General features: G+C 35.1%; 1 protein-coding gene across 1 annotated transcript; it reads right to left on the minus strand.

The window, feature by feature from the left end:
* Positions 1 to 14,734: 14,734 nt before the first annotated feature.
* On the minus strand, positions 14,735 to 52,206 carry LOC121409347 (chloride channel protein C-like). The gene is made up of 20 exons (XM_041601282.1): positions 52,116 to 52,206; positions 48,734 to 48,831; positions 47,751 to 48,000; positions 47,139 to 47,268; positions 46,010 to 46,090; positions 45,015 to 45,190; positions 40,519 to 40,611; positions 39,760 to 39,883; positions 39,025 to 39,144; positions 38,077 to 38,271; positions 37,178 to 37,263; positions 35,853 to 35,992; positions 35,233 to 35,404; positions 34,911 to 35,082; positions 33,772 to 33,938; positions 32,783 to 32,965; positions 31,598 to 31,700; positions 30,986 to 31,081; positions 29,944 to 30,201; positions 14,735 to 15,089 (listed from the first exon to the last, which is right to left on the minus strand). Exons 2-20 carry the CDS (start codon positions 48,744 to 48,746, stop codon positions 15,045 to 15,047), a joined length of 2,604 nt encoding a protein of 867 aa, XP_041457216.1. The 5' UTR covers positions 48,747 to 48,831; positions 52,116 to 52,206; the 3' UTR covers positions 14,735 to 15,044.
* Between the last annotated feature and the right edge of the window lie 2,927 nt (positions 52,207 to 55,133).

Below are 55,133 nucleotides of genomic sequence, written 5' to 3' on the forward strand. Positions count from 1 at the left end.
TGTGTACTCGTTCCATACATATTAGCATTGGATCCACACATTCCTGAATCACTCCGCTTGCCTTCCTATTCCAGTCCGAACGTTCCTGAAACAGTCCGCTTGCCTTCTTATTCCTGTCCGCACGTTCCTGAAACTGTCCGCTTGCCTTCCTATTCCAATCCGCATGTTCCTGATAAAATCCGCATGGCTTCTTCTTTCCTTCTTGAAGCTGACCTGATTGCGGATGGTTTCCGGAAGACGCGGAAGGGTTTAGGAAGGGCAGGACATCATCAGGACATCGTCAGGACAGGGTCCCGAAGGTGTCAGGAATTCATTATCCGCGTCCAAATTTTGGTCTCGACCAAAATTTGGATGCGGACAAATTTTGATTTCCCGAACACCAGGAAGGGTTTAGGACAGCGTGCGGACACTCCTAGGAATGTCCGGACAGGTTGCGGAAGGGTCGCGGATTGTAATTATTACATTCCGCGCCTTGTCCTGACGCTGTCCTGGCCCTAGTGGAAAAGGGGTTTTAGCTACTAAACCATGAAATTTGATTGGATATTACTGGCCGAACTTCATACATTTTGTTTGACCCCCTTTTCACTCTTACACGAGTGTAATATCGGGAGTGTAATCAATTTTGTGTGCAATCAAGTTTTACTTTTAGGAGTGACTATTTCACAGTCATTACCAAATTTGAAGGCAGTATTCAAGTGCTAAAACAGGTAATCGACCATTTGAAAAAAATGTCATTACTTCTCGGACCTTTAACACAATGATCAATCCCCGGCGATCTAACGCCCTTTTTATTGAATCGTTATTAGCTAATAGATAGTCACCAATACTGATAGATCACACATTATTATGAACACGAGTAATTAAATCATGTAAATTGAGCACCTGTTTGCGACACACAGGTCACCTAATATATTTAGGGCATGCCTCTGATTCAAAAGACTATTTTTGTCGAAAACAATCAATACTTTTCAGTTTTAAGGTACAATGAACTTGAGAATTTCAAAATATGTCATGAAAATTATCATCAAACACAAATTCCTTTCGTACCTTTACGGAGAGTGGGGGTGCCCACGTAACAGCTCCGAGAAGCAATATTTATTTACTATTCCCCGCAAAAAGAGGAAAAACAAAATACCGTAACAGGTGGCTTTATCGTCGTCCACGTGGGTGATACTATTGTCAAAAGTGGTGCAAATTAATTTTGTTATGACGATTTGCTCAAGCAGAGACAAAAACATTCACAACTTTTGTTCCAAAACTGTAAGATCATCCCCTTGAAAGAATAGGTACACTGACAAAATATGTCAAAAATTGCCCCTTTTCTGAAATTTCGTCTCAATCAAACGCGTCGCATTCAGGCGTGAACAAGTGTTTCGATTATTATCACGAACGAACTGTCAAAAACACAAAGGCATAAATTGAATAAATCATTAATTTCAGTCTGTGGTGTTTACCAAATCCTGTTTTTTAATTTTGCCTTTTATCGTTTCCGACAAAAATATTTGCTCACCTTTTGATGTGATGTGTAGGTTCAATGAAGTTGACTCCTACACGTTTTGACACGGTGAACGATATTATGAGTGACTTCGGTCGTTAAAGACCCTCTTAAATTTTGAAAAAAAATGTCCTAAATGATGCCTGTCATTATAGCGATATATAACTGAATTATGATAGGAATGTATATGACCTAAACCTGTAGTTACTCGGATGATACGAAATAAAATCTGTTGATGTATTGTGTGATATTATTACTACTTTTTAATCATCTTTAACAAAATCAAATTACTTGTAGAATAATAATAATAATAATATTCCGCATTTATATAGCGCTTAATACATCGGAACGACGTCTCTAAGCGCTTTACAGACATATTATGAGAATAATGAGATTGAAATGGGCTTAAAGTGTCAGTAATAGTTTTCAGCTTCCACTATGAAAAGCATCATTTGTTGACAGGGTATTCAATCCCACAAGTGATAATAAATTAATAAAATGAACAAATAAACAGATATGTAATCACTTAATTTGTTTGTAAGATAAAATTTTAAATAACACTTTTCAAATAAATAAAAGAGGAAAACTATTCCGCGAATGACAAATTGATAATTATCCTTAATAGTAAAATACAAAAATCAATAGATGAAAAAAAGAGAATGTATTTCTCTTGGAATGTATAATACTCCAATATATTTCTCATCATTCAATTTTCCCAATGTTTGTACATGTATCTAAGGCGTTAAAAGATTGTCGCTATATATACTGTTGCTGTTGTTGTTAACCTAGCTGCAAACTCCAGTAAGAATATCATTTGAAGAAAATTACACTGGAATTGTGATTTCACATCAGTGCAAAATAATTCTAATTAATTCATATTTGATGAAATTAATCTTATTTATTTTGTCCCTATTCCATTGTTCCCTGTTTCTCAACAATTATAACAAAATATAAAGAATTATGACAAAGGTTTGCAACGTGGCACTGCAGTTATAAATCCAATGCTTGTCACAATGAAATACCCATGCACTGTTTAATAGTTCTGGATACTGCTCAATAGCATGCACTGACTGTGGGGGCTGATGATGTCACACACGCACTATAATGTTTTTTATTTTAAAATCAAAGCATAGAAAAATGAAATACTTCACATTTCATAATGAATTACAAACGAAAAACGTCTAAGTGTACGACATCATCAACTTTCTCTTTAACATACAATGTGTCCTTATATTTGAATTTTCAGGCGAAAATTAAGGGTGTAACTTTTTTCAGTTCACATCTGATTTTGATGTATGTTCAAGAATTATATTTGTATGGTTTTTTTTTCAGCCTATTTATTCAACTCTACATCCTTTTTGGGGAGGGTGAACGTTAGATTTGTGTTCTTTATTTTGACGTTCTGTTTAATTTAAGTTATGGCATCCCTCCAAAATGACTTTTTTTATACTGAAAAATAACAATGACGGATAATCTCACTTTTGATTCATTGAAGGCCTGTATGACAACTCGATAAAACCCAACAAAATCAGGTCAAACAGGTTCTAGCGGGCCAAAAATAAGCGTCATCAATCACATATAATTGGTCATCTTCGCACTCGGATTAGTCAATACATTTCACTTTTAATCTGGGATTTACAATCCTCGGGAAGTGAACACGCCCACCTCCGCGTTGCAGGTGGTTGAAAAGCAACCTTAAAACAGGTGGGAACTCGCCCTGCCTTTGCAGTAGATCACGTGGGTACTAGTGATAACCCAAAAAGGGTCCAGTCATATTAACACGTGCTCCGTAAACTCCCGGATGTAATTCATCGAAAGGAAATACATCCATATCGGTAATTTGTAATTTGCGGATATGTCATGCCAGCTGGGATTGAAAAACATTAATTATCATAATGAGTGTGTGTATTTATATCTCAATAATCAAATCGACTAACGCACCTCGCCCCCTAATGACGACAGGTTGCAGTGCAGATCACGAAGAAGTCGAAGAAGTAATGTTATGTTAGGATATTTTATAGGGGCGGCGCCAGAATATTTTGAGAGATGGGGAAAAGGGAATGGAAGGGAGTACAAGACGAGCTAAAATTGACATCATTTTTTATCAACTTATTGTGATGATGATAGAGTGACCCCCCCCCCCCCCGTAGCAGCGCCATTTACCAAGAATTGGTCTCCATAGAGTTCGATTGAAATAAAAGACGCTATAGGTCATTTTAGACCCCGAAATTGATGTGCTTGTGTATGTTGAATTATAGGTCCATTGTGATATGATTTTCATGCTGAAAATTCAATATCTCGAGACTCGAGAGAACATTTTTTTAACCCAAACCTTAACGAAGTATAACAAAAAATGTCGCGCTTTGAGACAAACCAACTTAAAGAGGCAAAGGTAAATGCACTTGAGTTGTGATAGGTTTAAATTTCACTGGATAACTGAAGCAAATGAGAAAAAAGTGTCAATGTGTCATGGGATGTACATGGCAACATTCGATTTTGAAAATGTATAATTACAATTTCTTGCCGATTATATGTTATATCTATTCTCTTCTGCTAAGAGTTGGGTATGCGAGGGGGTGCACAATTAACATGGCGAAATGAATGGTGTATGAAAAATCTTAACGATGGAAATTTTAGGAAGTTATATGAGTACCGAATAGGAAATCTTATTAAGACAAATCAAATACAATTATTTTAGGAAGTTATATGAGTACCGAATTGGAAATCTAATTACGGCAAATCAATGTGAATGAAATAATATCCCCCACCCCCTGAAATACGAATGAATGAAAATTAAATAGATAAATAAGCAAAAATACACAATAAGCCCACAGGTTATCACTACTCTGATACACTAATGATTCAGTCAATTGATTTTTTTTTCATATCTCGTTTCATAAGGGACCCCCTCCCCCAACTCGCCGTTTGTACTGCCATGTGATCCTCCGGCCTTGAAACTTGGTGAAAGTGCATGAGAAAAATGTATACTGAGCATGTGCAGTATGGACACGTCACATTCTTAAAACTGACTTACGATGAACGCGTGACAATGATTGTGATGATTCTTGTCTCGAGAGGTCATTGCACTTGTCGATGACGGGAACAAAAACTATTACCCTATAATTAATAAGATATATACCACTGCCTCTCTCTCTCTTGAAATTATGATGAATGCTACGTCATGATTAACCGAGAAGAAAGTTTTTAATTAAGCGAGGGATGTGGGCGGGAAACACCCGAGAATTAACCGGTATAACAGGTGTGCACTATACATCACATTCACAAATAGGTTTTATCTGCATGTTAATAAAATTATGAACATGAATGAGCATTATCCTTTCATGACTCATAATGTACAAGGAAAATAATGAGTAGAAGAAATAACTAGTTGTCTCACGAACGTTTGATACATCGTGAGACAACTGGTTATATCTTCTACTCAATCCTTCACCACGATGAACCTCTTCCACATCATCAAGGAAAATAATGTTCTATATTTCATCGAAAGTGGCATTGTCTGCATTTAAATTTTAACTTATTTTCTTACGTCTTTTTATTTTTTTTGTTGTTATAAAGATTGGGAAATGAATGGATCACTCACTCCCTCCCTAATTGATTAAGTCCTGGATAGTTCACTATCTGTTCCTTTTAACCGGGCATGTTGGCTCAGTGGTAGAGCGTCCGCCTCATGAACGGGAGGTCGTGGGTTCGATCCCCGGCCGAGTCATACTAAAGACTTATAAAAATGGAACCTTCTGCCTTCTTGCTTTTCGCTCAGCATTTAGACCGGAGAAAGGTAATGTTATGCAGGGCCCGCTGGAAGAGCAGTCTTATGATTGAGGTGGCTACCCTGAATAAATAAAATGTTATTATTATTTATTATTTAAGATTTTTTTTTCTTTTGGCGGGGTGTACAGAGGTATATATTTATGACACAAATACTGTGCATTGTAATTACAATGCATCTTTATCGTTATTATCATCATTAACAACAATATTACCTAGAATAAGTAGAAGCCATAATTTTCTCACCCTGAGCTCAATTGAGGTGTAATAATTCATCAATTAACCCAAGATCACAATCACAACCACCCAGACCACCTAATGCAAACAACTTTTAGCGTTTTACCAAAACAATAAACTAAAGCGAAAGAAGATTCATTCAAACATTGTTTATAGCGTGAGAAACTTGCCTGAAACCTTTCTCTTAAAATCTGTGAAGAAAAGTTTAGAATGATGCCTGAAACTTACAGTTTAGTCCCATGCCAGATATATACGTAAAGTGTTAAACAAAGTACGTGCAACACTATAGAAATTGATTAATGATTACATACAAGAAAAGAAGAATTACTGTTTGCGAAAGCTTTGGATCTTAAGAATCGTCGAAATTCAATCAAAAAAATCTGTGGTATTTTTATTGACACAGTGTTAGAATGTTGATGTCATAAACTTGATGAATATGCCTTATATTAAGAAATGTTATCTTCATAACTTCGATCCTGGCTGGTCGGAGTACTTTTACTTGCCGCTTTTCAAGAAAATATCCAATTGAATCCTTTTTGTCTTTTTTCGCATTTGAAGTACTAAAAAATAATGCACTTCATTTTTGTTTCGTTTGAAAAACACGACATTCAGGGGAAAATTGAAAATGACTTCAGCTGATAATAAAATTTGACCGACGAGGACTTGCAAATTACTGGAAAATTCGAAAAGGAAAGTGATCAGGTCCATGTCACTTTAAAAGGGCATTGATTGTGATTAATTAGGTTAAATAATTCCCATAGATGGTATACGCAAATATAGTAATATAGTTCTATAATGACCATGCATGCATTACCGGGGCAGTGGGGCTGCATGTTGCCCCCAAAATAATGTTCATAATTTGTACTCCACACCATATAGGACACAGCATAATACATTTCCAATAAGTGCCCCCTGTCCCCCTTATCTATTCTTAAACATAATTTTGCTCCCAAGTATATTGGCAAAAAGAAGCTGCTGTAAACTGCTTATCTAAAAAAAAGAGCCAATGGAGTAAATAAGAGAGTCAAAAGGGGCCTAAGCTTTCGATCCTAGCAGAATCTTCTTCGGAGGCAAAATGACAAACATATAAGGTGGAACAACCATAATATAGACCACAGACATTCAACAGCAACACTGGAACAAGGAGACAAAAGGGGCATTAGTGAGAAGAGATGACCAATCAGGTTAATGAAGGGGGTGAAAGAAAAGGAGTAGGCAGACACAAGTATATTGGCAGAATCTGTGGGAGAAATGTAAACCTACAAAGTATTGATATGTTTTCTTTCCAAACATCATTGAAAATGGTCCACTTATTATCCTAGAGGTCATGGGAATTGGATGACGGAGTGCCAGCACCTGTATCACGGGTACCCAGCCCGGTCGACAGGTAGCTGAACTTTGGACGAAAACATCCTGCTCAGATAGGGTATAATGAAATGAAATTAATGAGCATTTTCCGGGATGCCGGGATGGACCGAAAGGAAATCTCTTCTAACAAAAGGTGTTGTGTTATCATGATCATGAAGAGGTAGGAGAGATCCATTATCCTGGGATTTAGCACCCCCGCCGCATGCACCCAAAGATTTTCTTGGGGTTGTTGCGTGTGTTATTCTCCATAGGCAGCCCCCTTGGAATTCTGGTAGGTATGGTAAAATGGCCCGGGTGAAATGGAGAAATAATACCCAAAACTGACCTACATTTTGTATAGAGAAGCCGCTTATTTCGATTTTGGCTTGTCAAATTTCTCGGGACCAAAATTTCCTTTAGTAAAACCCCCTTTTTCTTGTTAAATTTACATCAACACCCGCTGTAAAAAAAAATCGTTCCCAGGGCCCAGGAGAGATTGTGAAATTATGATTGTGGATTTGAAAAATGGTAGAAAACGAGATTAGACAAAGGCGTTAAAAGTTAATAACAATGAAACATGAAGGGAAAATAAAATCTCAATTATGATGATTAATCAATGTCATGCGAAAGGGAAATTTTTAGAGGAGTTTTATTCAGTTTTTTTTCTCTACTGCCATACAATAATTATATCTTTGAGTATTATCAGACAGCAATTTCCTCTGGAATTCTCAGATAGTCCATGTTAAGAAAAAGTTCTAAAAGCACATTTTGCTTTATCCGAAAACATTAGAATGATTTACGACACTATATCTTTCGGAACGCAAATCAACAAAATTGATAACATTACTTCTTCCTTTCTCTTATCATCATTAATCATTTTGTTTTAATTTTTCTTTTATATTGATATAAGTTGTTTCCTTTTATGTTAATTTTAATGTTTTCATGTTTTCCTAAATGTTTTTGAAATAATTTTTAATTATGTTTTTGTCATATTTCTTTTGTTTGGTTTATTTATTTTAATGATTTGCTATTTAGAAATTTTGCATTTTTGCGTTTTCTTTTAATCACGGCCTAGGCCTAGCTGAAAAACAGCTATATGCTGATTGTGGCTAATTAAGTTTTATCCGTGAATGAAATTAAGTAAGACAAACAATAAATAAACGGCCACGTTTTCTCTTATTTGCAACATTCTCATTATTATACATAAGACAAAAACTTAAGTAAAAAAACGAAATAATTTGAATCAAAAGAGAATGATAATGCTAGTCTCATCTTAATTTAAAGTTGATCCTGTCTGGGCAATCAGAACCAAAGAAAGGTCGAATATGTGTGATTTCATGTCGATTACAGAGTTGTTCATTACCAAGAATTAAATTGATGAAATCACTGAAGGTATACAGTATTAACGACAATGACATAGACAAGAGATGGCAGTATTTACCAATTAATGTGACTGGTTATTTTTGTCTCTATGTTGCGTATCTTTTTTGAGTGTGTGTTTAGTTAAATTCTCATTGCCTGACATAGCAGTATACACTAACCCTATGGTAATTTACCCGAACTGGTTTGTCTTGAAAGAGCTGTAGGCAAACTTTGGCAAAGGCAACATACACACCTAACGTCAATGCCAATACCAATTTGCAAAAATAGAGAAATAAATTTTCGCGCCCGGGCCACTGTCACAGAGGATCCCTTTATCTTACCCCCCCCCAAAAAAAAAATAAGGGATGGAATAAAAGTTTGAAAGGGCATGTTAATGTAAAACTATTCTAATTTCATGCATTAAAGGGTTGTCTTATATTTTTAAGTCGATATAAAATTTACTATATATATACGTTTGATTTAAAGGGTCTTAAAGAGCCGTATCACGATACATTTTCAAATTTCCCATTTCAAATGTAGCCAGTAGATTTATTAGATTATATTTTCTTCAACATTTCAAAGTCATTCCTGGATTTATTTTCAGAATTTGTAGAGTTTTATTGTTGTTTTATATTCAGAGTTTTCTGGCCTACGTCCACTTAGTATGGTAAGAATGTCGATATTGTAAACAATAATAATTGGAAAATATATAAACAAATATATGAATAAATACCTCACTGAATAAATAAGTAAATAAAGAAAACATAAAGGTAGCTACAATACAAATAAGACAATGGAATACCTTTTCAAAACAAAGACGAGTGTCAAACTTAATAACGTTCCAAACTATTCATTAATATCGTTCCTTTCCTATAAATATCACCATCAAATTTTGTCTTGCAGTAGCTATATCAATTGAAATTGAGAAGAAAAGGAAAGATTAAACAAACAAGTGATGCTGCTTTGGGAGCGCAAATGAAACTAGATGCCCCAAGATAATAGCAAAGCATGGGTAGTCGAACAAGTTTGACTTCCTCGTTTTCCTTCCGCCAAACAGTCAAGTGCCATTAGACTGTTCACATGGACATTAATTAATGATCATTAATAAAAGGGGGAAGTTCACCCTGACAAAAGGATTTGTTGTTTATATGGGTAAGGTTTGAGGAAAATCCATCAAAATAAAAAAAGTTATTTAATTTTAATTTTTTTGATTTGTGACGTCATATACCAGTACCTGCCCAGTTTGGTATGTAATATAAAAAGCATACATTTCAATTTTAAAAGTTCATGATGACTACAGATTTGTTCAAGAACGGATGTGAAGATTTGTCCGTTGATATACTGAAGGTACATTAAAATCATTTACATTTTTTTAAAAATAGAAAATGACATTTCAATGATTGTTTCTCCTTACACGATATATGGGGAATCTGCACGCAAATTATGAAGTCACAAATTTAAAACAAAAAATTCTCAAAGCTTTATTTTTAATATTTGGTGGACTTCCCTCGTCAAACCTTCACCAATGTTTTTTATCTCCTATTCTTACAATATTTTGTATTCTTTCAGTTAAAAGAAACCAAGCTTTTTTATTCTTTTTTCATGTTTGCAGATTTATAACATTCTAACCTCCCCGTCCCATCCCCTCCCGGAGAGGGAAATGTTATATCAAATGACAAATTTTAGGAATGCAGTCGACGGGTCTATAACATGTATAATAAGATGTGAATTAATCTTCTTCATAAAATTAGAAAATGACTAGCAGTGGAAACAAGACCAAATTAAATTTCGGGGTAAATATGTTGACGTGATGGAACAAGTGAAAACGAAAGAATTAAAGACAAAAGCGTGGCGAAAAAGGGAAAGAATTCTCAGCACAAGAATAACAAAATCACGCGGTGATTCCCATGATGTTGAAGTTTTTGTTATAAACATTTTTGGTTATAAAACACTTGTTTGTCACAACACAGCCAAGGTCTTAAATTCTCATTAGCAATCTGGTTTAAAATGATAATTAAAACTTTCATTTAACAGAGACGTACAAAATTAATGGACCACGAGGTGATTACATGGGCAAAAATAATGAAAGTTGATCTCATTGATGAAATGTCTCGAATTTCGTTGTCAGTTGTTGTCCTACAGTACAGGGGCCACGGAGCGAGATTTGAAAGTGCGTGTGTGGGCGAGAGGTGGGGTGTGCGTGTGTGATGAGTGTAAACATCAAGGGAAGCGGAACAATTATGAAAGTGGGAGGGGGGCAGAGCCCATAATCACAATCAGGGGGGCGTTTCATGAAAGGACTTGTCGGACGTTTTATCCGACAAGTTCCATTTTATCCGACAGTTGCCATAGTAACAGTACCTCTCAGCCAATCAGCATCAGAGAAAGATGTCAGATCTGACAACTTATCGGATGAAAATGTTGATGAAACACTCCCCACATGTTATTTGTACGTTTTCGTACAGTTTTTTTTTTGGAGGGGGGGGGGGTAAGGCCCCCCTCCTCCGGTTCCGCGGCCTCTGACCATGTTCGGCAATGATATTAGCAATATGCCTATGCCTTACGATGAAAACAATGTTCAGAAGGACAATGAGGATGATGAAGCTTAATACTTTATATATCGCATATACAACCATGTATTGATTCGCGGGTCTTGATTACGGTGTCTCAGTATGGGGCAATTGCCTCAGCAAACTGAAATTACCTTTATTGAGACGAACTTTCCTTTATGATAAAGGTGATGATGATGATTAGATGACAATAATGATAGAAGTGAAACTTTGTCATAAATGTGACAATGTCATAATGGTAAAATCAAGATATAGAACATCATGATTATGGGATTAGGATGAAGATGATAAGATGAATATTTTTTTTGTTACGCAGAAAACAATGATGCTGATTGCAATCATATCAAAAATAGAAAAAATGTGGTAACAATATTGCTGCTAGCACAAATGAAATGGAAACACCAGTCATATATACCTCATAAAACAGTTGCAATTACTTCAGATCTATCACAATTTTCAGAGTGATTTCAAACATGAGCTTCAGAAATAGGGAGTGGATTAATTTTCAACGTTATCTGAATCTTTACAAGACACTAGGTAAAATGAAGTAAGGTGTCGGTGATGGTGTTGAGAGCATTAATTAGTCTGCCGAGCTGAGGTCCAAAACATACTTATAATTTAGAAAATCACATTTATATCAAGCTTCACACCAAAATCAGGTTAATCTAAACACCAATAAGTTAGCACCAGTGTTCCTTAACACCAACACATGTTTTTTTTGTACGGAGGTGATATGGTTCAGTCACTAAACTCTTGAACCAAGGGTCAAGGGTTAGAATCCCATCCTTTGCTAATGTCCTTTGGCAAGGCACTTACTTATCCACATTTTCCACTCTCCACCCAGGTGTTAAATAGGCACTCGGTAGGATGTGGACATCAATGTGATTAGATTGGCATGTGTACTACACCAATAAATGAATGGGTGCCTGGCAAGGATACTCCCCAGGGAGTGGAGATTGTGCACTTTATGTGTGGAAAAGTGATAGTTTCTGTGACAGAGTAATAACAATTACAATGTAAAGCACTTAGAAACACAATGTATGAAGCGCTGTAGAAATGTAACTGTTATTAATAATGTTATTAACATTTATTGAAAATCACCCATTGAGAACAACAGTGAAATCTGATTTGGTTGGAAACATGTTACAAACACACAAATACCATTGGTTCAGTTTTGAAAATAAATCTGAATCAAAGTAAAGATCTATTAGTACTTTATTATCTCAGATCTTTTGTCATATCATGGACAAATTCAGCTCCAAATAACAACACTATGACATATATGTGAAATCATACAGGCAAATTGGCAGTCACATACAGTGCTAAACGAGTACAAATATTGGATTGGCATAATAAAACACTACTTAATGTGAGTCTTCATGAGATAGTCAAATTATCTTCTTAACAGTTTCTAAACATAGAAAACATAGAAAATATTATCTTCTTAACAGTTTCTAAACATAGAAAATATATCCTATTTTTTTTATTTTTTTTACTTATATGTCTGATCCCTAAATGTTTTTAGAAATGAATCGAAATATCTGAGTATCATGTCATAATACTTTGCTGTGCTTAAAAGAAGTTAAATCCCAATTCTCATTGCAAATTTGAAGTTTGATTTGTGAATGTCATAATAAGATATTAAAATTCACAACAATTTGCAGTTTACTGCTGCTACATAAGGGCAAGAAAGAGAAGATTGAATACATATATATTTATATATATATATTTCTATCATGTGTTAAAAAAAAATGTTTAGAGACCGAGCAAAAATCAAGCCTTTGTCATTCATGATAGATAACGAAGAATTCAACAGGAAAAAGATATATCAATGTAACCTGAGAACTGAAACTACCTAACCACAAAACATATAAAATGAGAAACAACATTAATTGTAAACGAATAACAATGTATCGTTAAAATAATTGACTGTTATGAGCATTTGTGAACGGAATAAGCAATGAATGGTAAATTCATAGAAGTGGACACTTGTATTCTTATATAAATTATTGAAGTGTCTTTTCCGGAAAGAATGTATTGTCATTATTGTAACTACCATGGCAACAGGGCTCAGAAGCCAATCAAAATCATATTTCCTAAACAAGTTACCATAATGACACAGTTGCCATATTTGCAGCTTCTGAATGAAATGGGCCCTATATGTTGTGAAAGTTAGGGTTAAATTTTGACTGCTCCCTCACAAAAAGTTGACTTGGACAATTATCTTTTAAAAAAGCTGTGCTACTGCTGATCAGTGGAATGAAATTATCTACGTTTAATATCGATTCAGACTGTATTAGAGCACAATGAAATTGTTAGTAATGACATACACAATATTTATGAACCTTTTTGTTTCTCTTTAAAAGAAACATTGCAAGAGCTCACCTTATCTTCACTTGAGTCAAACGATGTTCACATCACCTGCATTTAATTGATTGGACATATTTGGGCTGCATTATGATATTAAAGACTTTCAACACTTTTACACTCATAATGTACATTTACAAACACCTGAATGAGTATGATAATGAATATGAATTTTTATAAGAAATCACAAACATACTAATTGACATAATTTACATTGCCTACATGACAGAAATGACCTCTGATCATTTTTAATAGAATGAATAAGTTGAAAACAAAAGTTTTGAAGTTCTGATGGGGTGTGTTCCTTTCCATATCATGTTGGCAATGAAAATATTTTTTTAATTAATGATGTTTATGATTTTGAATCAAATGTATTCATGTGTTAAAACTGTTAAAGAAATACTTTAGAACAGGGGTTCTCAAACTAAGGCCCACGGGCCGTATCCGGCCCTTGGAACTTCTCGATCCGGCCCGCGAGACTCTGCTGGGTTTTTAAATAATTTTTAAGTCACAATATGAAAACATAGCTCAATATGATTACATTGTGTATCCATGTTAGACCTAACTGTAATAAAAGTAATGAAAGTCAAAACATATGAAACTTTCATAAATTTGTTGGATTAAATGCTCCCAAAATAAGGGCGAGATTGCACAAGAGAGCATCTAGGACCCCAACCGCAAGGGTTTTTGCACTTCGTGCACATTTTTTTTTCTAATTATCCACTTCAACCTGGCCCTTTCAGGTTTACTTGGAGTCTAATCTGGCCCTTCAAAGAAAAAGTTTGATAACCCCTGCTTTAGAATGTTAATACAGCTCAAACTAAACAAAATATCGCACATATCCAGAAATGTCCTGCATTTCTAACCCCAAAAACATAAAAATATAGATTGCACACTCTGTCTATTTACCGTAGGCCTAGTCATCAATAATACATAAGCACTTGGATATATCATGCCTAAAGTGCCTTATACATAACAATAATACAATTACAAAGTATTAAATTAATAACAATACATAAGTAATGAGTGATTTTTACTGAGTATATAACAAGAACAATTCATAATCTTCCATTAGGAACATGCAGACATTACAAGCTCTGCTTTTTTATGCACGTTCCTTCATATTTCCCTTTTTATTTACTGCCATTATCTTTCGTATTTGTATGTAATCAAATGTATTCCTTGTATTGCTATCATTTTGTTGTCATATGAAAATAATTCAACTTAATTCAATATTGAAAATTATGTCTTTTTAGAAATACTAGACAAAAAGGGAAAACAAATGTCAGAGATTTTCAGTTAATAGCAATGGTTTGTTTAAGATCCATATGTTCCGATATACGAGTTATATTATCTTTTATATATTAAGGCCATCTCATTTGTCACGGTCACTTTTAAACATTATCAGCTCAATTCCTTATCTAACCAAATAGTTCCTGATTTTTTTTCACATTGTGTAATCTCTATGAAACTTCCATGCTGTATGGGAAAAATGGTGTTGAAATGTATGTCATCTTTTATTCAACTTTACAACTTCAAATTTTGACAGTATGAAGTTAAGTTATTCTTTCAGATAGACTTTTTTTATAATTTTTACTTTTTTGAAGACCAAATTATTATTTTAGCTATTTACAGAGAACGTTCGCTGGCGACTTATTGTTGGTTTTGGGGTGGCCTTGCCTTTGCCTTGTGTTTTGCCTATACATGTAATTATATCAATTACAAGTGTTCAGCGGCCATTAGAAGAATGCATTTATGCATTGTCTTGGAATGACTGAGTTTATACTTAACACCAACTTTGGCATCATGGTGTTAGACATACTGATATTGTAGACTAATTTAAAGTGTTAAGCACCTTTTTTAGCACCTCAAGCCCAAGGTCACGTTCCGATGGTGGCATCCAAATAGTCCCATTCTTCAAAATTCTGTTGGCAAATGATAAAAAATGAAATTACAACATAAAGATTATAGATAAAATATTCTTAAACATGTTAACACTTCCTGGAGATGAAGGTAGCTCAAACTCACTGCAAAGCTTGACTGCTGGGATCATCAGTACTCTACAAGAATCTGAGGCAAAGGGAAAGGAAATTCTCACAAATATAAAAAAATCTGAAGTTAGAATTATATGAAATATCAACATGGATGTTAAAGTCCCCAGTTAAAATATTAGAAACATCAGTTTGATTGAATGTACTTCAGAGAATGTCTTTAAAAAATGCATACTTGGACCGAGTTTAAAGTTGATCTATGAAATCGTTTTTTCAGTTATACAGCGAGAACAAAAATGGGGCACATGGATAACCCGATAATTTCTGTGTTTGCCTTTCTCTTACACTTATTCTCAATAATTTCACCTGTCGATTTTCTGCAACCCTCCACACATTGGTCCTTTACCTTTTTCTATCATTTTTTCTAAAAAGGCAAAAATTTCATTTTCACTTTGTTAATGCTTGTTTTTTTTTCAATGTATGTTTTTTGTCTTTGTATGTTCTATTTTGTAGCCCTCCACTTTCTTTCTTTACTGGGCTGGAACTTCTAAGATCTAACAGATCTTTAATGTCAGTCCACATTCTAAGCCAGTTTTGCACATTATTTTACTGTGTTATCATTTTTGTTACTTTGTATCTTCTTTCTTGCCATTATGTAATTTCTCATTTTACCTGTATGTATGCTACTTTTATCAAGTGAAATAAATGAATTGAATTGAATAACATAATCCTGGCGCATATCCAGCATCAGATCCTACAAAGCGCATTTCATGGGCCCAATCGTCTGGGGACAATAATGACTCTATTGTGCTTGTACATGGGGCCATACATTTCTTTAAAATTGTCGATGCTGGATACGGTATAGCGACCCCGCCTCCAGCAAGTACCGCCCACAGTAGACTGAGACAATAAAACTTCCTTCACCTTGGTAACTCACATCATAATAGAATCCATACATCATTGATACACTTCTCAGTTTAAACAGTTTTCAGAAAATTACTTTCAAAAGGTCTCAACTCTTGGTTTTTGCATCTACATCAGTAAATAAAGGTTGTTCCCAGTTCATTGTAACATCATTTGAAGCCTTATAAAAAGGGAGGTACTTCATTTTTTGAAGGCTTTGAGAAAATCATAAAGTATTAAAAAATGCTTCAAACTCTCATTAAACAGTTTCTGTCACGCAACATTTTTTTGTAGGCTTGTTTCATAAAAGCCTATTTCACTCATGCAAAGCTTGTATATCATAAATATCAAGGAAGAAGAACATTTTTTTCTCCAAAATTTTTGCCTTTATTGTTCATAACATGATTACTTTCAAAGAAAGTTGCCCCAAATTTTAATGAAAAACAACTAACTTGTTTAAATATATTGATGTTGGGTCATGTATTTTGTATATAGGACATCAGTTTTAATTACATTTCCACTTCAGCAATACAATTGGTGCTTTCAAGTACGGTGTTCGGTGTTCCACGCCAGCAATACAATGGGTGATTTCAAGTACGGTGTTCAGTGTTCCACTTCAGCAATACAATGGGTTATTTCAAGTACGGTGTTCGGTGTTCCACTTCAGCAATACGAATGGTGATTTCAACTACGGTGTTCGGTGTTCCACGTCAGCAATACAATGGGTGATTTCAAGTACGGTGTCCAGTGTTCCACTTCAGCAATACAATTGGTGATTTCAAGTACGGTGTTCAGTGTTCCACTTCAGCAATACAATTGGTGATTTCAAGTACGGTGTTCAGTGTTCCACTTCAGCAATACAATGGGTGATTTCAAGTACGGTGTTCAGTGTTCCACTTCAGCAATACAATGGGTTATTTCAAGTACGGTGTTCCACTTCAGCAATACAATGGGTGATTTCAAGTACGGTGTTCGGTGTTCCACTTCAGCAATACAATGGGTGACTTCAAGTACGGTGAGAGCATGATCATGGCTATCTGAACCAACATCCTCAGAAAGTGAAATTAAACAAAGCAAAATGGTATTGAAGCAAAAACTTGTTTTCCATATATCTGTCCCAGTCCTGCGTCATTTGCCGTCAGTAGGGGAATCTCTACAACGCACCATTCACGAGCAGATAAATGCTGCATCACATAATCTTCATTTCTGATGTATAATTTCAAAACACATCAATGCCAATGGTTTCTTCATGACGTACAATCTTGTTTTCTTCTGTTTCATCTTCAAAGGCCTTTGATTTTTTCCCACCTGTTCGGGTCTAATGGTTGATATATGATTTGGATCACAAAACGCCACTTCATTCAAACATGGACCTGATTATAATAAAATTGGAAGATGATCAGATTTTGTTCACCCTGACCCATCATCAATGAGATAAATTCTGTTCAAGATGAATGATTAAGTAAAAGAGTCCAGATATAGACCACCAAAACCTCATAGGCCTGTATTCTGAAGTCGGGTTTAATTTAAACTCTGGCCTATTGTGTTTAACTATTGACAACCAATTATTGTTACATAATTCTCTTACAGTAGGGGCCTAAGGGTTCAGACAGTGTATCAGCTTCATTTAAGTCTCAAATCATTCTGAACTTACCGGAAAGGATAAGATACTTTTCCTCACCATTAAGAAGTAGAAATGAGCACAATTAATATAAAAAACATACCATTTGAATAAACTTCTGGCACTTTTTTTGCGCAATAAGTTTAGCACAGAGTTAGACAATGACCTATATTAAACTCAACTTCAGAATACAGGCCATAATATTTTCAACTGATTTTTTTTTTCTAAAGACATTCTTTGGGCAATCTGAAGACATCCGATTGCAAATTTAGTAGGTGCAAGAGATGTTTACCAGTTTTGATGCGACATTAAAAAACAAACAAACATGGGTTTATTTTATCCATTGACTAAACATCTAATCCCTAGGGGAAGACTACTTGAGATCTGCTGCGAAAGAATATTAAATAACTGCCTGATATAGCAACACTTCTAAATTCATCCAAAATCCCAATAGTCCCATTCTTCAAAATTCTGTTGGCAAATGATGAAAAAAATGAAATTGAAAAATAAAGATTATAGATAAGAGTCAAATTACTCTTAACATGCTAAACACTTCCAGGAGATGAAGGCAGTTGCAAAGCACGACTACTGGGATCATCAGTACTCTACAAGAATCTCCAGTAAAGGGAAAGGAAATTCTCACAAATAAAAAAAAATCTTGAATTAGAATGATAAAAAATATCAACATGGATGTTAAAGTCCCCAGTTAACAAAATATTAGAAACATCGGTTTGATTGAATGAACTCGGCTGAATTCAGAGAATGTCTACAAAATGCATACTTGGACCAAGATTGAAGTTGATCTATGAAACTGTGTTTTTTTCAGTTATATAGCGAGAACGAAAATGGGGCAGATGGACAACCCGAAAATTTCTGGGTTTTCCCTTCTCCTACACTTATTCTCACTAATTTCACCTGTCGATTTTCTGCAACACTCCACACACACTAGTCCTTTAACTTTTTCTATCATTTTTTTCTAAAAAGGCAAACATTTCATTTTCACTTTGTTAATGCTTGTTTTTTTTCCAATGTATGTTTTTTGTCTTTGTATGTTCTATTTTGTAGCCCTCCACTTTTTTTCTTTACTGGGCTGGAACTTCTAAGATCTAACAGATCTTTAATGTCAGTCCACATTCTAAGCCAGTTTTGCACATTATTTTACTGTATTATCATTTTGTTACTATGTATTGTTCTTTCTTGCCATTATGTAATTTCTCATTTACCTGTATGTATGTTATTTTTATCAAGTGAAATAAATGAATTAAAAAACATAATCCTGGCACGTATCCAGCATCAGATCCTACAAAGCGCATTTCATGGGCCCAATCGTCTGGGAACAATAGTGACTCTATTAATGCTTGTACATGGGGCCATACATTTCTTTTAAATTGTCAATGCTGGATACGGTATAGCGACCCCGCCTCCAGCAAGTACCGCCCACAGTAGACTGAGACAATAAAACTTCCTTCACCTTGGTAACTCACATCATAATAGAATCCATACATCATTGATACACTTCTCAGTTTAAACAGTTTTCAGAAAATTACTTTCAAAAGGTCTCAAATCTTGGTTTTTGCATCTACATCAGTAAATAAAGGTTGTTCCCCAGTTCATTGTGACATCATTTGAAGCCTTACAAAAAGGGACGTACTTCATTTTTTGAAGGCTTTGAGAAAATCATAAAGTATTAAAGATTGCTTCAAACTCTCATTAAACAGTTTCTGTCACGCAACATTTTTTTTTGTAGGCTTGTTTTATAAAAGCTTATTTCATTCATGCAAAGCTTGTATATCATGAATATCAAGGAAGAAGAAAATTTTTTTCTTCAAAATTGTTGCCTTTATTGTTCATAACATGATTACTTTTAAAGAAAGTTGCCCCAAATTTTAATGAAAACAACTAACTTGTTTATATATATTGATGATGGGTCATGTATTTTGTATATAGGACATCACTTTTAATTACATTTCCACTTCAGCAATACAATGGGTGATTTCAAGTACGGTGTTCGGTGTTCCACTTCAGCAATACAATGGGTTATTTCAAGTACGGTGTTCCACTTCAGCAATACAATGGGGGATTTCAAGTATGGTGTTCGGTGTTCCACTTCAGCAATACAATGGGTGATTTCAAGTACGGTGTTCGGTGTTCCACTTCAGCAATACAATGGGTGATTTCAAGTACGGTGTTCGGTGTTCCACTTCAGCAATACAATGGGGGATTTCAAGTATGGTGTTCGGTGTTCCACTTCAGCAATACAATGGGTGATTTCAAGTACGGTGTTCGGTGTTCCACTTCAGCAATACAATGGGTGATTTCAAGTACGGTGTTTGGTGTTCCACTTCAGCAATACAATGGGTGACTTCAAGTACGGTGAGAGCATGATCATGGCTATCTGAACCAACATCATCAGAAAGCAAAATTAAACAAAGCAAAATGGAATTGAAGCAAAAACTTGTTTTCCATATATCTGTCCCAGTCCTGCGTCATTTGCCATCAGTAGGGGAATCTCTACAATGCACCATTCAGGAGCAGATATATGCTACATCACATAATCTTCATTTCTGATGTATAATTTCAAAACACGTCAATGCCAATGGTTTCTTCATGACGTACAATCTTGTTTTCTTCCGTTTCATCTTCAAAGGCCTTTGATTTTTTGTCCACCTGTTTGGGCCTAATGGTTGATATATGATTTGGATCACAAAACGCCACTTCATTCAAACATGGACCTGATTATACTAAAAATGGGAAGATGATCAGATTTTGTTCACCCCGACCCATCATCAATAAGCTAAAGTCTGTTCAAGAAGAATGATTAAGTTAAAGAATCCAGATCTAGACCACCAAAACCTCATAGGCCTGCATTCTGAAGTCGGGTTTAATTTATACTCTGGTCTATTGTGTTAAACTATTGACAACCAATTGTTACATAATTTTCTTACAGTAGAGGCCTAAAGGTTCAGACAGTGTATCAGCTTCATTTAACTCTCAAATCATTCTTAACTATCCGGAAAGGATAAGATACTTTTCTTTAGTTCAACATTAAGAAGCAGAAATGAGCACAATTAATATAAAAAACATACCATTTAAATAAACTTCTGGCACTTTTTTTGCACAATAAGTTTAGCACAGAGTCAGACAATGGCCAATATTAAACCAACTTCAGAATACAGGCCATAATATTTTCAACTGATTTTTTTTTCTAAAGACATTCTTTGGGAAATCTGAAGACATCTGATTGCAAAGTTAGTAGGTGCAAGAGATGTTTACCAGTTTTGATGGGACATTAAAAAAACAACAACATGGGTTTGTTTTACCCATTGACTACACATCCCTAGGGGAAGACTACTTGAGATCTGCTGTGAAAGAATATTAAATAACTGCCTGATATAGCAACACTTCTAAATACATAGGGATAGGGGAAATGGGACAGACTTGTGGGATGCTGGGGGAAGGGGCAAATCTACCCCATCCCCCGGTTTGGAAGCCATTGCAGCAAGATAAAGAAAGTTTATCCTTGAGTGGTTGTTCATGGTTGGATCATTAATTTGGGGTTTGGTACCTGGGTACGAAAGCCTGTGTGAATATGAGTCAAGTGAAAAAAGAGTTTCTTTATTAGTGAGGCATTAAATCTCATTATTTACAATTCTTCCCGAGAGATTTCAGATTTTCCCACTGTAGGGTGAACTATAGTAACAACAAGTAATGAAAGCTACATTTATCTATTACTTGGCATACCCACACAAAATGTACATGTATTTACTTTCTCCTTTCCCTGAAGGGCATTTTAGGAAGAGTTCCAAGACTCCATTGGAAAGCAAACTACAAACTGCTTTTGCATCCTACCGGGTACCCATTTGTTCAGACTCTTTCTCAGACCTACGTCATTTGCCGTCAGCTAGGGAATCTCTACAACACACTATTTGCAAGCGAGTCAATCGGATACCACATAATCAGGGCATAATACTCTTATCCATCTCTTCCAAACACTTCCAATGCCAATTACTTCTTTATGACGTACAATCTTGTTTTCTTTCTTCTCAAATTAAAAGGCCTTTGATGTTTTCATCTGTAGACCTAATGGTCCATATTCTGAACTCGGATGTAACTTAGAACACACTCTAACTCTTGTACTAAAAATCAAGGAAAGTCCAAATTATCAAAATTGTGTTTACCCTGTGTTTCTTATGTTTACTGTGTTCTTCCCAAATTCTTTAATTATGAAGACAACCATCTTCATTCTGAACAGACAGTTAAGAATTATTCGAGAGTCAAATGAGCTGACACATTGAAACTCTACTGCTAGGAGATTTATGTCGCAATTGGCTATCCATGTAGTTAAACCACAACTTGTCTTTAGACCAGAGTTTCAATTAAACACGACTTCAGAATACAGACCAATAAGTCTAAATGCCAGTAATCAAGGTTTATGACCCTAGTTCCTACAAGGAGATGACATAGATAAAAAAAAACTTGATCATTACTATTTACTTTCTCAGATCTACGTCATTTGCCGTCAGCTTGGGAATCTCTACAACACACTAATAACAATCTTAATGTCTACATTATTTTCCTATCCATCTCTTCCAAACACTTCCATGCCAATTACTTCTTCATGACCTACAATCTTGTTTAGTTTCATATCAAATTTAAAGGCCTTTGAGGTTTTCACCTGTATACCTAATGGTCCATATTCTGAACGAGGGTGTATCTTTATTTGTACTAATTTGCATTTATGTTTAAATATTGATACACAAATTAAATAAACTAGTAAATTCAATTCAATTCAATTCAACTTAGACCATGATCTATTAACTCTTGTCAAAACTGTGTTAACCTAAATGTTTCTTATGTTTACTTAGCTCTTCCCTATTTTTTTTTATTGTGAAGACAATTATCTCATTCATCCTGAACAGATAGTAAAAAATGATTCGAGAGTCACACAAGCTGATACTTTGAACCTCTACTGTGAGAGGTGTATGTCCCAATTGGTTATTCATAGTTTAACCAAAGCTTCAGACCAGAGTTTCAATTAAACCCGTCTTCGGAATACGAGTCCAAATCCCAGTCATGAAAGGTTACTAACCCCAGTTTCTTCAAGATGATAAACAGTTAATATACTACTTGATCATCACTATTCGAGTAAATTGGCAGCCACTGAATGATTAATACGAGTGAAATAGTCTTCGGGATGCTAGAGATTTAAGAAGGTAACTATGAAAGCAAATACGTGGATAAGTACAGAAAGAGAGTTATCAAGTTAGGGTAGACAAATAATATGTTTAGGCTGTATACCAGCTTTCTGTGTCTATTCCTTATTATCTAGAGAAAAAAAAACACCCCAAAGAGCAAACAGATCACAATACATTAACAGTCTTCAAAAGTAGACTTTGCTTTCAATTGTGCCCTGAGGGAAAAGGGTAGGGTCACTTAAGCATATTAATCCTCATTATCATCACCATAATCCCCTTCGTCATCATTATCACAATCATCATCATCATTGTCGTCATTATCATCATCATCATCGCCACCACCGCTACCACCAGAATCATCAATACCATCACCATAACTTTCGTCATCATCCCCTTCTTGCCGCACATCTTTTTTATTGGTTTACCTGGAATGTAGCTCTTCCAATTTGACGAGGAGCAGTTTCTCTAGCATCAATAATCAACTACTGCAACTTTTATTCTATATTTTTTGTCACTTTCAAAACTAGCATGTTGTCAGTAGCGCAGGGCCAAAAATTCTTAAATTTGAATTTCAATAATTTCTCTTGATATTACTCCTTACTCTGATTTGGGTTGGGCCTTATCCAATTTATCCCACGGGTAACTGGCAAAAAAAAAATATCATATTCAAGGGATACTTTTTCGCAACCTACTGTCTAAATCTGCAACAGTAGAAAGGCTAACATTGCAGTGAATGGGATATTCCAGGCTCTTTTTTTTATTTCCAGGGTCCTTTTGAGCACGGGGGGGGGGGGGGGGGGGGGAACTGATCTGATCCCCAGTCTATTTTTTTTTCTGATGGGTATATGAAAAAGAGGAATTCAGAGATGTTTTTAATGTAGGAATAACAGTTAGAAAATAGCAAGATTAGTAAATGTAGTGTGTAAATAATGGTGTAATTAGATGTTAAAGTGAAAAGCTAGTGTCCCCTAACAAACAAAACAGCATACATGTATGTCAGAACACCTATGTGACTTCATGCTTGTGTGATGAAAAATTAACGGTAGTTAGTGGATGGGTGCGTTTAAGTGATTTTAGAAATAGAATAACAAATTTAAAAACTAATGTAATGCACACTTCAACAAAAGAATAATGTGGTGATTTATTTTAAATGTCATTCTGCAATTCAAGAGCAAAATGCAATAATGATATGTTTGAATTCAGGACAATAAAATATCTCCAACAGTGACCAAGGCCGAAAAAATTTTAAACTCATCAAACCATACCCAAGGTATGATAAACACATGATCGAAAAAAGAGACATAAAATGGCCAATGATAATTAGCTAGGTTTTATTTGGTCAAGACGGCTGACAAAATGGCAAGTAATCAGTGAATATTGGGTTGATCAATTATTTTTTAGTTTAGGTCAACAGAGATATCAGCTATTACCCTGAATCCAACTAAATAGGACAGAACTATGAACAAGAAGCTACGAAAGGTACTGATAGTGTTTTGCCATTTCTATATTTGCATAGCACATATATTTTATTTATCATATGACATATATAACTGTATCATGAGCTCACTGTTTTCACATTGCTAAATTGGAGCACAGAGCAGTAATTACTCTATTTCAAGGACTATGCTTCATTTTTATGGGATTCATAGAAATAAATATAATTTGACAAAGTACTGTATTTCCATTATATTATACCATTATGTCATGTTCTTAATGATATTAGTTTTAACATATAAGTTTATTCGTATTTGCATGCACCGTATGTCACACAGAAACAATAGTTCTTCAAAACAGAGATGACATAGTTCTTAAGTAATTTTTTAAGTACAAATATCAAGGAATATAGACTACATAGTAGGAAAGTTGTCAGAACATTTTAGTGATATTCATTTCATGTTTTTATTACTAAAACAGACAAGTGATTTACTCATTACAAAAAATTAATAAATAAATAAGCATCTCCAATTTAACCATTACCATTATCACTATAATAATAATAGTACTTCCGGTAATATATGTTTTACTTTGTATCATTTGTAGAATGTACCTTGGATCACACCTTTATCATAGCTTTTATCTATACTTAAAATTACAATTATATAAATTGTGCATCTAGTATTGCAGCACTATGACATTGCATCTGAGTGAAATAATTAGTGGTGCAACATTATAACAGAGTTCAATAAGAATCATGCAGTTAGAGAATTAGAAGTTAGATGAGTACCATCAATATAAAACACAAATGAAGATTAAAGTAAACATAAATGTGACAAGAATTATAATAAACATTTAGAATTTCATATTTTTGACATTTGAATTAAATCATCTTCAGTAACTGGACTAATTTTCTGACTCTATCCCAGAAAAAGTGGAATAGATTTTCAACACTTCACCTTCAAGATGTTTATTTGTATTGTTGGAAAAGTATCTCCTTAGTAGCAAAAGAATAATAACAAGATCATTGAACTTGGTGAAGTAATTTCCATCCAATGCATGTTTCTTAAAATCCAGTCATTTTGCAAACTTTGGCCATGGATTCTGAACAAAATTTGGTTGCAAAAAACATGTGGAATTTGAAAATAGCTGGATTTAAATGATTGATCAAATTCAATGATCATTTGACCAATTACATCTTTGGCAGGCAAAGTAATTATGTCTGTCATATTTTCTTATGGGGTTACCAAATTTTGTGAGCAAAGTGCGCAGAAAATTCATGGTTTTATAGTGCTTTCCAGTGCTTTTAAATCACACTTGCATGTCATATAAACTTTTCAAGCTGTCCAAATTAGTGGGGGGTGGGGGGGAGCAAATCAATATGTTGCCCCCCATCCCTCTGGGAATTACAGATGATGCATAGAGTCATAAAACTTGACAAAACTGTAATTCCAAATACAAGTAACTTTCATTCAAATGAACTGACTTGAAGATTAGTGCAACACTGAACAAAAAGCAGTGCAAAACTATTAAAATCATGCAGATCAGAGAAAACAATATAATAAAGTTATGCTCACTCTGATAAACATAAGGGAAATATAAATGGAATGTGTTACCATAAATTTGAAAAACTTTACAAATTCATCTTCCAACAATATTTTTCTGACTTTGCTTCTCTCATTTTTTTGTTTTAGGAAGAAAAACAAACATAAGAAAATTAATTTAAATGCTATGAACAAATACTTTAATTCATGTTCCTTTTCAATTTTCATTTTAAAAATTATAATACAGTGAAATTTCCCTTTAAAGATGGATGTGAAAGAATGTTGAACATTCCTGGGGATGATTCATATTGAGCTAAGTGATATAAAATAATAATATTGTTAACCTTGAAAAATTTGGATTTTGTTTGATCAAATTGTAATTTTGGCATAAGAAAATGCAAACTTTATGAAACTTAAGAACACTACTCTGCTAACATATACTATATCAATATTAATTTTAGAATAATTCTTTTTTTTCAAAAGAAATTAATACAATGGTACAAAATTTAATATTCGATTGCACTAATGAAGGCTAATGTGACATATGCAAAATTTATTATGATCAAATGTCTTGCGACTGATTACAAAATTGGAAATGATTGCTGATCTGCTCTTTGCAACACCCCCATATTATATATTTTCTAGCTACATAGTATTTTTTACCAGCACGTCTTCCTTTTCATGTTGAATATTGGTGCTTATAGATCTTCACAGGGTGTGTCGGCCAAGGGAAATGATTGGGTGTTATTTTCAGGCAAATGACATCCTGTCTGAAGACAAGCAAGGTAAGATTAATTACAAACCTCAACTTATTATTTTGCCCTTCTTTTCCGGATCTTTGCATTTCTTCTCCTTCACATTCTTGTTTTTAATAATTGCTTTGATTCCTATCTATAAAATATTCTGGCTAATCTTATTCATAATTAATACTTAATACATTGCAAAGCGCTTTACAGATATAGTTTTAATCCCTGTTATCGGATACTGGCTTGCCTACATACATTGTATGCAATTTCTCCTCTCCCTAGGGAAAGTTATTGGAGTCATATGAGTGATTGTCATCAAAGACATTGAAACATGATTGTGATACATTGTTAAAAAGGATTATCTTAACAAAAACTTACATACTTTTCTTGATACAAAAATAAAGGGACATATTGACTTTTTCATTGAACATAGAAGACCGTACTCAGTCTTACTTTTCTGTGAATTAAGAAAAACATCCAATTTGCATTACATTTGGTGGAGGCTTATTCAAATTATTTCATGAAGATGATGTTGTAAAGTTCACCAAACAATTCTAGTTTGGGAGTTATTTTCTCTTCTATGAAAGAATGACAACTAAATTGGGTGTGTAAAGAGGAAATCAGACTTTTACAATTTTGAAATAATTATTAGTGATCATGAAACTTATATCCCTCAGGCACTTTGTCACAGTCTGTGCTGCATCTTTAAGCACAAATTTTAATTTTCTTTCAGTGAATGTGCTTGATAAGTTTTAAAGTGAAAGCGTAAGGGCCATGATCATAAGCACATCAGAGGACTGTTTCATATATTTACAACGATGGCAACTTTGCCATTATGTAAATTTCCATGGTAATGTGGCTCATAAGCCAATCACAATCCATCGTATTTACCATAGTTGGAAGTCCTAACAAACAACAAATAAGGTCTAATTTAACATTTTTAAAGTTTTGTTTAAGTATTCATTGTGTCTAATACGTCTAAGTTTAGAATGCAAGTAAATCACCAACAATCCTGCATGACATTTCTTGTCAGAACAATGGTGTTGGGTTATGCATGGTCCCTAAACCTCATCAAGAAAACATCCAAATTCCAATTTGATCTTTCAACTGAAAATTAAAATGATTGTCATTGATTTGATGATTTCTGCTAAAAAGATAAAGTCGAATTCCCGTTTTGATACACCCAGTATACAAGGTTCCAACATGCAGACATGTTGGAGGACAAACAATAAAAACCTGTGCATCAAACTGTGCATGATCAATCATTTTCCTTTAATGGTCTAATACATAGGTTTCCCAATATGTCTTCCCACATGACAGCTTGTGACATCATGTGGAAACCCTCTTTACCCCACATGAACTTACACATATACATGCATTTCTGAGAATTTGCAGAGCATTTCATGTTTTCCATGTTGGTATCTTGACATTTTCGCAAAAAAGAAGGGTATATCAGATTTGAGTTGATGTCAAAACCCTTGTGGACGAGTCCTCAACACAGGTAGTTTTATACTCGCACAACTGGCATTGACGTTTAGCAGTCCTTTATGTCATTGTGTAATCAAATGCCCCTAAAATTACAAAAGTACAGTGAATTTATTCAGTAAAATCATTTAGTAAAACATTTAAGCCATTTATATATTTTTCCCCTTTAAATCTTTGTTGATAAATACATCAAATAAGAGCCATTTTAGTAGTAAAAGCAGGTTAATAACTTCAAGAAAATAACAATTTAATCAGTGAATTAATTAGAAAATTAAAGATTAAGCATTTTGAACAGGTGCATTGCTAGTAATTTTCAAAGGAGGTTAGGAAGGTGGAATAAAAAAAATGGGATACAAAAGGTAAGGAGTGAAGGGTGAGAAAAGAATATAGAGGAGGGATATGAGGGACTGGGAGCATGAGAGAAAGAGGGTTTGGAAGCTATATGAAAAGGATGATATGAAGTGGAAGGGAGGCCTTCAGATACAGATGCAATCAAAACCAATCCAAAAAATCAAATGCAACAGTGTGTATTAGGGATTTGCGATTGAGTTTTTGAGTTACGATCAAACACAACTATTTTCCGCAACAGGTCCCTGATCACTGAAAAACATTTTAATTCCCATTTACTTATATACTTAATAAACAATAGCTAGGGAGGTATTTCTGGTACCTGTACAAAAAATAATATGGAATGTTTTGAAAGATATGCTCCTGTACAAGCCAACTTCATTTTAGATTTGAAGTGATTTGATGATGGGTGAGCATTTCAACAAGACTGCATGCCAATAAATGACATGATCTTGCTTTGTGTTTTAATCAATTGACAAGTAGTGTAGCAAACTTAAAAGATATAAAAATATAAAACATATCATAATATCAGAGAAAAATATATGACAGGGCAAAGAATAAATTGCTCGTAAAATACTGAAAATAGCCCTTGCCTATTTGCCAAAATAACTCTTCAGTTATCCCTAGAATACTGATCCTTTCCATGTACAGTATAACAACACCTATGATATTTGGTATTGTAATGCAAAAATCTAATGTCATGGTCACTTAAATTGACAACCATGAATAAGAGGCAGAACTGAAGTTGATCAGTCAAATATTTCTTAAGTTATAGTAAGAGAGAATACAGGGTTGATGGACAGACACCAAAACACAATCCTAAGAAGCGCCCATGGTGATCAAAGGCAGAAATAAAAGCAGAGTTATTTGTATATCTGGCAGATATTTGGCATCAAAATAAAATCAAAGATCTTGAAAGAAAAATACTAATACTGATAAGGATACAATGTATGAATACACAATAATATTGTTCCGCTGTTGTGTTTACTATCATTATGATAATGACAATTTTCATTATTTTCAAATCATTTTTTTTATATAGCAACCAAATGACAACATGAAGAATGAATATATTAATGAAGTCACATGTTATCTTGCTAGTGGCCTGTTTTAATGAATCATACACAAGAAACTTGACACTATGGGTCACTAGCAGTTAACTGAATACATCACATGTTGTATTGCTGCACTACCCATTTGAACTAACAGTAACTTTGAGACCAATTTAGAACTTTGTGCAACGCTACACTGATGATTTTGTTGTACCATTTTTAGTCCAAATCGTGACTAAATGTCTTGTTGGTGAAATCTACCCTAACCTACCCATCACTGGTGAAGATTCAAGCACAAAACATTTTTTTCGAGGGGGGGTGATCTTTTGTGTCATCCCCTCACTTGAAATGGGTGATGTCACATATCTAAACCTGTGATTTTCTAATCATATCATAGGTTCCAGCTCGTGTTAATAAATTTCCCTTTGGTCACATCTACCCTAAATTAGATATGACTTACATCTGAAAGCTCTACATTGGAGTTCTCCTGCGAGGACAAGCCATTGTTGAGCGTCGCCGACGACGGATGAAGAACTGCGTCAAGCTTCTCCTCCATTCTGAAGCCCATGAGATCCTTTCTTGTGATGATGCCCAAGACCTGATTCTGGGCGTCGACCACGGTGAGATGTCTGAGACCGAGGGTACGGAATATGATGTAGGTCCGATGGAGGGAGAAGTATTCTGGGATGCATGGAGCTGATTGGTTCACATAAGGTGTCTGGGGAGGTAAAGTTGTTGATTAACAGGTAAATGGAATGCTTAAGACGCGAGGGGGAAGTTTGAATAATCTAAACATATTTAGAGCTTGCACTATGTCAATATTCAAATCAAAATATGGCTTATCTTGTTAATTTAATATGGTGAAAGAATGTAAAGCTTCAATTTGAAAATATCAACCCCCAAAATACTATTTTTTTATATCTTTGGGAACTGTTTTTTTTTTTGAAGAGTTAATATCCCAATTAAAATTTGAAAACAATTTCCCAATTGCCATTCCTTGTAACATTTATTTCAATTTTTCTTTTGACGATGGTATACACGGCAAAGCTATGTTTGTAATCATTTGAAACACTTTTTTTGGGGGGGAGGTGGTCAGAGTTTTTAGTAGATATAATGTTATCCATATACCCATCTCTTCGACTTGGAATTTTAATATGCTCAGAGCGCAATGTTTGGAGTTTCAATAAATCCCAGATTTCAGTCACTATTTGTGTTCACTGCAGAAAACTCAGAGTGAGTGACCTACATGTATATTTTACAGTATATTATTATACCATTTTTCCTTATTACTGAAAAAAATACACTTGCAGTAATTAAGAATGTGCTAATGATAATTTAAATAGAGATATTCACAATGATCACAATAGAAAGTCTCTAAATGAACTATTTAAACTGTTTTGAGAAATGCATATTATTCTTCAAATTTTTGACATTCTAGTCAAAGTGTAAAGCATTCATGGAATTCACATATGATTGTAAAACTGCCAAAATAATTATCTCACCAAATTGATGAACATGTGTTGATATCTCTCATCCTCCACATATGATTGATATAAGCTGTAAGCTGACCTTTTATCCTTCAGATGATCTAATCGTAGCTGGGGTCAAAGGGCATATATGAAGGTCAACGGTTAATATATCAATACCACGGTACATTGTAGTTTAAAAAGTATTAGGGAAAAAAATGACTCCATTAAATTAGGTGTTTTCTGGGCCTATTACACAGAAAAAAGAATCTCAGAAGAAAAAATATCATTCATATGCAAGAGAAATAATGCCTGACAAAAAGAATATCAGTCATTTTTTTACCAATTTGTAATAGCCCAAAAAAACAATGTATATTTGATTGAATTTTGAAACAGGCCTGTGAGAGCATTTGGATTTTAGTTTTTAATATCACTGTAAATCCAATTGGATCATAATCTGATATTGAATTAGAAATGAAAATCTTTAGTTCATATTATGAATATCCTCCTAATACAGACATCTGTCTTCAGAATCATTCATATTTGAGTATATAAAATAAGGAAGCATTCAAACTGGATTGCATTTGACTAGATTGAACATGAAAGGAGAAGATGATTAAAGATGTAAAAAAAATATATACTTCTTACCTTTTGGTAATCTAATGGATTCACTTCAGGGTTATCTTGGTCAAGGGTATCATTTGGTCCTTGAAAGAGATCGTCATTCAGCAACATAACCTGAAGCTCAATTCTTTATTTAGAAACAAAAGAGTCAATAAATTTATTTAGTAGCAACATTAGTATTTATTTCCATATTAAAAAGCATATACGCAATAAAATATAGTAGACTGCCCACATTCGGCTTGGCTGGCTCAGTCATGCTGAGCCTCTGTGGGGTCCAACAAATTGTAACTTTTAATATTGACATATTACATGTTTAAGGTGGGCAATACATCAATATTAAATAACAAACAAACATAAATAGTAGGTAATATAGGCAACCATCAAGAACATTAATTGTACTTCTTACTTAACATTGGTAGAAGATAAAACTAAAAAATCAGATACAAAATTGTTTTAAAGAAACAATGTAAATGCAATAATTAAATAAATATATCATCAGGATAAATCGTAATCAACACTGAACATAGGTAAACAGTAGAAATCAAGAATCAATTATCAAATTATAAGTATACTTGCATAAACATAAACTCGGAAACTATAACATATATAGTGCACATAAATTAGGGTTCACAATAAGCTTTGCTAAAGTGCCATATTGTTTATTGAAAATCTGTACTGCCCCACTATCCAACATGTGTATTGAGCAAGGAGTCACGGCATGGTGTCTAGGGTTCCCACATAAGAGCCTCTGGCAGAGGTCAAGGGGGCACCATAACACTTAATATGAGGCCCATTAATTGGGGTTCCTAATGTTGGACAGTCAACCTACTCAAAACATTGGGTCTACTCTCATCTCCCCAACTACTCAAGCCTCTCAAATTTTCTGGTTTACATTCTTTTCAAGGACTTCACTCATTTCAGAAAGAATATGTTACCTGCCAACCTTCCACTTTCTTGCCTATCCATTTCACTTCTAACTCTATCCACTTTTCTTAATCCTTCTACGACTCACCACATGGTGTACTGTAATCGACTTCTGCAAAAAATCAAATTATTTGTAGCTTTTTCAGATACTTAAAGACTTCCATTTTGGTCAAAAATAAAGGTATTGTTGACAGCACATGAATGAAGAAAACATAAAACAAATTCTGTCTGAAGCAAATCTTTCTGATTTTGAAAGAAGTCATTTGATCCCTTCGACAAACTTACCTGGTGATGATACCCCGAAACTGATTTTTATTGCTAGGATCATCCCCTCCCTTGATAACGGGATACCCTCCATGTCCCGTCTCTATTAGAAGCTTCGCAACCTCCTCAACTGACACTCTGGGATGAAGCGTTCGCACCGGTGATGTCATTGCGTGTTTAGCTTGGTATAATTCCAAGTTCACACTATTAGAAAAAGAGATAAATGAATAGGGTAATTGACTAATCAACACGAAAGAATCAGAAGTCGCTATTTTAACAGTATAGAGTGATGGTAATTGAACGATCGGTGACAAATTTAATTATGTCAGATGATAATTGCTGATAAGTTCTGTATAAAGTTGGTTCCAAATTTTCTTTAATGAACAAATATGTGCAACCGCCAGAGGAGGTGGTTTAGACTATGGTTCCTGAAGTGATGCAGGAAAGTGACATGTATGTATCTTGGAAGAATATTAAGGCTCTGTCAAATTGTTTTGTGCTAGCCTTGCATGACTTGCATGTGGCTATTTTTTGCTACACACAGGTTACCTGCATTTACAGTATCTTGCAAGTTTATGCAAGTTTGATTTGCACGCAGAAAAGTTTTGAACATGCTCAAAATATTTTTGCAGACGAGTTGCGGGCAATCACATACAACTCACCCACATGGCTTGCACAGATCGATACGACAGAGCCTTCAATATAAGTTTGGCTCAAGATATCACTATTGTTCAATACTCCATCCCCTGTTCAAAATGCCTAAGGCCTGTTTCATAAAACCTTACAACTATAGTAGCATTGTCAGTTATTGTAACTACCATTGAAACCTTGATTATGATTGGCTGCTCAGCTCTGCTACCATAGTACTTGTCATAATGTCAAAGTTACCAGAGCTGTAACTCTTACTGGAATATGACCCAGACCAATCATAACTTATGTAAAGTGTATTTACATTAATTTCATCATCTATTTACAATCTTAAATGAGATTAAGATAAATTGCAGTCTTACTTTTTTCCTTGATGCATGATGACTGGTTCCTCGTCCAGGAAAGGGATACACTTGACCTCTAGAAGGGCATGGTATAGGGGATGGGTCAGGTAGTCTCCGACCCACTTGGCTACCATGATGGCTACCATGATTGGTAGTAAGAATTGGATGTCGTTGGTGATCTCCATCTATTGGAGATAAAAGAGAGAGAAAATGAACCGTTATATTTGACTTCTAGAAGGGCATGGCAAAGTGGATGAGTCAGGCAGTCTCCAAAACACTTCAACCATGATCGGTAGCAAGAACTGGATGTTGTTGGTGATCTCCATCTGTTGGAGATAGATTTTCATTTCAGATTCATGTATTCTTTTAATTTCATGACACAATAGTCTTACTCAATGAGCTGACCCTTCATGCCATTTTACATTTCCTTCTCATTGCTTTAAAAGATTTTCAACTTATGCTGTTTATTTTCATAAGTTTATATAATTAAATAAAACAATAAAAAGAAAGATTGTGAGATATATGTCATGTAAAAAGGGCTATCTAAAATCTCATATATAAAGCAAAATCAGGGGGGTAGGATGGGGTTTTTCAAAAATATTACTTAAGAATGGAATAGGATGAAAAATTTACAATAAAACACAGGTTTCTGACACACAAATTTCAATATTGAGATGAGTGTTTCAATGACCTTTATTAAAATAAAAAGTAAAATTCATAGAGTTATTTGCATAAAGAAGCAATCTATGGAAAAAAATAATAACACAAGCAATATATAAGATTTGAATGTTGGAACAATATTCCAATGCTACTCGCACTATTGAATCATCACCAATAAATTTCTACTAATCAAATATTTTTATTAAAACAGTCACTATCACAGCCGACAGCTTAAATGTCATCTCTCTTTCTTTGCCTGTACCTCCTAAGCACTAGAGATATTCCAGGCATAATTAATATTTCTTTTTTTTATTTTTGGAGGCTTACTTTTCACAACTTACTGCCTAAATCTGCAATTTTGGATAAGCTTTAACATTGAAGTGAATGGGAATTTTTTGGGGACTCTTTTTTTTTTGAGGGCTCTTTTGAGCATGGTGGCAAAGTTGCCCCAAGTCCCTGCGTATTTTTTGCCCTGACAATCTGCAGTGTCATCTTACCATAATGACGGTGAGAGACATGGTCAACCTAGACACGCCCCCGAAGAAGGATGCAGCACCAATCAGAGCAAACGCTCCAGGATCCATCCATGCCCAGTATTCACCAGTCTGGACGCCAAACATTGACACCATCGTCAGTCCAATCAGCCGGCCATACAGACCACCTATATACCTGGGAGAGATTTCATTGTTAATGAGAGTTATTGGTTTAACCTGATATGTGGTGTGAGTTGCATCCTAGCACTCATTTACATAACCATATACACGAATGTACAAACAAATTCTCTAAAATGGCAAAATATTTGGTTAGGTTTTGACTTACAGCATGGGAACCACCAGACCAGCCGAGATGGAAGGTCCACAGGACCAGCAAGCCATGATGAAGTAGAATGCAAGGACAGTGAGAAGAGCACCATAGGTGAACTCCCAGTGGGTGTCACGAGAGAAGAGGTGATGGATGGCTTCTTCACCGGTCACAAACAGGAGGGTAGCAACTATTAAAGAAAATCATGAAGAAGAGGAGATAACTATGGCTTTGATCATCCTTTATATCAAATTGATTAATCAAAGCCACAAACAGGGTGGCAACTGAAAAAGTTAACCCTAACTAGACTGGGGGACCAACCACCCCCCCCCCATGCTTCACACGATAAAGGTGCGAAAAGATTTTAATATTCATTCTTTCAAGTCTTGCGCAACGTTCAAGAATACTTTATTTTTACCACCCAGGTATGTGGTCCAAAGTTAACCAATATGGGGTACATGCATGTGAGTGCTGCTCGCCCCCATTCCCTCCCCGGTTGCCTCCCATCTACTATCCCATCTATCTACCTTGATTGAAAGTTAAAATGAAAAGAAGATCAAATGATGATGCTACCCAATATAAATCTTATCCTAAGAGGCCAGCAACCCTTGCCCGCCTTCTAATGGATCTACATGTACCTTGATTAAAAGTCTTGTTACTGAATGATAAGGTGCCATTGGAGTTGTATTGAACCATGCCTGGCTCACACGTATACATGCTGACTGATTTCCCTGTAGAAGCCTGTTCATCTAAACATCTAGGACTATACCCAGTTGGTCTGGAAATGTAAGAATGTTACAAAAACCCATCAAATCACATGAAGCAAGCATTAACCCTAAAAAGACTGGGGGGGGGCTGATTCAGCCCCCCCTCGACATTTTTCGCGATAAATCCGCTGCGCAAAATTTTTTGACCGCGTCGCTCGCTGACTTTTTACTTTCAAGTTTTGCGCAACTTTTGAGACCAAAATTGTGACCCCCGGGTACGCGGTTCCAAAATAACGCAACATTTCGTAAGTGCATGCAGACCCAAAATTACTCAAAAACGTGAATTTGTGTACAAATCCAATGCAAATAGTGTTCTTAGCCAAAATTCATAAATGTATCATTATTTTTCCTTTTACTGCTCAAAATCAATTAATTTTATCTTGTTTATAGTCAAAATAAAGTCCCCGACAATTTCCATTGAAAAAACAATAAAAAACAAAAAGTCGAAAAACAAAGAAATACATAAGAAATTTAGAAAACAATAGAATACATAAGAAAATAAATTTGATTTTGAAATTTTTTTAAAATCAATTTGATCAGATGCCTATCTAGAGTATGTGAAACAAAAATTAGCATTTCAGGGGCATTATTTTATTAATTAGAGCAAACTTATGATTTTACGCATAAATTAGCATAATTAATGAGACATGAGATTTTTTGCCAAATTTGATGTTATAGTTTTGTAGATAATGCCATGGGTAACGCGTGTGCCAATTTTCGTCGCGATCGCGCGATCAACAGCCGAGATCATAAGGGGGGGCTGAATCAGCCCCCCCCAGTCTTTTTAGGCGTCGAAATAGCCCAGTCTATTTAGGGTTAAAATTACTGTTATTGACAATGAGTTGAGTAATGCATCAATCAGTTCTTATACCAGTACAAAATATGTTTAATAGTGTACTTCAATGAATACATGTATATAAATACAATGATATCAAAGTCACTCTCTTTTCACATTTAAAGACCCCAAGATGACCTTCATGAATGAATTTTCTCTGCGTTTTAGTATATGTGAAAGTTGTAATTGCTTTAAATTATGAGTTTGTGAAATGAAATAAATATGGAGAAAAATGGTGGTCAGACCTACAAAATGATTGATAATTTCTTGGGATTTCTCTTTGATGCATCTGAGAACACTAGCTTATTTATATCTATATTTTTTTTCTTTCTAACTTCTCCAGCAAAGATAACTGACTTACGGTTTGTTTTCTCCTTCATAATAGCATGTGTAGGGTGAACACTTGAAGGCTGCTGGTAGAAAAACGGTGCCTGTGGCCACTAAAATCTGAAATCATATCATTCAAAGTAACATTGTTAGAATATTCAAGTTTACAAAAGGAAACACTAAGGCAATGTGCAACGCCCACCTCCCGGAGAGCTGAACAAACAAGCACAGTGAGTGGTCTATCCTTGACTGAGTGTTATAAATAGCTTGTATTGACATTTACTTCTTTTAGACAATACGGAGAATAAATTAACCCAAAATTTTATTTGTATACAGAAACAAATGGTTTCGTTTTTAGAGTAAGCATACTTGTTTTTTTGTACTTGGTGACATAATCATTGTGGATGAATGCATCGAGTAATTAATTAGTGTGATTGTCTTTCAAAGTGGGTCAATGGTACAAGGCTACTCCGAATATTGCCTTATGGGTTAGGAACTGGGCCAGATTTGAGAAGTTTAGGACTTGAAGTGGTGCTATCGAGGTTGCTGGTTCGTATTTGTTTTAAACTAACATATTAATAAGCTTGTTTACTTGCTGTCATTTAACAGAGAGAAAATATTAATACCATCCTCATTGCATCCTTAATGCATTCCTAATGAAACATACAATGCGCTCAGAACTTGTATTACTCTATGCATTTCAATAATGGCATTGCATACCAGGCATTATATCTAACTAAATATATTAGCTTTATACACATGGAGGGAAATACTCAGCTACAGTTTATAACTAAACAATTACATTGAAAAAATGTACCGTCTAATTAAAAAAAACTTTTTATAAATTTTTGTATGATATTTCTGATGTCGGATTAAGTTAAAATTTTCAGCATTTCTCATAGCTATACACATATATACAATCCTGGAATTTACTATAATAATGCAGGGTTCCGACAGTCTCATCAGTTTCTGTTGCCATGGTAACCTTGTCAATGCAATCATGCGTCTTCTGAGTCTAGCAAGCTTGAGGTTACTGAACACAAACAGGCTTCCCAGGACACCGCCGATGATTCCGATGACGACCGTTGGGATAAACATGATGATGTTGACATCGATGCCTTCTCTGACCTGATAATGCATTGCAGGTAATGGAAAATCAATGAAAATATTTATTTCTAAAGATAATACACATTTAAATACATTTTCATTTCACACATACTCCAGATAAGTACAATTTTCATTGTAACTTTAAAGATCAAATCTGTGTACTTGATAAAAATCAAAACACCACACGTTTGTTAGGCATGTCAATATTTATCACTTGATTCAGTTTTCAGGCTTTAACATATGGCTTCAATTATGTGGAATACAATGCAAAATTAAATCAGAAGTCCCATAATCATATTAATGCAGCATAATTAGACTGGCTTTATCAGAGTAGTTGTCAGACATATATTATCTAGCAGATGTAGGAGAGTGCACTCCATTAGAAAAGGGGCAAATTCTACAATATGGTACTTCTTCCTCAAGTACTAAAATGTTAATTTCAAGGTCAGACTGTTGTCCCCACCTTGTCCACAAGACCAGATAGAGAGATGCCCTTTTTTTTGCCTTCTAGTCTTCATCAAGGTGACTTTACAAGATGCTGAATCTTGCCTTCCTTTCCTCATCATGTAAACAGTACAACATACACGACTTTGTCTTCTTTTCTCCTCATCCCCATCAAGTTGACATGATGAAGTACAGAACATTGCATTTCAGCAGTCTTGTCCTGACAAAGACAACTTGATAAGACTTAGTATCCTGTTTCCTTGATTCAAATTCTTGTCTTGAATCACCTCTCCATCTCACTGCACTTTCAAGGTTCAGTAGAGAACTCACCTGAAACATGATGTATTTCTCTGCCTTGAAAAGCCCAAAGTTTCCTTGGTATCTGAACGCTGAGAAAGCCGAGTTGAAGAGGTCGGTTGTTACTGTTGATACCATGCAACAGAAAAACACCTGCAATCATCAAACAAGGCATCCTAAAGTGTCACAACATTTCTTGATCTCAAAACTACTATTTTCATCCTTATTATTCTTTCACCATTAAACCCATTTTTTGATCAATTGTCTAATCATTACTATTTGTACTCACTACTAGTTTCCAATTTTCTATTTTCATCTCAAAATACATCTCGGACACTGTCTTGCAAAGAGTAGCGTCCGATCAGATCAATCATAACCGAAAGTCAGCAACACCATAAGGATCATGAGTACACGTATCAGCTCAAAGTGTTTGTCAACTCTACAGTCACACACACGAACTGACTCCAAAAAGACAAAATCTATATGTTATTCCAAATGACAGATGACTATCAGTCAATTTGGAGGCAGTTTCGTTTGTGTGATTTTAGCATTGTTATTCAATACTCATTCATGCATCAAGTTGTCGACAAATCTGTGTGCTCCTCATCATTTCCAAAAGGACACTGTGTACATTTCCCCAAAAAAAGAATTATGAAATTTATAAATTTCCATACTTAAAATTTAACTGAATTTTCACAATTGATTGGATTAATTACAACTCTCTGTAATATGGGGCACAGCTCTACATGGAGATTGGGTATATCCTACCTGCCAAGATAATTTCATACTCCAAAACGATGAGACCTCTTCCATAGCAAACAAGAGTCCCCCCACAGGAGCTCCAAAGGCCGACGCTACACCAGCTGCTGCTCCAGCTGATATGAAATTTCGTCTACACAAAACAAGGAAATGAAATCACTTACTAACAGAATTTTTTACATTCTTGAAGAACAAAATTTATCATAATCGTCATTGCTTGCATAACACCCGATACTTAGTTCATCAGAAGTCTCTTAGTGCACTACAATAAAGCCATATCATTTAAAGGACTAAATTCCTGCTAGATCCCCATTCATCTCACCTGGGTTGATAGCAGCATAATATGGATGAATTTATTGCTAAAAGAAAATATCACTAGTAGAAGTACTACCCATACCACTTAAATCATTTCTAATGACTATTTGAAAACTCATTTCTGATTCCATTATCTTGTCAACAAAGAATATTTGCATGTATAGAAATTCTCCTTTGTCAATTCACAAACTAGCTTAATACACTATAGTACAAGCTAATGATTTTCAATATTTAAAGACAGATTCAATTACAATATTGCATGCACAATTTACAGAATAAATGCCTGATTATAATTAAGGCTTAACATTAATAGAATTGGGGTATGTGACTACAAATAGAAATACATCAATGATAAGAAATGCTGAAGAAAAGATATGAAACCAGACTATTTCAACATAGAGTAGTTCAAGGTTAAAAGACTATACTAATAGTTAAAAGGTTACACTGACTTACCTATCTTCTGGGTTTCTAAATCTTTCAAATAATGGCAAGGCAAATTTCATAGTCTCTGATTTGAACTGACTCACTCCTGCACCAATCAGGGATCTGCACATAACACATATGGAGAAACAAAATTGTTTTAAAAAGCATGTCCACAGAGTGGTAATGACATGTACCAAAATGAATACATCACTGTAATCTTGATAATAATGAAGGTTTTTTTTTATATGGCACTGAAAGCATCAAGAAATCTCTACCGACAATAATATACTATGACACAGTTTTTTTAAATTAATTCTGGCTTGGCCATACACAATGTACCGTATTTGCCGGCATAAAGGCCGCGGCGGCAAATAACCCGCACCCCCGATTTTGCGAATCATCTTTAAAAAAAAAAATGCATGACAGAATTCCCGGCAAAGTCAGACAAAAAACTTGGTTGGAAAATTGTTCAACAATCGCCGCAGAATGGGAAATAATAAACATGCATGCTTTAATTCTTCTAACTTACTATTTCATCTTTCCAGGAAGGCGACGCAAGGAAAATAATCCACCATCGGCGTGAAGAAGCGGCCGAGGTAAACAAGCGCTGTGGAGGTAAACAAGCGCTGCGGAGGTAAACAAGAGCTACGGAGGTAAACAAGCGTGGCGGAGATAACCAAGCGCTGCGAAGGTAAACAAGCGTGGTGGAGATAAACAAGCGCTGCGAAGGTAAACAAGCGCAGCGGATGTATTTTAATTCTTTCAATTAACGTCTTCTTTTCTTACAAATAAAGTTGAATAAATACACAAGCACAGGCGGTGTTTTAATGTTTTTTCACTGAAGTCGGCAATGTCATATGAGAGAAATAAAGACAAAGTGAAATAAAGATGAACACTGATTCTTTCTTGGAGGTTTGTGGTCTTGAAAAAGACCATTTGTGGTCTTGAAAAAGACTGTTTGTTTACCAGGCTAAAAGCCATAAAAATCTTCCTCGTCTGAGCTTTCCTCAAACAATTGCCGGAGCTGCTCATCATCCATGTCTGGGTAGGCCAAATCCTCGGTCTTCACCCCTTTCATCGCGATGGACTCCTCCGGTAGGCCACCTTGATTTGCCGCTCCTCATCGCCCTCTTCTTACTCGGCATGGCCTTCAAGGTCTCCTTGCTGTTGCGCCATCGACGAACGTTCTTCTCATCGACGTCGTATTTCCTGCCTGCAGCCCTGTTGCCAAACTCCTCTGCATACGTGCAGACAGCGAGTTTGAATGAAGCGGTGTACGAACTTCTCATGATGATCGAGGGTAGTAAGAGATGCTGAGCAGGAGTAGCTGGAATCTGGAATGGATGGCGAAGATGTCGAGCTTGGTGATTGCACTGCAACAGATGATTGAGTTGATAATGGAGCTGTTGTAATCACTGGAACTGATGGTATGAATGATGACAGGCCTTGATTTCACAACCATTTTATAGGCATAAACTCACTCCGTGATCTGTAACGAGGGTCACATAGGCACTAATCTCTTTTTATTTCTTTTGAGAGTGATTGGCTCTGCTATTGTCCTCTAATTGGTGTTCGATTGGCGCATTACGTAACGCACTAATCCCCTTTTGTTTAGTGGAACCGATGCGCTGTAGATCCTATTGTGCACTAATTTATTTCTGACTGGTGTATTACATAATGCTTAAGTGTACCCATTTTTATTGAAATTTACTCCTGCCACCCTGTAACTGGTACGTACATCATTGCCACTTGTTTATGCGCATTTAGTTTATACCACAAATTATTAATTCATGCACAAAGCAATTTCAAATGACATACCTTGTTACACTTCCCTCGATCTCTTCCTCAGCGCGAAAATATATATATTTGCCTATACGCCGCCGGCAAATACGGTAAGTACTTTCTCCACTCCCTAGGGAGTATTCCAGAAAGGGTTATCAAGCTTAAATTGCCTAAATATCCTACAATTGTCTTTTGCAACCTACCATGTAGAAATAAACATTTGTGATGAGAGTAGAGACTAGATTGTCTTTCTATAGAAAGTGCATGAGTGTCTTGGTGGAATCCTTCTTTTATATGAAGTGTCACTAAATCACTACACCAATATATATTTAATATAGCATTTATATAGCGCCATCTATCTAGAAATATTCTATTCCGAGGCACACAAGAAAAGAAAGAATGAGAAAGCTTGCATGAGTGTCAAAGTGCCAATAACTAATACTAAAATACTTCAATACTAATATATCTAGTACACAATACTCCAATCATATCATAATATATTGAAGATCTGGTATGGTTTTGATTATAAGAATTCTACAATACACAAAGCGCAGGGCATGAATGTCTTGTTGCTTTATAGGGCTCTCTTGAACCAATGCAACACAGAACTGATAGCACAACATGGACAACAGTCCTTCATGTTTATAATTTTGTGGAGCTCAATAAATCGCTCTCCATATTTTTTTCAGAATCGCTCTCTTTGAGGAACTCAAATCAATACAATACGTGTATGACGAATTTGAGATATTTCGTAACATCGTATATGCAATCAGGCGCGTAGCCAGGGGGGGGCGGTCGCCCCCCCCAAAACGTCCCCAAAAAGAAAAAAAAAGAAGGGAAAAAAGAGAGGAGAAAAGAAAAAGGGAAGGGAGGAAAGGGAAGAAAGGTAGCTTTGTGTTTTTTTTTTCTTTTTATTCTTTTTTTTCTTAAAAGAGAAACTCCATCACTCTTGCTTTAAATTTATATATGAATTTTTCTTCCGCGCTGTGCGCGGTTAAATGACAATATTGCAATTCTCCATTGTTTCCCCACCCTTTCTCTAACCCTGTTTTTCCACCTCAGGTATATGTGTTTCTTACCGGTTAAAGTTCAAATGTATCCATTAGGGCATGGAATTAGAGTAAGGCTACGCCAAAGTATATGAAGTTATCTTTTTTTTAATTGATCGTGCAACTTCTGGTCGGGTCGGCTCCGGGCGGGTAAAATTTTATATCAATTTCTGCCGCAACCTCCATAAAGTCAACTTCTCCTGCTTTTCAGCTCATTACCAAACAACCATAATTCTGGGGCAAACAGGTTCCTAAAATTCGCGTCGTATTAAATAAAGAAGTACAATATTTTTTTTTATCAAATTCTATTAAACTTCATGTCATTTCCCTTCACATTCATCTCCTGCCCTGTTTTGCGCCCTCAGTTTGAAATTTTGAATGACACTTAAGTTTCTTTATTATTCAAAATGAAGCACTTCAGGATGATAAGTCAAAGAAATTAGGAATCCTCTTTTTTTTTTAATTCAATTTCAATAAATCACAGAAGTTTCAACTTTTTGCGCACTATTTCCTCATAAAGAAGTTCAATAATCTTAGAAAATCATTTTAATTAGAGCCGATGGTGGTATTAGACGTATCTGCATTATTTTGATGAAACGTCCGCCCTTTGAAATTTCAGAGTTTCATTGCTCTGCGCGGGACTGAATAGCTTTCTCCCGGAATATATACACTTCTTCTCCTCTATGCAAGTTAAAGATATGCACTGTCGCTAAATTGTTTGTAATCAAATCTGATCTTTCCAAGGGAAGTATTCAATATATCTTTGAGAAGACCCTTTAGTCGTGACCCTTTTCATGGCAAAAAAAATGATAAAACGCTTTAGCTTCCGCGCTTCGCGCGAGGGTATTATTATTTTAATTTCCTCCAATGTATTCCTTTTTTGTGCGTTCACAATCACTTTTTGAAAACAAATTAGATTCATGAAAACAATATTCAAAATCACAATGAGTCAACTGAATTGGAGCTGAAATAGGCACTAGAGACAAGAGAGACGGCTCCTTTTCATTTTAATTTATGAAACACCAAAAGCTTCGCGCTTCGCGCGGGAGGGGGAAACTCCCCCTCCCTGCACCCACCCCCTAGGGAGCGCGCTTCGCGCGCTCTGTAAGTGTTGGCACGCTTCGCGTGCATTTACCGCCCCCTCCAAAATGAAATCCTGGCTACGCGGTTGTATGCAATAGCTGTGCAGCTATTAATTAATCTGTGGTGAAACTAGGCCTGGGTCAATACGTTTACAAAACATTATTTTTTTATTTTTTTTGGCAAAAATTTCACATTTTACATCTTTAAATCCATGAAATGGCCATCGGTTTTCCATAATTGAAGAATATTCACCTCTTTCCCGACTCTCATTTGAACTTTCGGTAAATATTGTAGTCCCACATGTAGACATGGTGTTCCCATGAAAATCTACATATGGGACTACAATATTTACCGAGTTCAAATTCAAATCAGAGTCGGGAAAGAGGTGAATATTCTTCGTTTTTTCTGATAGTTTTCAACTAAATCAAAATAATTTCAAGGAATTATGGAAAACAGATGGCCATTTCATGGATTTAAAGATGTAAAATGTGATAAAAAAAATAATTTTTTTTTAGGAGCGTGATTTTTTGCTCTCCTTATTTTTTTTTAGGAGCGCGGTAGGAGCGCCAGCGCGATCGCGCTCCTCAAAAATGAAGGTCTGGGACAACTTACCCCATATGGATCATAGGACCTTCTGGTCCTACTGGTAGTCCGCTGCTAACGGCACAGATACAAGAGAAGAACTTCACCACCAGGGTCTTAACATTGAAGATGTGACGTACCTTGGTCCCATTCAAGAACCCAATCAGTTCAGGCATCCCAGAACCAGCAGCAGAAGGTCGCAAGTACTGTCAAATAGAAAATAGGGTCTTATAAATATGCTTGTGATTCCAATTAGAACCAAATAATGGACATATATATTCCAAAGAGCTACAGTTTTTTTCGGCATGTTTAATAAGAGATCAAATTAATGGATAAGCGATAGCTAAATTCATAATCATGAGAACATGCAGATCGACCTTCCAACCTATCTGATTAAAAAGAAAAAGAAATTATATTGCTCAAAAATAGTATTAAAAAAATATAGCACTTAAAGTGAATGCACAGTAAAACTATCAAAAATAGAATAAACATATCTGTATAAGAGTTCTGAATGGTGAAATTCAGATTCTTTTCTCCAAAGTCAGAATGGTTAGAGGGCTGCATGTGGGTTCCACAGGGAAAGGTCCTAGCACCATGGTCTTTTGGTTGCCTAATTGCACTAAATAAAATATATTCCTATCATTAGGTAAAATAAACTCTCAACCAAATCAAACAAGAGCAAATTAAGATATGGTTTCTCAATGCAGGTTTCTTATTAATAAATTAATCTGTTCATTTCATTTTCAATTCATCAACGTAAATCATAGGAATTCCTAGGTCATTTTACTGTGAGTGCACCAACGGAGATGTAGGTTGGGCTATGTCTATCTAACCATGCCAGTAATAATTGAATATTACCTTCACATAATGTATGCACATTCTCTTGGCATACAAAGTAACTGTAGACAACATTTACTATGAATATATCATTTCTAGAAGTTGCTTTATTTAAAGAACTTTTAATCAAGATAGAGTTACAATTAAATCACTGCATCATACATTCATCTACTGTTAACAGTACTTACCACAACAATACCAGTGCCAGCCAAGACAATGGCCAAACTGACTCCAGTCAAGAAAAGCCAAGCTATTCCCATACTTCTCTCCTGAAAGAAGAGCACAAAGAAATATTACATACAAAAAAGTCATCCAGTGGGACTTAATGTATGATATTTGATTCAGTTCATAATTTTGAATGACTTCTAAAGCAAGTATCACTTATTTGATAGATATTGATGTGTATACTGTATCATAGAATTTGAGCATGTTTTGAGAATGTCATTGAGACTACCACCCAAGTATTGAGAAGACAGTGTTTGATAAAACATACTTCTGCTAAGTTCAAGAGCTTGGTCCAGTAACACAACGATAATTATACTTGCTCATTCATAATCTATTCACTCAACACTTACTTTATCAGAAGTCTCTAAGCACTCTACAGTAATGCAGCATAATTACCCTAGCTTTAGCAAAGTAGCAGTTACATGTATTGTGTTTCATTGAACCTCACATGGGTTGTGGCATAATGGCAGTACATTTCTTGCTGAAGGAAAACACCCCATGGTTTGGATTAGAACTCACGTCCCTCAGATTGAAAGACGAGAGTCAGAACCACGAGACCACAATGCCCCCCACACAATGCTTAGCAGTTGATACATACATACTATTAACTGTACCTACCAATCAATGCAATTAATTGTAAAATATATTAACACTGTGATCAATCGAAGCTTGTAATTATGGAGCATGGAAGCATGAAAATGTCATGAACATGCTGAATCGACACAATTTTAATTGCAATGTGTCAGAAGAATTAACAGGAGGTTGTAATCAGATACCAAAATTGCAGATCTGCCAACCTGAACAAGAACATTTCAGTATTTTCAAGGCTGAAAATCAGTATTTTGGTGAGGAAATTAGTATTTTCACAGGAATACCATAGGACAACACATAAACTGAAACTTTAGAAATCAGCATTTTGCATTAAACCATCAGTATTCTTCTCTATTTTCAGTAATAAATACGGAAAAAAATCAGTACTACTTGGCAGCTCTGATTAATTGACATGTTCAATATGAATTTGAATAACATGTTCATTTTTTGAGACAATGACGATTTTCTGTTTCCATTATGTAGCTCAATCTGATCAGGTACCTGTAAATATTTTTCTGTCCTGTCCCATTTGAAGTCTGATATAAGATCTATCATCTGATGAAGGAGGAATCCCACAATACCAGTGGTGAACCCGATCAGACCCATCATCACCCATCGATCCCAATCAAGTCTGATGATGCGGAAAAAACAAACAAACATGGATAAGTAGTAAAATAGTTTTTAAAAAATAGCAGGCCCTGGATTTTTATATTCCAAGGGCAGGCCACTTTCAAGTCGGTGAGAAGTGCAATGGAGCCCATTATCAAGAATCAAGAATGAGAGAGTTTATAAAGCAAAATACCTAGCTGGTATTAAGGCAGTGAAAATCCTTGGAAATTGCGTTTTTGTATGCAGATTCTTCACAGCTTTCCATTGATATATATAGTTGTTTAGGGTTCTGATATCAGCCCCATTGCATAAAAGTTACTATCATGGTAAATTTGCTACCCAATGGTAATGCTGATCAACAGCCAATCAGAATCAAGGATTCCATGCAAGTTATCATTATATGGCAAAGTTACCATAATGGTAATTTTATGGAAGGGGTCTCAGGTCTCTAAGTCAGAGTTCAGAATACAAGCCTTAAATATTAGTGCACACATTCACATGTACCTAGCTGGTTGTTGCTTGAGCCAATTCTTATAGACATGACTGTGTGGTGGGAGGTAGTCTAGACTCTCATATGCTGATAAGATCTCCCGCTCCTGGGCTGTATATTGATGGTTGACAAAGCGACTCTCATAGTCCCGCCCCTTGGCAAAGAATCGATTTGTGTCATCTGTCGGGTGATGATCTTCTCCGACCCCATACTTAGGCTCTTTACCACCTCTGATCTTCATCCTTCCGGCTGAATAAAGAGGAACTGTAAAAAAAAAGTAATTCATATCACTGAATCTTGAAGATTACTCATATGCCATCCTATCACAATGATCTGATGTGAGGAACAGATATATGCTGTTACCATGGCAACACAGTATCTGGTACATTAGAAAAATGAGTCTTGCACATCTCCAATTCAAGACTTACTGTATGTGTATCACTGATTTGTCGTAAGCCTTTTCTTTTGTTTTAATGACTATACCAGAAATCTTGTCCGAGTCCCAACTGTCTGTTTAAAAAGGCACTAAACCATAACACAACATTCAAATTTATTGTCATTTGAATAGAATTGCATTTTGGTACTTTTTTCGCAAGGTTGTTCAAGCCCTTGTGGTTTTCATTGGAAGCAATTGCATGGGACATTCTACATTTACTTTTCAGATTTTTTCACACCTTCTTTTTAGAAAAAGGTGAAGGAATATTGGGATGATATACTTCTTGTTCAAAATTGTTCATGAATGTAATTCCCTTCCAATCTTACTATTTATTATTTTTTGTTAGATTTATCAACCAAAACGCTTGGTAAGATAAAACTAAAAGGATGAATAATTATGTACAAATAACAATTTAAAACATAACCTAAAAGATATTTCAGAAGAATGTTCATTAATTTTTTAATTAACAAATCATTAAAAGTGCATGTACTTCATTGATATCATTTCAAATTGGCAACAGAAAAAATGCACGAACCATACATATAGTGATTATAAACTAACCTTCTGTTGGCATAAGTGGAGAGTCAAAGAAACCACCAAATCACTGACTAGATGCTATGTCTTTCAAGATAAATACCATGATTTAATCCAAGAAAATTCTGTAATGACAAAAAAGAAATTGTTCAAAAATGAAGATATTTAATTGAAATTTCAGTTTCATTAAATACAAAGAGCAAGAATACTTGTAGGCATTACACATGATTCAGGAATTTTCATGAGGCTGCATTTTGAGGCTATTAATTTAAATGCTTGAAATTCAATAATTTTCCTCCATTTTGAGTCAGATTTTTTAATGAATATTTGTCTATGTATTGCAGGTGTAAAGTTGCAGTCATTGCGGGTCTTCTTTGATTAGAATAGAATCTTGACAAGCACAACTAGTACGATAATATGCCAATGGCAGTCTGTACTTTACAGGAAGAAGAAAAATCGAACAGATGCGCACATGCGCAGACAAGGGGGACCTTAACAATTTTAGACCAAAAGCTTTGGTCTTTGTTAAATTGGTTGTTCCGCTGAACTCTGTTGGCTCCAGCTGCACCCACCAATTACAGAGACCAAACTTCTTACTCGCTCTGTACAGGGACTCAATGGCCATATTTTTATGTATTAAGCTCGGATAAACCAGGGAAGTGGGAGTTGCGCGACAGTCAAAGTCACTGTTTTCTTTCTCTTTTAAGTTTTTTTTGCCTGTTTTGGTGCATTTCAGGCCAAAAGGGAATAATAATCTTTATTTTGGTCCAATTCATTTTATATATTTTTTATGAAATAAACACAAAAATCAATGCGCCCCGTCTGGGGGATTTTCCATTGTTAATTGCAGCTGCACAATTGCGAGTCGTCTGTTTATGAGAAATAATTTTTTTTTTTAAACTCCTCAAAACAAACGACTGCTAGCTGTCTAGAATCTAAAACAATTTATGCATTCAGCAGTCAAAGAATATTAAAGGGGAATCCAACCCAAATAAAAACTTGCTTTTAGAGGAAAAGGGAAAATAAGACAAGTTGATAGGTGAAAGTTTGAACAATATCGGACAAACAATAAGAAAGTTGTGAATATTGGTAGTAACTATACCTATATGGGGATTTAAATTGGCAACAAATGTTATGTCAAAGTGATGTAAGGCAAGGACTACTCTCCCATGTACTCCAATACATAAAATGACTAAAATTACATTTATTCAAATGTTTCACTTCAAAGTTCAAATTATATTTTTCTTTCATGAGGACATAAAACAATATACTACTTAGGCTATATTTCAATTACTGCCCCAGGGGAGTGGGTACTTGGGAGAAAACCACAAATCCCTCATAATTAAGTACATGGCCTATGGGAAAGTTGTCCTTGCCTCTTGTCATAGTTTACTTACCCAGTTGCCAATTTGAAATCTACATAGTCTTAGAGATCTAAATTTTAAAACAGCCATAACTTTCTTATAGCTTGTCCAATTTCTTTCAAACTTTCAGCATTCTATTTTATTTTTCTCCTTGCAAACACATCATATTATGACCAGGGCTGAATTCCCCTTTAACAATTTTACAAACACTGCAAACTGAATTTTAGATGCAGAGAATGAAGTGGGCATCAATTAATAACTGAAGATTAACAACAACAAAAGAATAGTTTCAAATGCAAGAGACGGGGATCATGAGCAGATATAAGCAAATAATCTTTGAAGCTTGATGATGTTGTTGTTGGCTCATCATGCATCCTCCTCCTCCTCTTCTTCTACCATCTTCTCCTCCTACCCCCCTCCTCCTCCACTCCCTGGCTTACTTGCTAATTGCTCCTTCTCACCTTCTTACATTAGCTTCATTTTGTTCTGGCTTCCCTTCTTCTTTCCTTCCTCATTTTTTCTAATTTCTTATTCAACTCCCAACTTGATCTAAAAATAATTATAAATAATCATCACTTTTTTCACAATTATATTAGTGAAGTCCATGTCTTTTCCTCATATGTTATTTTTGATGATTTCAATTGTGAATATTTCCTATAAAACTTTTTGTTTATTTAATATGTAGCGCCTGGCTTGACTTTATTAATTTAAGTATGATGGTGGGCCCCACGTCTGCGCACCTAGCGATTTGAGTTAAGATTTAAAGTGAATTTCTTTTTATTTCACAAAATCTTTCAGTTGATAATGTTCCTTACATCATAATGAGTTAGTGTGTCAAATATATCATAAAAATTTGAAAGAAATATATGATTTTCCTGGAAAAAACCTCGGGCTGTCATTTTCAGACTGAAAAAAAAAATGGTACCCCATGTCTGCGCACTCATTCACTTTGCACACGATTCGGGGATTTCGATGACAAAGGCTACATTTTGAGGCTTTCGCATGAAATTCCCTGAATTCATTATATTTCCTCCATTTTTGGTCAGATTTTTTTATGAATACCTGTCTATGTATTGCATGTGTAAAGTTCGTACTCATTGCGTATCTTTTTTTACTAGAATCGCGCAGATACGCGGATGCGCAGACTTGGGAGACCGCGCAGACATGAGGGAACTGACCATAGGCCCACTTGTTCACTGCTACCACCCTGCCTGTGGGGAATCTACAGGTAGGACTATGGTATGCCAATGTTGTCCAGAGCACACACTTTAAAAAGTCATTAAAATATCACTTTTGTGACCAATATGACTAATTTCTGTACAGTTGCAATTTATTTTTCATTAGTAACTTGGGAATAATTTTTGCATTCACCAGAGCGCTCAAAAACTTGAATTTTGGGCATGTTTTTGTGTACGCCCTCTATTGGTTGAAAGTAATATGGCAAGAAAATTTTCATTTTTTGATCTCTATTTTTAATTAAGAAAAAATTGATTTAAACTATCAAATTTAAATAAGAGCCAAGTTGTATGAATAATAGGTGTAATGGAAACTGTCAGTGTAAAAACTTCAAGCATTTGCCCCAAACAAAAAAAGAAAATTAGCCAAACATTGCCACCCTTATTTTGCCACACATGGAGATATAACTGAGAACAAGGTTATATTATAACCTTGTTCATTGAATGAGTGCATAGGCCTAATGTCTTAATGATTATACTAAATTACTAGGAAGTGCAAATTAAAATCGGAGACATTAGAAATACTTATTATTACTTCATTATTTAAAGCTGAAATTACCCCCTTCTACAACTTCCACTACTATTGTACTAGATCTAGATCTTAAGAATTGTTCAATCATATCAAACAGTGACAGTAACACAAGGACAAGATCTACGAATTGTCATTTAGCGCATGAAATTTAACGGTACACTTAACCCAATGTGTGGGACTACGATTAGAAAATGTAAACAGAGAGGTCAATGAATACATATTCAAATAGGTCAATTCTAAAAAAACATAAGACCATGATTTTTGACTACCGTACTTACGTTGAAAGAGGTCCTATGCACCTCTTACATCAAGAGAATCGTTTGAACGTGCCTATCTATGATTGCCCGTTTAAAACAATACAACTTCGTCAGCTGTACTGTTAGATCTAGATTTTTGAGCGGAGCTCGTTGGAAGTTGGTTCGCTGATCTTGTGGCCGGACGCCTGATTATCGATTGGAATTGCTTGATCGGCCGGGGCCGGCGCGGGGTAAGGCCGTGATCGCGGAAACGCCCCTCACCGCATCAACTGCACCCATCTCCATTCCTCATCCTATTTCCTATGATTTTCTTCTTTTTTTTTGTTGTTGCCTTTTTGTATTCATTATATTGATTGCAAAAATACTTCATCAAATTACCATATTCATGATACAACTTCTCATGATCTTTTAATCCAGGTATTAAACTTAAGAGGCAATTTATTTAGAGGGGTGCTCTAACCACCCACCCCCCCCCATCAAATCACCTTAATTTCTCTTTCATCTCACAATAACCTCTTCTCAATTTTCAATCTCATTCATACATCATAATGTCTTAACCATCCTCCTCTTGCTTGCATTTCACATCCAACATTCTCCCTTACATCACCTACTCTTCCCTCTATCTCTTTCTTCTTACGTCTTACATATTTCTTCCCTCCCTTTGTTGAACCCTTCTTTTCCTTCATTTTGCCTCCATCCTTGAATTCTTTTCCCCTCTCCATTTAACAATTTCCTTCCTTGTGCCTATTCTCAATTAATGAAGATCTGTTCCCCTCACCTTCCCCCGTCATAAGACCTTTAATTCTTTTTATTCCTTGTCCTTTCTTTCTCTCAACATAATGACTCTCACTGAGTGAGTAAAAGAAAAAAAAATCAAGCTTGATTTATTTTAAGAGGAAATGGGGGAATAATATCAACCTTTGGTGAAAATCCATTAAAATGTGGACAGTTGTGATTTTGTGACTGTTCATATAGCAGCGCCCCTCCTAATAATCCCCTATACTTCATGTAATAACAATTCATTATATTTTCTCAATAAATTGAAAAATGTATTAGCTGCACATTTCTTTCATGTTATCAAATTATGTACTTAGTACTTTGGTGGTTAAACCAAAAAAAAATCACAAAATATTGAAAATGACAATGAATAGATCGATATTACATGGCATATGCGGGAGCTGTATACATGTGCCATACATGGCAACACTTAGGAAATCAATAGGCCCATTTATTCTTTGGATTTTCATGAAAAAATTTTATGCATTCCTCTAATTTTTCTTATTTTATCAAAACCAACTTGAAGGATCTAATTCTGTTTAAGAATATTCTAAATGATACCAAAATCACAATCCAGATACGATCATAGTTACTATTTTATTGACCTAAATAAAATCAAGCCATATTTGCAGCAGATATTAAAACAGTTCACGGATGTGGAAAGAAGCACTTTTTTGTCGTAAAAAGCTGAAAAATATAAACAAAACTCAGCCAGAAATAAACCAATACAAAATATGAAGGCTTTGACAAATAGATGCACTTGAAAATGTTCACAGAAAGAATAACATTGTTGAATATTATTGAATCATCCCAGAAGCACTGTATTGCGTACTATAGAGTTACTTTGGAATAACTAGATAATTTATCTTCATGGTACAAAATAAGTTATTTCAACTTATTCATTGATCATCATGTGACAGTATTAATAATAATTTCAGCACACCAAGACATTTATGCGACCATATCAAAGATATATAGCAGGAATTATAGTGGTCATAGAGTATTCATATTTTCACGCACAAAGTCACATATACTTATTGGTCAGCATCTTTGCTCAATCCACTTATGTAATGAAGACAGCATACAATAAATGGCTTACTGATTTTGCTTGGGTAAGATATGCATTGTGGTTACACTGTGAGTTTTTACTATTTCTAACATCCATTCTCATAATAAAAAAAAAATATGTTGTGTACGAGAGAAGGGTTTACTATACATATCTTGACAAGTACCTAAATTATTGTATCTAAAACTGCCAATTCAATGCCCAAACAACCTGCATGATGTTTCATTGTAGAATGTATACAGTAAATTAAATAAAACATCTAAGTATATAAATGATGGTTATCTAATCCCTCGACGTATCAAATATGTGGAAGTTGCACACACACACTGAAATCAAGAACAAGCCATGCAATGTATCAAATTTTATTGAAGTGTGTATGCTTAGTTGTAATAACGATCTAATCATGAAATAATTATAATTAGTCTGTGCATTTCCTAGAAGTCCTCAAACTTTACTTTTGACATCTTGAATACATCACGTGTGGATTCCATAATCTGCAACAATGCTCAATTACATGTATCTTACTTTTGTGTTTATCCATCACTGAATATGGTCTTCCTGAATACCAATTAAAATGAATAAAATCATATTCAATCAAGATAAATCCATAGTTCCTCACAGGAGTAAATCAAACCCTACCTCTTCACACCAAGAATGCAAAAGAAGTTGATTTGATAATTCTTTGTTGTGCTTACTCAAGTTAGATGTTAATATGCCAAATAGATCTCAAGTTAATTGAATTTTCATGCATATGAAGTGCCACTCCACTTGGCCACTATGGCAAGATAAGAGTTAAGAAGAATAACTATACCCTAACCACTTGGTCAGAGACCCCAAAATCGATACATAAAGAGTGATGATTACATCATGAGCATAAGTCACATTCATATTTTTAAATGGTATTCATATATGCTATCCTGATGATCACATCAATCGACAGCAGAGCATGTACATTAATTTTACAATTCTATATAGAGCTAGAAAACAACTTGCAGTATAAAATTTGATCACACAGACTTTGTATTTTGTTCATAAATTACATGTTTTCAATGAATGTTTTGTCCTCTTTATCTTGTCAGTTAGAGGAGAAATTTCACATTGAATATTTGGTCCTCGCTGCAGCTTTTTCCCCATTTTTATTGGCTGATAAAATTGTTCTTTATATGGTACAAATTTGCATCATTTGTCAAATACAC

The sequence above is a fragment of the Lytechinus variegatus genome, chromosome 2 (assembly GCF_018143015.1).
Source record: "Lytechinus variegatus isolate NC3 chromosome 2, Lvar_3.0, whole genome shotgun sequence".
In the NCBI taxonomy this organism is placed as follows: domain Eukaryota; kingdom Metazoa; phylum Echinodermata; class Echinoidea; order Temnopleuroida; family Toxopneustidae; genus Lytechinus; species Lytechinus variegatus.

Bases quoted from the DNA above. Each gene is read 5' to 3' on its own strand.
- LOC121409347 (XM_041601282.1), bottom strand. The intron at 45,191-46,009 runs GTAAGTACTGTT...TCTATTTGACAG, and splicing joins CTGGCACTGGTATTGTTGTG to TACTTGCGACCTTCTGCTGC. The intron at 38,272-39,024 runs GTGAGTTCTCTA...ATGCATTATCAG, and splicing joins AGAAATACATCATGTTTCAG to GTCAGAGAAGGCATCGATGT.